Source organism: Coloeus monedula (assembly GCF_965178545.1).
Source record: "Coloeus monedula genome assembly, chromosome: 17".
In the NCBI taxonomy this organism is placed as follows: Eukaryota; Metazoa; Chordata; class Aves; order Passeriformes; family Corvidae; genus Coloeus; species Coloeus monedula.
In genome coordinates, this window is record NC_138797.1 from 6,676,715 (window position 1) to 6,740,896 (window position 64,182).

The following is a 64,182-nucleotide window of genomic DNA, read 5'->3' on the forward strand; positions in this document are numbered from 1 at the left end:
AGAACTATTTACACTATGGACACGGAGCTGTGCTGGGGCCAGTCCGGCCGCAGGAGCCCCCGGGCTCTGCCCGTCCCTCTCCTGCCGGGGCCCCTCCGGCCGCGGCGCTCAGCGCCCAGCACTCGCGCTTCCTCAGTTGGAATTGGTGTCCCGGCTCCTGCTCTTTTTCTGCTGTGGAGGAGGAGGATGAGGAGCTGAGGGTCTGGCCCAAATGCTTGTAGGCTGCAATGAGCTCCTACAGCCCCTCCAGTGTGAGCACCCACATGGAAAAGCCAGTGCTGTTCTGCATGGGAAGGCACCAGGCACTGAGCTTCTCCCCATGGTCCAGGCAGAGCATGCTGTGGGTCAGAGGACACCTGTACCTCAAGGGACAATGCTCCAAGGAACCCAAATCCTCCCTGGCTCAGGCACAGAGGTTGGCCGTGCAGGGTCAGGAGTGGGGGAACCCAAAGACCTCCAGGCACAGGCACTGGCAGAGGCTGTAGACAATGCAGAGAAGGAGGGTGGAGGGCACAAGGCTGACCAGGATGATGCCCAGGCTGTGGTGCTCGATGAGCAGGAGGTAGATGCCGAAGGGCAGGGAGCTGAAGTAGAGGAGGCAGAGGACGCCCAGGATGAAGCGGGGGATGGCTCGCCATCCCCAGGAGCGCCACTTCTGCCCAGGGCCGTGGCAGGGCAGTGCACCCAGGCTGGTGGGGCGGTACAGCCGCACCACCTCCAGCCTGCCCAGGCTCTCTGGTGGGGCCACATCCTCTGGCACCTCCAGGATGGTGACAACCAGGCAGTCGGGGCTGGATGCGGGCTCCAGCACACTGGGGCAGAGGAGCACCTCAGGAGATCGGGGTGGACCCCGTTTCTTGGCCCGTTCACCGCCTGTCAGCAGTGCCAGTGCCTCACCGTCATCCTGCAGCTGCTGCACGTCCCCGCCCGGCACTGGGCTGTGCTGGCGGCAGAAGGGGCAACGGAGCTGGGGGGTTAAAGCGTCCCCCGGGGGAACAATCCTGCGCAGGCAGCGGGCACAGAGGCGGTGGCCGCAGCGGAGCAGCTTGGGCCTGCGGGCACGGGCGTCGAAGCGGCTGTAGCAGATCTGGCACTCCAGCTCGGGGGACGGGGGTGCCACCGGCGGGGACCCCAGTTCGCTCTGTGGCTGGGCCATGCTCCTGGCGGGCTGCTGGTGGCTGCCCAGGCTGCAGGGAGAGGGCACCGCTGTCAGCCAGGGCTGAGGGCAGATCCCCGGCCCGCTGCCTCCCACGCGTGGGGTCCCAGCTCCGCTGCACCCCACGGTCATTGTCCCGGTCAGTCCCCGGGGCTCGGTGGGAAAGAGGGGCAGGGAGAGCAGAGTGGTGGCGACGGTCCCCTCCCCGAGCCCGACTCCAACCCCCGGCTGGTGCCACCGGCGCTGGGACTCGCCGTCATCCCGGCCCCTGCTTTGCGGGAGGAAAAATCGTTCCCAGGGGCCGGCACCGGCGGGAGGGCAGCTCCCGGACACATCTTTGGCCCTCACGGTGCGTGCGGGTTCTCTGGGGCCCCGGGGCGGGGACGGCTCCGGACGCCGGCTCTGCCGGCGGCGGGGACCCCCCACCCCTCACCCCGCTCCGGCTCCCGGGGCGAGCAGCTCTCGGTCCGTACTCCCCGCCCCCGCTCCCGGCCCGCACCGCATCCTCTCCCGTACCTGCGCTCCGCGCCGCGGCTCCCGGCGGGGACACAGCGGCGGGTCGAGCCGCGGCCCCGGCGGGCTCGGTGGCACCGGTGGGCTCCGCGGCGGCGGACGAGGGCCCGGCAGCCCCATGGGGGGAGGCGCGGGGCGCTGCCCGCCGCGCTGCGGGGGCGAGCGCGGCGCAGGGGCCGCCGGCAGCGCCGCGGCGTTGGCCCGGTAACGGGGAACGAGGGGGGGGAGCTCGGACGGGCCGTGCTGGGGCCCCGCGGAGCCTCCTCGCCGGGCTGCGAGGGGTAGGCGCAGGGGTCGATGCGGTGGGCGGTGCGGGTTTTGGTGGGGGATTGGTGCGGCTCCCGGTACTCCAGGGTTCTCCGCTCACGGTCAGCCCTGAGGATGCTCCTTCCCGGCGTGGGGCCTGTGGCAGCGGCGCTTGGGGTTCAGCATTCCCGGGGAGCCGAGCCGAGGGCACTTAGGGGACACAGCACTTGACAGGTTCAGGCTGGGTACAGCCAAGCCCCCTGCACTTCCCACGCTGTAGGTTGTGCCTCCCAAGGCCGGTCAAATCCACCCCCAGCTGCTGCCCTCACAGAGCGTTTACAACAGCCCCAGGGGGACAAAAGCACTCAGGGACCCCCTCCTTCCCCCCAGACAAGAGAGAAGCAGCACTACCCACCACAGGGACAACGGTAGTGAGGACTTTAGTTCAAATCGTCCAGGTTTGGTACAGGCTGATGGAGCTTTTATGTGAGGGCTCCAGCTCCTGGTGTGCCTCATTCCCCCCAGTCCTGCCCATACCACCCACTACTCCCACAGCTGCCTCTCGCACCACAGCCCCTTGCACAGCTTGACCTAGTCCTGGTTATCTGCCCTTGAAATGCCCCCAGTGTCAACTTGATATGCCCTGTCCACCATCTCTTGCTCTGTTAGGATAAAGGAGACTCCAAAAGCAGCCCATGTCACCGGGCTTCTGGCCACTGATGTCGTTTACATGTCCCCTGTAAGACCACGGCCACTGGATACTTAACCAGGTAACTGCCCCTCACCTGCGGGAGCAGGCAAAGGGCTCATGTGCACTGACTGACCAAGGAGTGGGTTAGGGACACTCCCAGCATCAGCACATCTCTGCTCACCTGTGCCTCGGGAGCAGGCAGTCTTGGCTCAAAAACAATGATTAGAAGGGGAAAAAAGGGCTTTACAAACTGCCACTTTCACACCTGACGTTCCCAATTGCCCTGACTTAAAGGACATTAACGATCTCCTTGCCCCACTGAAAGCATCTCTGGAGAGCTGTGAAACCTCTGGGAGCCAGCAGCATCTGGGGCTGGGCAATTCCTGCTCGCCTCGGAGTGGCACTGTCACTGCTGTGGCACTGGCACCAGCACTGCTGCAGCACCGGTGCTACTGTGGCACTGACAATGGTCCAGCACCAGCAGTGCTGTGGCACCCCAAGGAGTCCAAAGGCACTGCACTTCCCTGCACTTCTCCAATGGGAGAGCACCAAAACCTCACTGGAGCAGGGGGGTGGTCAGGCTGCTTCAGGGGCTCAAACAAAACTCAGCAGGAGGGCACGGCTGCCTGGAAGGGGGCAGATGCCAGATCATTCTGAAAAACCAAACAGCAACATTTTTCTGCCTTCCACCCAGGCAGAGACCAGATAGGGGTGAACAAAGACCCCAGACGCCAAAGAAGGAAAGTTATGGACACAAGCAGAGCTGTATGCTGGTTTTAATGTTCCTAAGAACTAGGAAACAGAAATCAAAAATAGACTTTGCTCTTCTTGATAAAAGTAATAAAATGGTTAGCTGTGTTAAATTAATCCTTACAAAACAAAACCCAAGGAGGTTAAATAAAGCCCGGAGGCTCCGCATAAAAACCACGACGACTACAAAACAGCTGCAAAGACATCTTTACACACCAAAGAAACTCTTCTCCTCTGCTCCTCCCCTCTCTGGGACACAATGTCAGCGAACACGGGACTCACACATGAGAAAGAAACACAGATGCGATGGGAGCAGCCCCACGGGAGCGTGGGCACCACAGACAGAACTATTTACACTATGGACACGGAGCTGTGCTGGGGCCAGTCCGGCCGCAGGAGCCCCCGGGCTCTGCCCGTCCCTCTCCTGCCGGGGCCCCTCCGGCCGCGGCGCTCAGCGCCCAGCACTCGCGCTTGCCATCCATCCCTCCATCTGTTCCGCCGTCCTTCTGCCCGTGCGCGTCCCAGCTCTGGCTGCCCCTTCCCTCGGCACTCCGGCGTTGCGGAGCTGCCGGCTCCTCCTGCCGTGCCACACTGGGCTCCCTTGCCCCTGGCGAGGGCCACGGCTGAGCCTCCTCTCCCACCGGCTGCCGGGCGCTCCCGGCTCCTGGGGGCTGGCGTGCAGTTCGCAGAGGAGAGCAGGTGCCATGGAGCTGCTGCACAGGAGTCCTGGGCCGGTGCTGTGCAGCCAGCAGTCTCTGCTGCCCCGGCCAGCCTCCCCCGGGGCCACCGGCACCTCCCCTGCTGCCTCGCACCTCTGCCTTAGTTGGGATTAGTCTCTCGGCTGCTGCTCTGGTCTCGGCCCAGCTCCCTCTCTTTGTCCGCTGTGGAGGAGGAGGAGGAGGATGAGGACGAGGAGGAGGAAGACGAGGAGCTGAGGGTCCGGCCCGAATGCTTGTAGGCTGCAACGAGCTCCTGCAACCGCTCCGGCGTGGGCTCCCACTTGGCAAAGCCGGCGCTGTTCTGCAGGAAGAGAACGGCTGTGTTGTGCACAGCCTTGTAGTACATCTCCTCCCTGCAAGGGAAGAGCACAGGCATCAGCATCTCCCCTGGCCCCTGCCCAAAGCCATCGACACCTGCTCCTCCTCTTCCTGCCATCACTAGGTCAAGCATTCGTCCTGTCCTTTCTCTCATTATTTTGAGAAGGGGGGCACAGTGCAGCCTCAGGCAGTTCTGAGTATAGCAGAGGCTCCTGAGCTTTCACAGAGGGAAGAAGCACTGATGCTGCAGAGCCCCATCACCCTCTACCAGTACACGCATGTGCTGGAACCTAGCTGTCCCTGCAGAGTGGACTCAGCACAGGGAGGCATCAGTCCTAAGCAGGTGAGAACTTCAGTGTTCAGGCACCTGTTGCTTAAACAAGCTGTTGCTCAAACTTGTTGCCTCAGCAGCAGAGCAGAGGCCAGCCGGCCCCGCTGGGGATCAAGTCCCCGCTGCTCCTTGCCTCTGCTCTCCCCGTGACATCCAGCTGCTGCAGCACAGGCAGCTACCAGGCCTGAGGGCTGGCAGAGGCACGGATCAGCACCACAGGTGTGACCTCCTCCAGCTGGACTCCTGCCCAAGGCATACACCTCTCACAAGCTAAAGTTAGCAGTCATTAAACAGACATTGAATTCACCATGCTGTCTGCCCATCCTAAACACCCAGGGTGATGATGCACTGTGCTTGTCCTTGACTGCTCCCTCCTTCCCACTGGTTTCAGCTTGGGAGAGGATATTTCTGTCACACAGCTTCAGAGCCGTGTTCCCAGAAGGATCTGAGAACAAAGCCTACTTTTTGCAGACGTGCTGGGACCCGCTGCGGTACTCGTGATCGAAGGCCGGCAGGATGAGCTGGTGTCGCTTGAACTTGCTCTGCTCCATGCGGGTCAGGGCTGGCGTGGGGGGATCCCGCCACTCGGGGATGAAGACAATGAAGGAGAGCGGCTCACTGGAGCTCTCCAGCAGTTTCTAGTGCAAGAAGAAAAGGAACAATCTCAGCACTGGCTGAGCAATGACGTGTTTAATGAGACCTACAGATAGGAAATGCTGCTTCAAGAGCAGTGCCCAGCTGTCACTGTCCTCTGCCCCTGCCCTCAGGGCGCAGGAGTGGTGGGGAGCAGAGGATGGATGGCAGAGCTCCATCCCAAACAACCCCACTGGTGAGCAGACATACCTCAAAGTGAGAGACCATGGCATCCATCAGCTCCTCACAGAATGGAGGATTTGCCTCGAAAGAGCCGCTTATAGGGAAGAAATCCAGGCATGGGCTGGAGAAAGAGGCAAAGATCCCCATCAGCTCATCCTGAGTCATCTCACGGGCATGCACCCACACCCACACAGAGCAAGGGAACATAATACTCACCCCCTGGATCCAAAATACCCGTCTGTGTCCAAGAAGGCTGAACAGTACTGTTTAAAATAGCAATTCAGGGGCGAGGCAAAGCATTCAAAACTCACTCCAAAGAGCTTGTGGAGGGCTTCAAAGATGTGCACGGGAAGTGCCCCTTGCAGACCAGTCCCTTCGTACAGCCCCACACCGAACATCATCTGAGGAGAGCAAACCCTGGTGAGCCATGCCTGCTCTTGCTGTTCCTGCTGCTCCCTTCACTGACCACAGACCCAGAGCCACATGTCCATGCACCCACTCCTGTAGGTATGTAGGGCCCCCTTGTCCTTTCTCAAATTGATATAGGTCCCTGCATGTACCCAAGAATGCTCTTTAGAGATTTTATCCAACTCTGACCCCACAAAACCATCAGCTTTCTCTTGTACCCAAGTGAGCCTTTAGCTGCCCCTCAGAGTCAAGAGCTACTGAAGGTTTCCTTCACAAAAATCTTTACCCACACTGAGGTTTCATGTCAAGACCACAACTGCTCCCCAGAACACAGTCCTACCTCAGCATAGCATAAGCAGACTACAGATCCAGTCTAAACCCTGTGTTGCTCCAGGCCTCCAAGGCCGTGGCCCTTTCCCAGAGCAAAGAAAAGTTCCCAGTGCTGCCAACGCTTTCTAATGTACAGCTGTGGTGAGACCATACCTGGTATCGACGGAGAAGGCACCAAACCCTGGGCAGGAACTTTTCAAAGCCCGAGTCATCGATGCAGCTGTACCGATAGAGAAGCCACTGGAAGAGAAAGCCCAGAATTGAAGACACCAGGAACAGCCGAGCCACGGTGATACACACACATTGTGACAAGGAGAGGGAAGCTGAGGAGCAGGTGGGCTCTGCAGGGAGTTGTCAGCACATCTGCTGTCACTGCATGAGCCACCAGCTTGTCACTATCATGAAATGAATGAACCACCACAGCAGCATGTGTCTCTCAGCAAGGGTTGCCTTGGTTTGAGTACAATGTTCTGGCAGCACACTTAATCAGAGCACACACCCAAAACCTGGGAAATACTCCCAGCAGAGCCTGATCCCAGCTAAGGTGAGAGTACATGTCCTCATGCCCATGGCAGTGTCTGACAGCCCTGCAGGGTCAGTTGGCCATCCTCTGCCCAGCCCTGCCCTCAGAGCACATGGAGATGACCCTGCCCTGAGGGGCAGTGGCCTCAGTGCCCAGCCCTTACCAGCTTGCTGAAGTAGTTGCGGCTCACTTTGACCATCTCCCCCTTGTACCGCACACATGCCACGTTGTTCTCCATGTGCATCTCCACGCTGGGGAGCGGCGGGGAGGGGATGGCCAGTCTCACAGGGTAGCAGTACACCAGCCTGTCCTGGACCTCAGGAGCTTCTACCTCAGCTATGGAGAATGAACAGAAAGGCAGCCTGTGAGAAGCCAAGGGTATTCAGGACCACTCTGCAGTCCACCTCAAAAGACACAGTGACCCAAACAAGGCTGAAGAGCAGGGTGGTCCACCCAAAAAACCACCATGGTGGTCCCTCACAGATTTCATAGGCAGCTACCTAGGTTCAAAGCTGATTCCCCAAATTAATTCCATCTCCAACTGCCAGAGCACAGAGAGGACCCACTTGAAAGCATTTCTCCACCTCTAACCCAGCAGAACTGCAGACAGCACACAGCCACCCCAGCATCCTGAGGCATGTTCCAAACACACAGAAACACTCTTTTTGTTGCTACTGTTTCTTATTCCAGTTTGCCCCAAACTCATCCAAAGCACAATAAAAATTCCCAGGCTGCCAAATGCAGGAGGCAAAGGAATCTCCCTCCACCTTGTGGTTATTCATCGCCTCAGCTTCAGGGAGAGCTCACAGATTAGCTGTAAGGAATCCCTGACTTAGTGGGGTTGGAAGACAAGCATCAAATACAATGGCAAAAGGCAGACATTGGGACCTGAAAGGAGTCCGAAGAGAGGCAGGACCCAAAATGGAAAAGGACTACAGACAGTGGTAATGAAAGAAGCAGACTCCACAGAGGAAGGAAAAGCTGACTAGAGGCAGATGTACAGATGTGAACTAGGAAGAAAGAACACAAAAAAGATAAGGAACGTGAACTCTCTGCCAGGAAAGGGTGCACAGTGAGAAACTGGAAGGCAGAAGGGTGCAGAACGGTGCTCAGAACACAAGAAATGTGGCAAATGAGAATAAAGGGAGAACACTCAGCATTACTAAGGGGGTGTCAGCTGTCCCCAAGAATTCATGAAACAGCAGAGCAAAAAAGCAGGGTTCAGAGAAATTAACAAATGCCCTGCTCAGTGTGACCTGCTCCTAACAAGCTACGTCATCCTGGCAAATCACATTATTTATAGTATTTGATGTTACAGCTGGGCACAGCACCTGATGGAAAACAGCCTCTCACTGCACAGACACTGTGACTGACAGCTGAGGCCTATGCTGGACCGGCTGCTTCTTACTTTGAAACACAGACTTTCTGACTTTTGGAGACAGAGCTATCTTCCCAACAGGTAACACTCTCTGAACAGGGACAGTCCAGAGCATGGAGCCTTTAACTGCAGTGCTGTAGCTCTACAGCTCTTCAAAGCTGGCTGCGTACCAGAGATATTGTTCTCTTTGAGTATGGCAAGATGCTTCTCCCGGATGCGCTTGACATATTCCAGGGATATGTAGTAAATTTTACTGCAGATGCCTTCGACAGAGTCCTTGGCTGCAGCAGACACATGGGGCCCACACTGTTTGCGTAAGTGCTCCAGGCGGTCCTGGGGAAACAGAGAACCAGAGTCTCTCACACGGCCATCACTGGCTCTCCAGGGGTGCTCAGTGTCTCCAGGCTGCTCTCCCATGGCACACAGCGAGAGGAAGCAATGGCAGCCATCTCCAGAAGGACCTGTACCTGTCCCCACGTGTCTCCTCCCCAGCTCCCTGTGCCCAGCCCCGTATCAGCGGGACACTGACCATGTAGTCCTCCTTGGAGGCAGAATGGTCCCGTCGCAGCCAGCTGAAGGTGTCCTCCACATTCCATTTCACCACCTTTCTGCTGTCTGGGGAAGCACTCCTGCAAAAACAGAGAGGCAAAATTTAACTCATGGCTGCACAGCAAGATATTCCACCCTCCTCCAAAGTTTTGTCAGTGGGGAATGTAGACACTGATACTTCCTCAAGGCCCATCCCTGTCACTCCCCTCCAGTTCCCCGGAAAGTGCTTCCAGACATTTGCATGACTATGGACTGCCACGCTCTCTCCAAAACTTGGTGTAGCTGGCTGCTGTCCTCTCTGCAACAGGAGCGGCCCACAAAGCCTTTATCTGTCATGGCAATGGACCATTTTGATATTGCCTGTAACTTTCAAGTACTGCTAGGGGCTTGTGACTCTGAGAAAACTACCCTGTTTACAAGCTTTTCCTTTTCCCCACAAGGTTCTCCCCACAATCTTCCCCAGTTCTGTCTCCAGAACTGGTCAGAAAAACCCTACCTTGTATACAAAATACCACTCTAAGCTCATTGCTTTGCAACAAGAGTGAGTGCCCAAGCACTCCTGATTTTATCTCAGGGATAACAGAAGACATTCCATACCCAGTACTTCATTGTCTCCACAGACATTCAGCCTCCCAGTATTATATTTTACAGTAATGTCACTATCAAAAGATGGCCCCAGCACCACTGTTTTTCTTCTGTATGTTCCTAACTTTTCTTTTCCTCAATAACATTATGACCAGTGCTGGATAAGGCAGGATGAGCAGCCCCTATAGCCCTTTTGTCTTTTCTGAACGTGACAGCACTGCGAGAGGAGCTCCCACCTGGATTCAATCAGCCGTTTCGCAGCCTCAGCATACTTGAAGAGCAGCCTCTTGGCTTCCTCCCGGAACTTGATTCTGGATAACCTGAAGTTAAATTCATATGCATGAGTATCACAAAGGCGTGAAGGCCAGGTTCAGCTCCCCAGCTTTCCTTCACCAGCATCCAATCACTTCATTAGCCAAAGGGAAGCACCGCAGCAGAACCACGGCAGGTAAATCACCGCACCAGACTGACCCAGAACCATCCCAGCAAGGTATCCTGTCTGTGAACAGTACCTGATGGGAATGTCATTCATGATCTCTCTGAACATGGAAGGAGACACTACTGGCTCGCAGTCACTCGGTAAAAGAGGATCTGTCCCTTTATCAACCACCTTCCTCTCCAACATCCAGCGATTGAATGACTCCCTCGGGGGGTCAATCCCTGAAGACGTACAGAAGAAGGGTCTAATCAATACAACACAGAAATGCCCAGTAGCTCTCATAAGGATCATCACACGAAGTTCTGCCTAATCAATTAACCAACAACATCACAGAGTATAACCATCACAAAAAGAGAACACAAGGACTAGACAGGCATAAAACAAAAGGTAGATCACCACAGCACTGCAGGACTGAGAAGGAAATCAAGGGAGTCCAACAGAAACTCACCTTCTCGCTGCTGGCAGAGCTCTCGGTAGTGCTGCCGCAGCTTGAGAATGAGCTGGGACCTGAGCAGCTCCACCTCAGGGTGTGGAGAAAGCACTTCTGATGGTGCTCTCTGCTTAATCACGGCGTTTGTCTGAATATCCAGGTCCCAGTATACTCTGTGGCAGAAGCAAATGTCATCAGGACAACCAGATCATTGGCTAATTATCAAATATTCTAAAGATGTTTTTTGGATTGTTTCACCAGCCAGGAAACCAAATTATCAAGACTCCTGGCAGTGATTTATCCTCAGGTTCCTCAAAGATATCTGGAAACCTGTGTGTCTCTAACACTCTGCTGAGAAAGGAAGAGAAGACAAATGGATACAACTCACTCAGTTGGTCGTAGAAGAGCTGCCTGCTGTTTGTCTTCAGGTGAAACACACCATGCCTTCAAAACAGAGGTTCCTGGAATACTGGGAGAGCTGGGGACTGGCTGAGCACCTGGGTTCCCTGGGACATCCACCTGTGTGTGTGAAACATGAATTACTACACCAGAGAGACAGGTAAAGGAGTAGCAGCCCAATGAACCAAACAGTCCCACACCAGAACACACGTGGGAGACTCCCATGAGCCCCCTTTGGTTTCAGGCTGCACACATTAGTTTCAGAACACCACACCCACCTTGGGCTTCTTCACACTGTTGCCACTTGGTGGAACCTCCTCGGAGAACCTCCTCTTCCTCTGCTTGCTCTCCACAGAAGCATCTGCCACCCCACCTTCCAGTGGCATTGGAGCTGCGTTCAGTCCCAGAGGGTCTGACTATGAGAGTCCAAACAACAACAGCACACGTCAGCTCCCCCGCTGCCACTGCAGCAGCCCAAACGAAAGTGGAAAGCTCTTAACTTCCCATTGCACTGCTCCCAGCTCCCATGTGGATGGAAATAAGGACACCACTAGTCACACCTGCACAAAGCTGAAAGATTCTCTTCTAGATCTGTGCCTATATGCCTTTTTTTAAGACTTTAATGAGAAAAACTCATCACAAATCCCCCACGCTGAGTGTTCTTTGAGCGGCGCATGACGCCTGGAACAGCATCACCTGACAGGCACCTGACACAGGAACACTTCCCCAGAATCACACCAGACAATGGACTGAGCAAGGAGCTCTGAAGGCACAGAAGACTCTCCCACACCTGTAATCTGAAGTCTACAGACCATGAACACCCCAGTCCTGGCACAGCCCCCCAAAGTGAGTGTGCACTTACGATGACATCGTGCTGTCCCAGCACAGGCATTTCCCACAGAGACTGGTTCGTGAAGCGGTTGAAGTAGTACGGGCGGTTCTCCCGCTTGCTCCAGCACTTCTCCCAGCCAGCCTGCACCAGCTCATCTGAGGACAGTGAGAGTCAGGAGAGGAGCATCCTGCATGACAGCCCTGCCCTGCAGGTGCCCAGCACTGTCACAGCACACTCTGAAACACACATCGTTCCCCGCCAGCCTCGCTTCACCCCCTCCTCGCTGCCAGGGCCCTGCAGAATTCCCAAAGGCAGAGTTGGTACCTGGCAGGTCCTGTACCAGGCGCATGGGTTTGGGGGAGCTGGGCTGGCTCTGATTGGAGGTGCCAGGTGAGTGACTCATGAGAGACGCTTCCTCCGCAGGGCTTCTGTGATTCTCATTGGCCATTTCTCAGCAACCACACTAGAAAAAACAGAGTAATATCCAGTGTTACAGCAGGAAAGGTCCCAGATCTGCTTGGTGCACTCAGGTGTAGCAGTACAAGCTTATTCTGACAATAAAACAGGAATTGAACCAGAACACACAAACAGCACCTCAGTTCTGAAAAACACCTGTTATCCTGGACACGACTAGCTATGAGGAATGCTCAGTGTTAAATGGGGTTAACCAGGGTGTTCTTCAGGCCAGCATTCAAAATATTCCCTCTTCAGTTAGCTCTCCCCAAAGAGTGGAGCATCAGATTGTAAAAATTAACATACACTCCTCTGTGATTATGTGCCACCTTCTGCTACACCAACACCACTGGCCATGTCTGATCTGTTATCCTCAGAGACAGTTTAAATCAACTCACACACACATAACTGCACATAATTTCAACAAAAGGCTTTAATTAAAAAAAAAAATCTGCTATATAAAATAGCCCTGGAGGCTCAGGAACAACTTCTGTGGTTCAGAAAACCACAGGCTGGGAGTTGGAAGCTCCCGAATTATCACCCTCTGCATGTCCCAGGCCAACATGTCCTAGTCCTAGTCCCACAAGCAGGGCCTCAGCCAGCTGTTTCAGCCCTTGCTGCTTTTTCATCTGCATAACAACAGTTATGCAAAAGAAGGTCTGTTGGAACAATAAAGCTCCTCTTAATCATAATTTAATGTTGCCAGCTGGAGAGAAACAGCCAGGCTTTTCCTCTCTTAGTCACCACTCTTCCCCTGGGGAAGTTTCTGAAACAGTGCCGCAGATTGCTCTTCTCTGGCAGCCCAAAACACACTGGCAATGAACTGGGGGGAAACAAGGCATTTTACATAATTCCCAGCTACCTCAGACACTTAACTATATTCAGGCTTTGGAGACACCCGACAGCACACACCAGCACAGTCAGGGCGGCAGCAGCACAATGCTGTGCACAGCGTGCTCTTCACCTGAACACCACAGTACCTGGCAGCAGGAGCCACATACAGGAGCTCTTCAACAAAAACTCTGGATTTTTGTGGGCTAAGTCACTTGGATTTAGTTACCTTCCTGCCCTTCCTGTGCATAAAGCCCACTGACTACTTCAGTGGAACAGAATGGCAGGAGCAAACAGAGGTCAAGAGCGAGTGCTCAGTAGCTCAGCTGCCCACAGCATCGGCTGTGAGATCCGCACTGAGGAACTTGACCCCTTCAGCCCCTCGGAAGATGTTCCCATCCTTCCAGGCAGGGTACATAAAGGAAAGTGTGGAACACTGTGGACACCTGGAGTTTGGGTCTCTGCTCTAGGGCAGGGAAGTAACGTCCTGTGCCTGTTGCAGAGCGCAGGATGCAACTAGGGACCTTTAACAGCCTCAGCAGGTGAGCGTTGTGCAATCTCACACTCCCTCCTGAACTCCAACCCCACCATGCCCTTACAGTCACTTCACAAAGGTGCCAAGGTAAGCTGGGCCAGCAGCAGCAGCTCAGGCTCATGTCAGCCAGTGGGTACAGGGACCCTGGAGACCAAGGGGCTGCAAGGTAGGAGCGCGGGAGCCTCTGAAGGATGTTTAGTCCCTCCTCCTGAAACTAAAGCTACACTTGCACATGCAGCTGCTGCTGCGTCCTACACATTACACAGAGCACATGCTGGAGTGAACTGGTGTGTACTGCGGGGACCAGAGTTCCCAAAGTGATGTATGTCAGGATTCAGAGACAGCGCTGGGCACGGAGCCCTGCCCAGCTTGGATGGCACATGCCAGCTCCAGTGACCTGCCAGTGTTTTTCATCACCCATCACTCAAAAGAGCTGTCAGATAGGGTCACTGGCTCTGCCTCCTCCCATTTATGGATAAACTGGAATGGTGGAAGTAGCCAAGCAGCTTTATCACTTGATCAGTGTTAACAAGTATTAAATCCAAGTACCCTTAAGGCCCGGGAAAAGGAAACAGCCAAACTAACAGGAATCCTGGCAGAAGCCACTCTACTTTTATGTAACTACACTGGGACTTAGACAGTGACAGGGATCCAGAGGAAGCATTTTATGGTGATTACGGTATGTTTTTATACACCATGGCAATGCATACAGTGCTTCACAAACACGGTACAACGCTGTCCCTGCCCAGAGAGCTTACAACCTAGAGCAGCAGCACAACCAGAGACCACACAAGGGGGAAGGAGACACAGAGTAAAGAAGTACAGCAAACAGGACTGGTATTTGTTTCCATTTCACCGAGGTAGGATTTTGTACAAGACAACAGCAAATGCAGACAAAGGAGATCAGCGACAGCCCCCCGGGACAACTCCGCGGTTCTCCCCCATCCCAGAACCACGTCTGCTCCAGGAGGTTGGGAGCCAGGCCACCGCCTCCCCCATCGGTACCCATCCCCTCGGTCACCCAGCCCGGGGCTGAGCAGCGCAGCGCTCCCGGGGCAGCACGGGCACTGGGGACCAGGGCACCGTGTCTGCGCGGGGAAGCGGCCGGGACCCTCCTGGGGCTGCCCTGCCGGCGGCGAAGACGGCACGGAGCTCCTCGGCGCGGCGGGCCGGGACCGGCGGGCGGCCACGGGCGCCCAGCGAGTGCGGAGCGGAGGCGGCGGCGGCGACAACTCTGCAGTCTGGCCGGGAGAGGTCCGGGGGCGCGGCCTAAGCGGGGCGGCGGCCGGCCGGGCGGGTACTTACGGTGGCGGGCTGCCTGGCGGGACGCGTGGCCGTCGCTCCGTGCTCGCCGCTGGCGCGCCGGGGCCGCATCCTCATAGCGGGGCGTCCCGCGCCTGGCCCGCGGGGGCGGCTGCGGAGACAGGAGCCCGTTACGGCGCCGCGGGGAGGGGCCGCGGGACGCGCAGGCGCGGCGAGGGCACAGCGGGGGCGCGGCGGCGGGAGCGCGGCGGCAGCGGCGGCCGCGCTCTAAGATGGCGGCCGCGGGCCTGCGCCGCCTCCCCTCCGCCGCCCGCCCGCTGCCGCTGCCCGCCGCCGCCGCCTCCTCCTGCACGGCAGGCCGCGGCCACGTGGTTGCGCCGCTTACCTGGGCGTGAGGCCAGGGGCTGCAGGCACCGGGCACCGCTGCGTCTGCCACCGCCGCCGCCCCACCTCCGCCTCTCCCGCCCCGCCGCCGCCATCTTGCGCCGGGGCCGCGGGTGTGGAGCGCATGCGCGGAGCAGAGCCCGCGCTCGGGGGAGACGCCTGACGCATGCGCAAAGGCTGCGCTGTCGCCCCGCCTGCCCGGCGCCATCTTTGTGGTGGGCACCGCCCCGCGGTGGGTGCGGAGTGGCCGCCGTCCCGCCCGCGCTGTCGCGGAGCCGCTTAGTGCGGACCGGCCCCGCCCTCTCACCCGCCGCGGGCGGTTCCCGGCACTGACAGGGCGCGGCAGCAGCGGTCGCCGCCAAAGGGCCTTTGAAGAGCGGCGGCGCCGGGGTGGGGCGGCGGCTAGGCCGGGGGGGCTGCATTGATGTACGGGCGCGGGGCTTCCGCCGCCCGCCGGGCTCAGCGGTCGCTCCTGCTGCGTTTCAACCCGGGCCGGCCCTGGCAGCAGCTGCCTGTCCCAGCGGTCCTTCGGGCACAGCGCTGACACGTCCCTCTCCACAGTGTTGCCGTGGCCGTTCCCTGGCCCGTGGGTCCTGGTGCCAGGCGGCGGGCGCTGTCAGTGAAGGACGCGGTGCAGCGCTGGGCACAGCCTGATGGTCGCTCGGGTCGCTCCCTTGCCCCGTGGCTGCTGCTGCACAGCGTGTGCTGGAGGATGACACGGGACGGGGAAGGGGGACACGGCTGTTACTGGGGAGTCCCTGGGGGCCGCAAGACCCCCTCGCAGCTGGCGGAGCTCCTGGCGCATCCACCCAGCAGAGCGCCCGTCCTGCTTCGGCCCCACCTCCCTGGGTAGCCGATGGCCGGTGCTGGTCTACGGCCCCCGGTGAAGACGGGACGGAAGCCTCTCCTGCCCTTTTGCTCTGGGATATCCCTGCTGCCCAGCTTTCCAAGGGGTTTCCCATCTCCCGGAGTCCTGCCCTCTGCTCCGGGAGCACCGGGGTCAGTTTAATGAGTTAACGCTGGCGCAGCAGTTCTGGTGGGATAAGTGCTGTGTAAGCACTGAGGCTCCCGTTTTGGGCTTCCAGCAGCCCGGCTCCGCTGCCCAGAGCACCGATAACCGTCCGGGGCACAAAGGGCCGGCTCAGACCGACCCCTGAGGGCAGAGAGGACTCTGTGAAGGGACAGTGAAATTCCAGCCTTGGAACGAGGCAGCTCAAGTGGCCGGGGGGGGGGGGGGTGGTGAGGGCAGGGGCAGTCCCTCGGCATGGCTCGACCAGGCAGGATTTCAGGAGGGAGTCCCGGGCTGAGGAGTTGTCCATCCCTGCCGTGATGGGAGCAGGACGGCGGCGTGGGTGCTGATGGGGACAGTCTGGCAGTGTCCATCTCGGCACTGCAACCCTGGTGCCAGCCAAGCTGCCGGTAACACACGGGGCAAGGACATCCAGAGGCATCTGCGGAGCCAGTGCTGCCTGGCTTGGGGTCAGAGGCTGTGGGGGCAGCCCTGAGGGTCCACAGCCTCGGCAGCTTCTCTGCTCAGGTTCATATTACAGATGGGCACGAATCAGCCCCCCGCAGCACCCCCGGCCCGGGGCCGCGGAGTCTGCACTGGAGCTGGGGTAGCTCAGGGCTGGCAGAGGCTTCATAACACAGATTGGGGGTCCCCAACACCACAGGCCCTCCTGGACGCCGTTTGCACATGTGCCCCTCGCACGGGGGGTGCCGGAGAGATCCACGGCCGGGGCTGCGTGCGCAGGACGCAGGGAGCGGTGTTTTCGGGGGGACGAAGCCTTCGTGTCCAGCCTGAAGCTGGGGTGGCCAAGCGAGCCACTGTCTGTGCCGGTGCTGGCAGCCAGCCGGGCTCGGCGGGACACAGACCTGCATCCTCCCCGTCCGTCCGTCCCGCTGTCTCCTCCCAGCTGTGGGCCCACAAGGAGTGGCAGCTGGGGGCTATATAAAGGCAGGGAAACCTCAGCCAGCTCAAAAGAAAGTCTTGGAGTTGGTGGTGTTCTCCCTCCCTCCTGCCTTCACGTGATTCAGCTTCCCCACGTCGGGAGCCGAGGACAAACCTCGCTGTAAGTACCCGAACTGAGCCGGCATTGTGTGGGGGAACCCCCCAGCCTCTGGGCAGGACGGTGGCTTCGGGCCCCGGGGAAGGGGGTCCCCCATCCTCCCCCTTCATAGAAGTGGAGGAAAACGCTGTGAGGGAGCCCCGTCCCGTCACACAGCCGCGGGGAGGGCGTCCCCCATCCTCTTCCTTCGGAGAACTGGGGGAAGCTGTGAGGGAGTCCCGTCCCATCTTACAGCCTCGCAGGCAGCTCTGCCTGTTGCTGCGGGATGGACAGGCTCCAGCTCCCGTCTCAAACCAGTCTGGGGGTAGGCGGCACATCTCGGGGGGGTTGTGAGGGTTGTGGGACGGTCCCACGGGCGAGGGCTCGCTCCTCTGCGAAGTGCTGGGGCTCCCCGCTGCAGCAGCACACACGGGGCTGGCGCCTGTCTCTGCGGTTTGGGGAGCGGGGTGTGTTCAGGGCGGGGGGAGGGCTGGAGTGGGTGTTTCCAGATGTGGGACCCTCGGGCTCCGCAGGGCCAGTGCTGGGGCTTGTGCACAGCACCCTGGGGTGGGGGCTGTGCCCCTCATGGGTCCAGGGATTTTGGGCTAAGGGGACCTGGGCAGCATTGGGGGGTTTCAGGGAGAACAGTGGAGCCGTGGGGAGTTCCTTGGAGCTATCCCCAGCCCCGGGCAGGTTGGACAGCAGCTGCTTCCCTTCCAGGCTAGCCGGGAGTCCCCCTGGCCCGTCCGTGCTGACACTCGTGCACGTCCCCAAGCCAGTCCATGCTGACCCTGCTCTCTGCCTCCAGGTGCGAGATGGCTGCTGGCAGCTGCCTCCTTCTCCTCCTCCTGCCCTTGCTGGTCACAGCCTCGCACAGCCCTCCTGGCTGTAAGATACGGATTACTTCCAAGGGGCTGGACCTGGGTAAGGGGCCGGCCAGGATCTCACACATTCTGGGAAAGAGGGAGGCTGGACACCCTCCCGAGTCTGTGCTTGTGTAGGGCTCTGCCTGCACTGCCCGCCATGGGGCGGCCGGGAAGGAGTGGGGGCTGTCAGGGGCCATGCTGCCGAGAGGGCACGTCCCAACCCAGCCTCGTTTTTCCCTGCAGTGAAGCAAGAGGGGCTGCGCTTTGTGGAGCAGGAGCTGCAGAACATCACGGTGTCGGACCTGCATGGGAATGAGGGGCAGTTCCAGTACAACATCAGCCAGTGAGTGCTGCCTGCTGCCCATGGCTTCCCATGTCCATCTGTCTGTCTAACCAGCCCTATCCTTTCCCTGCAGGGTCAAGGTGACAGACCTGCAGCTGGCCTTTTCAGACCTGAACTTCCAGCCCCAGCAGCACCTTGTCTTCAATATCAACAATGCTTCCATTAGCCTACGCTTCCGCAGGCAGCTGCTCTACTGGTTCTTGTGAGCTGCCTCCCCCTCCTGTTGCCCTGGGTGCTAGCTCACCCCACAGCTGTGCGCCACAGGTGCCTTGCTGTCCTGCAGCTGGCAGGAGCTGTGTGCTCCTCTCATCTGCTTTCCTGGCTTCCAGCTATGACATTGGGTCCATCAATGCCTCTGCGGATGGTGTCCATATCTACACGGTGCTCCAGCTGGCCAAGGATGAGGCTGGGCGCCTCAAGATCTCCAATATGACCTGCAATGCCTCCATAGCCAGAATGCATGCTGGCTTCTCTGGCACACTCAGGTACACCTGACCCCTCTGCCTGTGCCTGGCTCCCTGACCCCCTTCCCACACCCTCAGTGCTTCCTTTGCCCAGCTGTGTGCTGAAATGGGCATGGAGCCACAGAGAGAATAGACAGTGCAGAGCCACTCTTGTGTCCTCCAGGAAGGTCTACGAGTTCCTGAGCACCTTTATCGTCACGGGGATGCGCTTCCTCCTCAGCCAGCAGGTACAGCTGAGTGCAGACAGGCAGTGGAGCCTGTGGGGCTGAGCCTTGTCCTGCCTTTGCAGCTCCTCATCCAGTCCTGGGAGTGATTCCCCTCAGCCTGGCTCCTTGCCTTGCAGATCTGCCCATCCCTGGAGCATGCCAGCCTGGTGCTGCTGAACTCTTTGCTGGACACAGTGCCTGGTGTGTGTTGCCCTGGGAAAGGGACTGGATCCCATTCACTGTAGGGCAGACAGGGCTGGGCATCAGGCTGCCAGGCAGCTCCAGGCTTAGTCACACCACCACATCTTCCCTGGCAGTGAGGAACTACGTGGATGAGCACATTGGGATTGACTACTCCCTCCTACGGGATCCATCTGTCTCCACTGAGACCCTTGACCTCGACTTCAAGGTGAGCACTGGGTCCTGCCTTGCTGGCCCTTCCCCATCCCTGTGGGAAAGGCTGTGCCAGCAGGCACGTTGGGCTCCATGGAGCAGGTGGGGTGGGCTGCTGTGTGGCTGTGGGAACCTCTCCTGCTCTTGGTCCAGGGCATGTTCTTCCCCCGGGTGAGAGAGGACCAGGAGCTGGAGAACCACGCGGTGGAGCCGGTGATCAAGGAGACTGAACGCATGGTTTATGTTGCCTTCTCTGAGTACTTCTTCGACTCAGCCATGCACTCGTACTTCCAGGCAGGAGTGCTGACCATAGAGCTCCAGGGGGAGAAGGTAACAAGCACCAGACACAAGGACTGTGGTGTGCAGGCAGGAGGGAGGGGTGGACTCTGTCAGAGCCCAGAAGAGGTGCCATCCAGGGGGCAGCTTTGCTGAGACCCACAGCAGTGGCTCGCTCTCCCTCCAGTGGTTTGTGCTCTCCACAGGTGCCCAAGGACCTGGAGGTTTTGCTGAGAGCCACATTCTTTGGGACAATCTTCATGCTGGTGAGGAGCCCCCATAGAGGGTGGAAGGCACAGTGGAGCCCCAGGGCAAAGCACGGCCCTGCCCTGCCCTGCTCCCTGCCTCCAGCTCACCTACCTTTCCCAGAGCCCCTCCGTGGATGCTCCGCTGCAGCTCGTGCTGCAGGTTTCTGCTCCCCCCCGCTGCACCATCAAACCCTCGGGGACCTCAGTCTCTGTCTCTGCCTTCCTGAACATCTCACTGGTGCCCCCAGACCGCCCACCTGTCCAGCTCTCCAGCATGGCCATGGTGAGGGGAGGGGCTGGGGTTCCTTGTGCAGTCACCCCAGTGCATACAGGAGCAGTGTCCCCCATCCTGTGTTAAAAGGCACTGGTGTCACTGAGCAGAGGGACACTGGGCCTAGGGGATGAGAGGAGCAGCTGGCCTGGTTGTCCTCTGCCTGCTGTGAGTCAGCCCTCTCCCTCCCCAGGAAACCAAGCTGAGTGCCAAGGTGTTTCTGCAAGGGAAGGCGCTGCGTGTGCAGCTGGACCTACGACGGTATGGCTGGGGTCCCATGGGGGCATGGGGAGAGTCCCCTCCACACCCTACTCACAATTGCTTCCTTCTGTCCAGGTTTCGCATCTATTCCAAGCAGTCGGCGTTGGAGTCGCTGGCGGTGAGAGCATGGTGATGGCCTGGGACCCCTTACATGCAGCCACAGCGTGGGGTGGGCTGGGGAGAGGCTGTCCATTCAGGATCGCCACTTCCAGCCCTCCCTGCCCTGGCTGCCAGCTCTGCTGCTACGCTGACCCCAGCTCCTTTCCCACAGCTGTTCTCACTGCAGGCCCCGCTGAAAACCCTGCTGCAGCTGACCATCATGCCCATCATTAACGGTAGGGACTGCTGCTCCCACACAACTGGGAGTGTGGGCAGGGGCACAGCAGGGCTCAGCTTCATCCTAGCTCTCCCTCTCTGCAGAGAGAACAAAGAAGGGAGTGCAGATCCCACTGCCCGAAGGCATGGACTTCACCAGGGAGGTGGTCACCAACCATGCAGTATGTGGTGGAATGGGACAGCGTGTGCCTCCATGTCCTGCTGGGAAGGGCATTGTCACCTCCAGCTGTGCACTAACCCTTTTCCCTCTGCAGGGATTCCTCACAGTGGGAGCTGATCTCCACTTCTCCAAGGGACTGCGGGAGGTGATTGAGAAATACCGCCCACTGCCCACTGCCGCTGCCTACTCCAGCTCCTGGCCTGCAGAACCCAGCCTGGACCCCAGCTCGCTCTAGTTCTCCTCCCTGGACCAAGGGCAGATCCTGGGCTGGACCCGTAGACTGTAGGTAGGAAGCAGCTTCCCTGGTACCACCAGCACATTGTCAGGGCATCCAGGCCCTGGTGCGGCGCAGCAAGGTGGAGAGAGTGCTCTGGGAACCCCTGCTGCACCCCTGCTCATTACACTAATAAACCACCTGACTCCAACCACATGGCCTCATTGCTTGGAGGACATGTCCATGCTGGGGAGATGGAAAGAAGGCAGCCAATGCTGCTGCCCAGCGCAGGTCATTGGGAGCAGACACAGCTTAGTGCAGTGCCAAAAGGCTCAGAGTGCCTGTGCTGCTGTCGCTTAGGCGGGTCACTTGTTTCCAGGATGCAAGGACCCCTGCAAACAGGGCACAGCTCACAGAGCCCAGGGCTCCCTGGCGCAGGGTGTTGGCACTCACTGGTGCTCCTCAGAGAGCAGAGGAAATCGAAGCAGGGGCTGGCACAGAGGTGTGAGGAGGAGCAGAACCACCTTGGTCAGAGTTTATTGCGAGTTCCTGAAGCACTGCGTGCCCTGGCAGTGGGATTGTTGTGGTAGTGCTGGTAAGTCTCCTTCAGTGGGAGCAAGGTAGAGGTGAGCAGGCCCCAGCTGCCCCCCACTGCTGCTTCTCATAGCCTGCTCAGGCTGTGTGTGTGTGGGGCTGAGAGGAAGTGCTGAGGATTGCTCCCTGCCTGGGAGGGAAGCAGCTGCCACCGCAGACAGGGAGGAGGCAAAAGAGGAAGTCACAAGGGAGGGGGTGGCTGCAGCAGGTGCACGCCTCTTCCACAAGGCCAGAGCCCCCAAGATGGGCCCCCAGCCTATGCCCCCCACCCATGACAGTCAGCCCTGTTCAGCCGGGGGGGAAGGCTGCAGGTGTGAAAGGTCCATGGTATAGCCGAGCAGCAGCAAGGACAGGCTGTGCAAGGTGCCGGCAGTGAGGGCAGGTGGGGTGGTGAGAGCAGCTGGAGCTACCTCTGCAGCTCTTAGTAAGGCTGGTTCTTAATGAAGCGGCAGAACATGGTGAAGGCAGCAAGCGGCCGGTCTGTGGGCACCATGTGGCCAGCTCCCTGTAGGAAAGGGGCAGTGGTGGTCAAGTGGGGCTAGGATGCTGGCACAGCCCAGCCAGCACCACCCCACCCTGACTGCAGCCTTGGTTTCCAGCACACCCGCCCACAGTCCTATCCCTGGCTCCTAGCCCTACCTTGACAGTGAGAAAAGCGATGTTGGTGAATTCCTTCACGAAGCCACCGATCTGGTTCTCGCCATTTTCAGTGTAGAGCCAGGGCCGGCGAGCCACCTGCACCTGGGAGTAGCAGCAGTGCCTTCAGTGCCTGGGGCTGGCCCTGCCCATGCTCCTGCCACAGCACCTAGCCTGGAGCCAGTGACCAGCCTGGCCCCAGCCCTGCCCATTTACCTTCTGGCACAGGGAATCCACAAACCACTCATCCCCGAGGAAGTTGCAAGCCATGTCGACATCCCCATTGTACACCAGGATCCTGTATTTCTGTGTAGCAGACAGAGAGTGAGCTGTTGGCAGGGCAGCAGCCCCAGCCAGGTAGGAGGCTGGGCTGGCAGAGACACTCCCAAGATCCATAGGTTTCCCTGCACACACCGTGGCTCCAAGCAGCTTGAGGTACTGCTCATTCATCTGCATGTACAGGCGCTTGTAGCTGCGGTTCACGTCGAAGCTGTGGAGGAAGCACTGGCATCATGTCTGCTCCTTCTCAGAGCAGTCCCTCCCCACCCACAGCTTGCTCACCTGCACACCTGCCACTCTGGGGCCTCGGGGGAGATGTGCAGAGCCTTCCGCACTTCGGGGGAGTTCAGATACATGCTAGGGGCTGTGGAGTTGGTGCAGGGTGGGTCCATCCGGACCTTCTTTCGGGCTACTGGCATTCGGAACAGGTTCTAGGAGAGTTGTGAGAGTCACTGTCACAGCAGCACCTGCCCCATGGAGCAGCTACTTTCTGCCCCTCCTGCCCACAGCAGCACAACTGGCTGGACAGAGGTTGCTCACAGCCCAGTAGCATGGGCACCTCAGCTCACCTGCCGCCAAGAGAACCTCAGTGGCATCCGGATGAAGGAGTTGCCCAGGTCATGCGTGATGAGATAATCACCCTCATACCTGTAGCCAGAGCAAGTATGAGGACAGACTGAAAACCTTGAGGAACAAGGGTTCAGGGCCCTCCTGCGGGGAGTCCTTGGCAGCAGCCAGACACCATCCATCTGTCTCAGAGGGGCCCCCTGCCCAGCCCACCATGTCCCTCTGTGCCAGTGTGACCAAAGTGAGCTGCTGCCTGTGGAACCATTTTCCCTAGGGCCACTCTCACCTCATGCTCCCTGGGACACCTCCATCACACGGGGCATAGAGGTTGTAGATATTAAGGCCAGACTCCTCTACAATCTGAATCATCTCCCCCATCTGCAAAGAGCCACAAGAAGGGTTTGGGACTCAGCAGGACCCTCATGGAACTGTAGGCCCACCCTGAGCCAGGCACATGCTGCTCGGCACACATCTAGGGGCTCTGGCTCCCCTCACCTTGAGCGTGCAGTTCAGGTTGGAGTTGTCATGGAAGTTGCACTTCCCCTGGGAGCAGCAGAAGGCCTGCAGGTCTTTCCACAGCCTGTGGGCAGAGACCAGGATGACTTGGAGCAGGTGGCAACACCGAATGACAGCTGCCCTGCAGCTCTCTGCCCAGTGGCCACAAGGCACACAGCTTGGCCCTGTGCCCTCTGTACCCCACAAACAAATGCACCCATGGGAGCTGCCTGGGACAAGGGGCCACCTCCACAGCCCAGCTCCTGGCCCAGAGCAGGCCAGGTGCTGCCTTTTCCCAATGCTACCAACGCAGACAGCCCCAGCCTCAGCTGTGCACTCATCCTGCTTGCACAGGGACAGTGCATCCAGCATTCCCTCTGCTCTTACTCGGTCCCCAGCAGCCCGTGGTAATAGGCAAAGTAAACCAGGGAGTTGTCATTGATCTCGTAAGATGAGAGGCCGTTTCCCACAGCGATTCCCTGCGAGGCAAGAAGAAAACAACCCTGTTGTGTTCCAGCTCCCCGCGGGGCAGTCACAGCACAGCAGCCACAGGCAGGAAGCAGATGTGGAACTGTTTACACTGCAGAGGGAACAGGGAGGGTCGGGGGTGCCTGAGGACGCTCCCCCAGCAGCAGGGACAGACACGTCCACCAGTAACTGCTGCCAGAACCCCAGGAAGAGATGAAAGGCTGCAAGGCCAGGCCTGCCCTACGTCCTGGCTGGTCCCCACCGCAGCACTGCTTGAGGGCCCCTCAAGCTGTGCCAAGCCCTCCGCTCCCCAGCTGGGCAGAGCCAAGCTGCTCACCTTCAGGTTGAGGCTGGGGTCCTGCATCACCCACTCTGCCAGTGTGGGGATGTAGACCCCTCCATAGCTCTCCCCTGTGAGGAAGAGATCGTTCTTGGAGTACTCAGGGAAGAGCCGGAGGAAGTCCTTCAGTGCCAGGTAATTGTTGTGAGCAACCTGCAGGGAGAAGGTGGCATGGTCAGAGGGGTCAGAGGGGTCAGAGGCTGCACCCCATGCCCAGGAGGGGGCAGGCAGGGCAGCAGGGCTCTCCTTGCACCCCAGTCACTCGCCTCCGTGTCATTTGTGCCATACTTCTTGTCATCGGAGTATGAGAAGCCAACACCAGCAGGAGACTCCACGTAGAGGATGTTGGCAATCTGCGAGGACAGCAGAGGAGCCGGCGATCAGGGGAGACCCTCTTCTGGCTCAGTGAGGCCAAGGGCTGCTGGCCTCGCCCAGGGCAGCACCCACAGGAGCCTGGCCCGCCCCAGGGCTGCACTGGGGTGGCCACATTCCTGCACTGCTCAACAGCAGACTCGAGAGGAGGGTGTGTCGGGTGGGAGGGGAGCAGCGGAAGGGTCGGCTCCGTGGAGAGGGCAGGAGGAACTGGCTCAGGGCCACCCCATCTTGCAGCCACAAAGGGAAGCAGTGCCTGTGCCTGTACCTTGTTCCATGCGTATTCATTGTACTTCAGTGTGACCCCATCGGGCTGGATCTGAGGAAGAAGGTGGTGACTGATGGGCAAAGCAGGATAGGGCACAGCGGGATGGCTCATGCCACACAGCCGGTCATCCCCTGACTCCCCGGGCCGCGGGACAGCAGTGACTACTAACCAGGAAGGGGCCATGCTCCTTGAGGAAGCCCTCCATGGAGCTGCAGCCAGGGCCCCCGTTCAGCCACAGCACGAGGGGGCTGCTCTGGGGATTGCTCTGGGCCTCCACGAACCTGTGGACGTGCAGCCGTGAGTGCCTGGCGCCGGCCGATGCCCCCCCATCGCCGGGCGCAGTCCCACGTACCAGTAGTGCAGGTACTTGCCCGGCCCGGCGCAGAGATAGCCCGAGAAGTGGCGGAAGGAGGGCTGCTTGGACAGCCCGGGCAGGTACGTCACCTCGTGGTCCGGGGGGGCGGCCCAGCCCAACCCCAGCAGCAGCAGCAGCGACGGCAACACCGGCCCCATCTGCGGTGGGCGGAAGGGACCGTCAGGGCGCTGTCGGCCAGGAACGGCCGCGGCAGCGCCCCGCGAGCGCCCCGGCTCGGCTGCCCCGGCCCGGACCCCCACTAGGGGCTGACCCCCGGCCCGGCCCGATCGGCTCCCCTGGCGCCGGTCCCGGTCTCTCCATCCCGTCCCCCCCGGCCCCGTCCCGGTGCCCCCCGGTGGCGCTGACCGCGGCCGCTCCCGGCGCGGCGCTCCCAGGCGGCGGTGGCGGCGGGCACATGACACGCGCCCATATGACCTGCGGCGCTGACGTAAGCGGGGCGGGGCCCGGCGGCGGCCAATCAGCGCTCAGGGGAGGCCGGCCCCGCCCCGGCCCCGCCTGCGCACGTGGGAGCGGCCCCGGGCCGGGACCGGGACCGGGACAGTGGGAGGGGCACCGACGGAGCCCCCGCACCACGGGGGCAGCCGGCGAGGGGTGCGGTGCGTCGGTGGTCACTACCGGGCACCAGCGGTTACAGCTGGGTACCGGGCACTGCTGGGTATAGCCGGTACAGCTGGGTACCACCGGGCACTGCCAGGCACCACCGGACACAGCTGGGTAAAGCCGGGCATCACCAGGCACTGCCAGTCATCACCGTGTGGTGATCACTGGCCGCTGCTGGGTATAGCTGGTACCACTGGGCACCACCGGGCACTGCCAGGCACTGCTGGACAGCATGGGCACAGCCAGGCACCCTGGCCCAGGTGGCAGCGCTGGACAGTCCAGCGTGGAATGTCTGTGGGGCTGGTTTGGGCCTGGTTGTGCCCAGCAGCCACAGGGCCCCCCCGACCTCCCCCATGGTGCTAGAACCCCCCCGAGCCCTCTGGTTGTCCCTCCCAAGCGGGCTGTCACCACCTCGCAGCAGCTGTGACAGGGACAGTTAAAAATAGCTCCGGCAGCAATGGCTGCCCGGTGCCGGCTTGCTGCACGCTTCCACCACATCCACGGCACCAACATTCGCCTGGATGCCTCACACACGCAAGCCACCCGGGTGGAGAGCTTCGCCAACGGGCTCTGCTTCAGCCAGGAGCCTCTGGCACCCGGGCAGATCTTCCTGGTGGAGATTGAGGAGAAGGAGCTGGGCTGGTGCGGGCACCTGCGCGTGGGGCTGACGGCCCACGACCCCCAGAGCCTGGAGGTAGTGCCTGAGTACTCGCTGCCGGACCTGGTCAACATGGGGGACACCTGGGTGTTCGCCATTACCCGGAGCCACAACCGCGTGGTGTTGGAGGGGGAGGAGGCACAGACGCGGGGGCGCCCCTGGGAGCCCTTCCTGCTGATCGCACGGGTGCGCATCCCCCGTGACACGCTGGTGGGGCGCAGCCGGCCTGGCCGCTACAGCCACATCCTGGACGACCTGTACAAGATGAACGTGCTGCCCGCGACCGCCCGGCGCAGCCGCATCGGGGTGCTGTATGCCCCGCAGCCTGACGGCACTGCCGACATGCACATCGTCATCAACGGCGAGGACATGGGGCCGAGCGCCAGGGGCCTGCCCACCACCCGCCCGCTCTACGCCGTCATCGATGTCTTTGCCTCCACCAAGAGTGTCCGGGTCATCCCGGTGGATTATGGCTGTAGGTACCTATGCTCCTTCTTGCGGCACGTGCTGCGTGGGCCAGGAGTGGGGGGAGCTCTAGTGGGTCATCCCATATTCGCCAACAGTGAGAATATTGGAGTGTGCCACTGGACAGAGGGATACAGGGGGTAAGAGGGCACAGGAAAGCCTCTAGTCCTTGTGGATCACAGGAGAGATCCACAGTACTGCTGATGGGAAGTGTCTGCCAAAAGCTCTGCCATGGGGGCTGTGCCCGGCCCAGGGGAGAGATCCCCAGCAGCAGCAGCAGTCAGGCAGAGCCCCCCAGCCACTCTTCCTAAGCAGAGTGATGGGGGTGGATGTTTGGGGCTGCCCCATGGCTGTGAGGCCTCACCATGCCCAGCCTTGCCCTACAGCACATGGCAGCCAGAGCCAACCAAGATCCTGCCCCGGCACCAAAACATCCACCTACATCCACCTACATCCACCACGGCTCAGCACACTGCGCCCACGCATCTGCCACGTGCCCCAGACACGAGTTCCCTGCTCAGACACCCTGTGATGCCATCAGAGCCTGGGCATTATCCCTTGTCCCTTGGCTTGCTGGGAGGGACCAGGATAATGAGTGTTAATTAGCACCACGCTGGAAAAATCAGGAGATGGATCAGGTGAGACAGGGCCAGAAGAAGAGCTAGAGCCAGAAAATCAGCTGCCCCCGGCACTGGGAACCACTGCTTCACATGCTGGTGTCAAGAGCAGCTGCTTCTGTCCCAAGGCTGGAACCTGGTATTTTCCCTGGTTTAACACCTGAGGAGAGTGCTGGCTGCAGCAGACAGTACCCACACTGCTGAGCCACCTGAGGCTCTGGGAAGTTGAATCCTATGGGGTTTGTGTCACAGGAGCAGGAACCAGGCAGATTCTGTGCAGGTGCCCAAGGGGACAGTTCTCACGGTGGTCTGCCCCAAAGGCACAGCAGGCATTGTCTCTGCAGGCAGAGCAGCCCCAGCCTGCAGGCACCCACCCAACAGCCTGGTGCTGGGGCCAGTGCAGGCAGACCAAGGGGGTGGGATGGAAAGGAAGCACAGCATGGGTGTGTGAGCCCCTGGAGTTGCTTGACAGCCACCAGAGAAAGAAATGCAAACCAGGCACAGTCACACACAGCTTGGGCACATAACTGTCTCCCAACCTTCCTCCTAATAATGGGAAGTTTTGCTGCCCGGAGCCCTTGAGCTTCCAGCCCTGCCAGAGCAGCCTGGCACCAGCCCCCACACAGCCAATTGGAGCCCAGGGCAAGGACGATGCCACAGAACAAACTCACCCACCACTGCCTTTAACCACAGTGCCTCCGAGAAGCTCTGCCAGCTCCTCCACCCCTCTGTGCTCAGCCTCACTGCCAACTTGCCCGGCTCAGCTACTTTCTCTGTTCTCTTCCAGTTCCTTCCCTGCAGACGCTGTGCCGGCTGGTTATCCAGAAACACATTGTGCACCGCCTGGCCATCGATGGCCTGGACCTTCCCCCGCTGCTCAAGAGCTTCTGCCAACATGAGTGAGGTATCGAGGGTGCTGCTGGGCTGCCCCCCACATCAACAGCCACCCAGTGATGGCTGCCCAGCAGGCTTTGTGCCTCTCCCTGCCCACTCGCCCCAGCATGTGCTGCTGAAGGGCTGACATGAGAGCAGGGCAAAGTGGGGTTGGGATTTTCCCCACACTGATGGTGTGGCATGCCCAGAGCGTGGGCAGGGGGGTATGATGTGGGTCAGAGAGAGCAATAAAGTGCTTCCAGACAAGAGTCTGTGAAAGGAGGCTTGCAGGGCTGAGACCCCCCTGTGCTTCAGCAACCCCTTGTGGGAGCAGTTACCCCACCAGTGAGGAAGGGAGCACAGGCCACAGCCCTGTGGGGCTCAGGATGTGTACCCAGCCCTGGAATTACACTGGGACTGTCAGTGGATCAGAGCGAGTGCTGGGGCGAGTGGAGCGTGGGAGGGCACAGCACAGCACTCACGTGGAGGTAAATTACAGCTGGACGCTCATCCCGGCTGGGCAGTTTCACTCTTGGGAAAGATGTTTACCCAGAGAATGATGAGTTATTTCCTGTGTGTTCAGCTTGGAGGGGGACCAGTCAGACACTGGAGCGCCCAGAGAGCAGCGCTGGCAGCAGCCGTTGCTTGGGCACGTGTCTGTGGCCACAGAGCCAGTCACAGTGACCTGGTGCGGGGCCCAGCCATCCTGACTTGGAGCTCCATGCCCTCGGCTCTGTGCCCTCAGCCAGACCTTTCATCTGCTGGCTGGTGGGGATGGCAGCCGGCATCCTCCAGTCCCTGTGCCAGGCTGGAGGGGAGGCAGGGTGGGAGCTGTGCAGAGGAACAGGCTCGGGGGGAGAGGTTTCTGAAAATCAGAGGGGTGCCCACAGGAGCCAGAAAGATGAAGGGGCTGGCAAAGCCTTCCAGGCCTCTTCCACAGCACCACCAAAGGGGAAACAAGCAGCTCTAAGCTTACAAAAAGGTGTTTTAAAGAAACAGGATGCTATATTTAGTCAGAGGCTCGATAGTATCAGATCATGTTACAAAACTCTTGCTCAAAGGAAATCCCCAGCCCGCAGCCACAGCCAACTCCATCAACACCAAAGTGTTAATGAAGGAATTGCTAAATGGGGAAAACATGGACAGTGACCACAACACAGCAATGGAGCAAAGTCTCTGACATTCCCTGCTTCTCTGACATTCCCAACAACAGGCTGGGAGCTGCTGGGGCTGGAGCTCATCTGGCTGTGATGGGACTGGGGAACTCACCCACTCCAGAGCAGCGCCCACGGACCAGGGAGTTTACACTCCAGCCTGCTTTCCCTCCCCCACCCTTGCGTGAAGCCTTTGCTCCCCACCTCCCTGCAGTGTTATCTGCCCGGCAGTGACCCCCGCACACGAGGGCGGGTTCCTCTTCCTTGAGGAATTGAGAGCAGCTGCTGCAACCAGATAAACAACACCCCTGCTCTACAGCAGGCTGCAGCACAGTGGGATTGCCACCCTCAGGAGCTGCCACCTCCTGCCGCCTGGGGCACCACGGTGAGACACGACCAAGGAGCACTGCCCAAAGCCCTGCCTGACTCCCCATGCCCTGTTGCCTGGGCAGGGAGGGGTGGCTGCAGCTGGCACAGGGACAGACTCAGCTCCCAAACAACACAAGGGTGATTTATTGGCTTTGTTGCACAACACCTCACAAACAGATGCTGCAAGGATCCACAGATGCTGGCCACAGATGAAATACTTTTGTCACATGCTATTATACCTAGATGTCTACAAATCTTTGGACCCTTATGGGATTAATTCGAGAAACTTCAAAGAGCTGACTGATGTCATCACATAGACTCTCGATGATTTTTGAGCAGTCTTGGGAATCTGGAGAGGTCCCCCATGACTGGAAGCTAGGAAATGTTGTCCTGATTTCAAAGAAGGGCAAGAAGGAGAACCCTGGAAGCTACAGTCTCACTTCAGTGCCCAGTAAAATAATGGAAAAGATCATTCTGGGATGTATTGAGAAACACCTGGAGGAGAACACAGTCACCAGTCACAGCCACCATGGCTTCATGAGGGGAAAGTCCTGCTTGTCAAAAGTGATTTCCTTCTACAACATCTAGTTGACCAAGGAAAGCCGGTAGATGTAATGTTTTTGGACTTCAGCAAAGCTTTTGATACTGTCCGTCCCAGTATTCTTTTAGACAAAGTGTCCGGCTTGCAGCTGAATAACCCTGTTACACAATGGGTGAGCAACTGGCTCACAGCTTGGGCACAAAGAGTTATAGTGAATGGGGTGACATCAGGCTGGTGTCCAGTCACCAGTGGGGTTCCGTAGGGCTTCATCCTTGGCCCAATTCTCTTCAACATCTTCATTAATGACTTGGACACAGGACTTTAAGGAATACTAAGTAATATACTAATATTTAGTGCTGACAACACTAATTTGGGAGGAACTGTCAACTCCATCAACGGCAGAGAGGCCCTGCTGAGGACCTTGAGACCTTGACAAATTGGAGAGATGGGCAATCACCAACTGTGTGAAGTTTAACAAGAGCAAGTGACAGATTCTGCACCTGGTACAGGGCAACCCAGGTTGTATATATAGACAGGGGAACAAGAAACTGGAGACCAGCACTGTGGAAAGGGACCTGGGCATCCTGGTCAGTGGCAAGTTGAGTATGAGTCAACAGTGCCCTTGGCAGCTGGGAGAGCCAACCCTGTTCTGGGATGCATCAGGCACAGCATCGACAACAAGGGAAGGGATTGTCCTGCTCTGCCCTGCACTTGTGCAGCCTCATCTTGAGTCCTGGCGGAAGTTTTGGCACAACAATATAAAAAAGACATTGAGCTATTAGAGAGCATTCAAAGGAGCCCGTGAGGATGGTGGTGGGAGTGAAGGGGAAGCTTATGAGACACACTTGAAGTAACTTGGTTTGTTCATCCTGGAGAAGAGGAAACTCAGGGAAGACCTCATTGCCATCTTCAGCATCCTCATGAGAGGAAGCAGAGGGGCAGGTACTGATCTCTTCACTGTCATGACCAGTGACACGACCTGAGGAAATGGTATAAAGCTGAGTCAGGGGAGATTGAGGTCAGATATCAGAAAGTTTTTCACCTAAGGGGTGTTTGAGCACTAGAACAGGCTCCCCTGGGCAGTGGTCATGGCACCAAACCTGTCTGAGTTCAGGAAATGTTTGGACAATGCTCTCAGGCACATGGTGGGATTTTTGTGGTGTCCTGCACAGGACTGGGAGTTGGACCCAATCCTGATGGGTCCCTTCCAACTCAGCAGGTTCTATGATACCAGGACCTCCCACATCGCACCACCCAGCGCTGGCTCCTGGCCACAGCTGTTAGCCAGGTCAGTGACTGTTACCCTTCCTGCAGGATCAGGAGCTCCCAATCCAGTTCCTCTGCTGCCCTGTGCAAGAGGTGACGCTTGCTCAGCAGATCAAGGACCCAAACTGCCTCTTGCACACCAAGGAAACGACAGGCTGAGGGGAATGAAGGTGCAACACAGGACACAGTGGAAGCACCTAGCTCAGCTCCCACTCAGTGCTAGAGCTTCAACTCAATGCAGGGCCAGATCCAGCTGTCAGCCAGCTCCCACAGAGTCCTGTGCTCAAACTCCTCACTACTGTGGCAGGCAGCTGGCTGATTTCTGCCGTGAGGAAGGACACCACCAGGGATATATCCAAAGACTTGCTCCAGGACCTCTTTGGGACTTCCAAGAGGGCATGAGCACTGTCTCATCCAGCCTGATGATCACATCCCCTCTCCCATGCTCTGCTGAGTATCTCCCTCTGCAAGGGCTTCCTGTTTGAATTCAGCAGCACAGCCAAGATGTGCCAGCAGGGCAGCTGGAAGGTCTGGTTGAAGTAGCAAGTGTAGCTGCTTGGGCCTTCCTGGAAGATGCCCACAGGGCAGGCATCCTCCAGGATCTGTACACTGTACCCAGTGCCAATCAGCTGCATGGACTTTTGAACCACTGCCAGCTCAGTCAGGCACAGCCTGGCAGCAGCCTCTGTGCAAATGTCACTCAAAGATTGCCTGATGCCTTCTTTAGTCCTCTGGGTAATCTCATCCTCACTATCATTCTCTGAGGTTTCTGTGGCCTCCAGTTTCACCACGAGACAGGATCTAACAGGGACTGAGAGCTTGCGGGCTCACTCTGGAGAAAAGCATGAAGTGTTTCAGGCTGGCACTGAAGGGCCTCAGGGAGCTGCAGAGCTGCTGGTGGACTCTGGAGAATGATCACGACTCTCAACAGCTGCAAGAGAGGCTGACACAGGCTGCTGCTTCTGCTGAGCTGCTGCCACAGTGGGGGAAGCCTGGCCAGCGCTCCGGAATGTGTTACCCTGGCACACCAGAGGGGCAAGAGGCAAGTCTGAAGTAGGCAGACTTTGGGGAGCTGCCTGAGCAGCACAGTGATCAGGATGGGGAGCAGAGAATGTCAAGCCATCAGGAGGGATCTTAGAAACACACTCTTTATGGTGCTGGGCCACGGTAGTGATGCAGCTATCCAGAGAGAGCCCAGCACTAAAAATCTGGCTAAACCCCTGGATGACAACCTCCAGCTCCATGAAGCAGTCACTGCTCTCCCCTCAGCTCCCCTCCCTGTGCGTGGCCCAAATCCCATCCTCGAGCAGCCAGTGAAGGTGGAGCTGAGGCAGCAAGTCCGGCGTGATGAGGTCTCTCAGGACGGCGAGCAGCTCCTGCCGGTGGCTCTCAGTGCCTGCACCCGTGGCCTTCCTGGCGGCGGTCACGGCCAGGCACTCGGTGTGGAGCTCCAGGCATAGCTGCTGCAGCCACTTGCAGACGGGGAACGCGGAGAGCTGCACCGCGGCCACCGGGAAGGCGCGGACCAGCGCGGCCTGGGCCGGCAGTGCGGGCCCGCTCCGGGCTGCCGCTACGGGCGGGGACATCGCGGCGCGTCCCGGTCCCTGCCGCGCTCCTCCGCCGCCTGCCACGGCCAATGTGCACCGACACACGGCACTCAGCACCGCCCGCCGCGGCGGCACCGGAGGGCTCGGGCGCCGCCCGCAGCGGCCGCTGTGCATCGCACCGGGCCGGGGACGCCGGGAGCGCCCCTCGGTGTGGCCGCTACCCAGAGGGGCCTGCGGGCACCGGTTCCTGCCTGGCTGTCCCCCCCTCCTCCCTCCATCACCTGCTCCCCATCGCTCTGCAGCAGCTCGAGGCTCAGCGACTGGACTGTCTCTCATGTCTCTCTCTTCAGCAACAAGTGCACCGCTCTCTCCCCTCACTCCTTGCTCTCCACAAGGAGAGCGTAAAGGACGTGCCCTCGCTTGCCCGGCACAGGAGGAGACTCTCAGGAACTGCTTGAAGAAGCACTTCGCCACACTGGTGTGGAAGCTGAGCCTGTCCTGGCCACAGGCACTCTCTGCGCTGATGGAGGCCAGCAAGCCCTGGTCCACTCACAAGGAAGTTTTCGTCACCTTGACCACCCTGATGAGCACTGAGGCTGAGGCGCTCTCCTCTGGTGCCTCAGGGAGTGTGGGAGCCGTGCTTAGAGCAGGGCACACCATCCACCGGTGTCCCATGACCATGTGTGAGTCCTTGCTCACCATGGCACCACTTTCGGTGTCCCCGATCTGCCGCTTCCAATGCGGCTTTGTCATGGTGCTGTCTAGTGGAACACCCTGTGCATGTGTGGGCATGGTGGTTGTTCACCTCACTGATCACGAGCTGGTCTATGCCCTCCTTGTACTGCAGCACAAAATAGGCTGGGCACAAGCTGGGATGATTATTTTTTCTCTTCTCGCTATATTTTTGGATCTGGGCACCTCCAAACATCACCTGTATGAACCTGCAAACGTTGAGAAAGCATTCATGGGGGAAGCAAAGGTGGTGCAGGCTGCCAGCATTTAGTTTTGCCTTTTCTTGTGTGCAACTCTGTGTTCAATTAGTGGCCACATAAACCCACACTTGCCGCTCAGATACGCGGGTTCGCTGCTCAGGTCTGGGATAAGAAAGCTCAAACAAAGGAGAAACAAAGGAACAGAGAGTTACAATAGCCATGACCAGACACAACAGAGCAACCCCACCTCTTGCTCCCTGCACCTCTGCTTCTGTTCTCCACAAACAGCAAAGACAATGATGAGAATTTGATACCCATGTGTTTGTGCCTCAACCCCTAAACCACACGGTTCTGCAACTCTGGAGGAGCAGGCTAGAATATGATAAGAAAAGCTTCAAGGAAGGAGGTTAAATTGTATTTTAAGAAGGCAAGTTACATTTTAAAAGGGCAAAGGGAGCAGTTGTGTAACTAGTGAGTGACCTTGCAGCCTTTGTGCACACAAGCAGATCCACCAGCTAAGATGGAAAGGAAACAGCGTCACTACACCCGCTTGGAGAAGTGAAGGCTGTGGAATCAAGTGCTCCCAGAGGGAAACCTGATATCACCTTTCCACTGCAGTGAGGTAAGGACAGCTGGAGAATGCTGCAGATGCCGATGACTGGAGTCTTGATACTTGAGCTGAAAAGGGCAGGAGCTGTACAGTGGACACAGCAAGTGTGTGGTACAGCCGGCGGCATCCCGGTACCGGGGCATCACACTACCGGGATCAGCCCGGTTATCAAAGCCAGGTACGGGACAGGGCCTGTGCCCCGGGGCAGCGCGGGGCTGGGCCCAACAGGCGGCTCCACGGTGTCTGGCGGTGCTACACCGGGGGACCCCAAGCGCACGGCCCTGCCACAGCTGCGAGCTCCAGCCGGACGCGGCGGGCGGGCCTTACCTGATGTCCTGTCGGACAGCGGTGCCGTGCTGCCGGTTGTGGCTGCGCACCGGGACGCGGCTCCACAGCCCGTAGAGGCAGCCCTTGTAGGAGAGGAAGCGGGCGCTCAGCTCCATGGCGAGGGATGGACGCGGGGGTACGCCCGGCCGCTCTCTGCCCGGCCGCCGCCTCCGCGCCCCCAGGACTGGCCCAAGCCCATCCCGCCGCCCCCGTTAAACCACCCGGGCACCGCCCACACCCTGATCTTGGCCAATCAGCGCCCTGTTCTTCCTATTGACAGAAGGGGAACCAACCAGCCCAGAGAATTCTGACAATACAAGGGTGACTGAAGGCTCTACCGTCCAATCACATGGCGGTCCGCGCCCTGCGGGTGGGCGGTGCTTCCTGGTTCGCCGTGCGGGTCGGGTCGCGGTGCCGGTCCCGGGTCGCGGAGGTGATGGGGGCTGCGGGAGGCGCCGGCGGGGCAGGAGCGGGGCCGGGATCCGGGTCGCCGCCGCCCGGAGACCTGCGCAGCGTGCTGATCACCAGCGTGCTGAACCTGGAGCGGCTGGAGGTCAACCTCTTCAGGTGCGCACGGGCTCGGGGGCGGCGGGACCGGGCCGCCTCCCCCTCCGCCGCCACCCTCACCGCGGCCGCCTTCTCTCCGCAGGGGCCGGCACCACTGGGTGCCCGCCACGCAGCGCCTCTTCGGCGGGCAGATCGTGGGGCAGGCGCTGGTGGCGGCCGCCCGCGCCGTGAGCCGCGACGAGCAGGTGCACTCGCTGCACTGCTACTTCGTGCGGGCAGGTGCGCCCGGGGAACCGGGCGGCGGGGACGGGATGCAGGGGTTCGGGAGGGCCCCGGCAGTGGCTGGGGGGGGCTGGGGGAGTGAGCAGGAGTGAGCAGGCGCCGTCATCCCGGCCCCAGCAAAGCAGGGAGGATGTGGGCGGCACCGCCGGGCTCGGCCCCCGCAGGACAGGTCTCCTCTGTGCGTGGTGCTCCGTGGCCCAGCGGCAGAACGTCCCTTTCCTGTCCCAGGGGACCCCAAGGTGCCGGTGCTGTACGAAGTGGAGCGGACCCGTACAGGGAAGAGCTTCTCCGTTCGCTCTGTAAAGGCCATCCAGCATGGAAAGCCGATCTTCACCTGCCAGGCCTCCTTCCAGCTCTCCCAGGCAAGCCCAGTGCAGCACCAGTTCACCATGCCGGCCGTGCCGCCCCCCGAGGAGCTGCTGACACAGGAGGAGCTCATCCAGAAGTTCCTGCAGTGAGTGGGGTGTAAGGGACATGCTGGCAACACCCCTCTCTGCCTGGAGCATAGGGAGGTGCAGGAGAGGACTGTCTGAGGAGTTCCCAAATATGCCTAGGAGGGGAACAGAGGAGCAGAACACGACAGGAGCTGTGCTCCTCTTGTCTTTCTTTGTGTTTCTCTTGTCTCCCTGATCTGGAGCTGCTGCCAGTAGGATGTGCTGCAACCTGCCTGCTTGGCATTAACCTCACTTCTCTGTGCTGGGCTGCAGGAATCCTAACTTGGCCGAGAGATACAGGAAGCATCTCACCAAGATCCAAGCCGAAGATGTGCCGATTGACATTAAACCCGTGAACCCACCAGATATGTTCAGCTCAGAGCCACAGGAGCCAAAGCTGCTCTTCTGGGTGCGAGCACGAGGCTACATAGGTGGGTCCTGCTGGGTCCAGGTGTCTCTCAATCCAAGGGCTTAAGCGCCAGCTCACACTGTGGAGCACTGTTGCGACAGAGTGGGCTGGGAGGGCTGCGATTCGGGGGCTGCCTGTGCCCCAGCCTTGGCACTTCAAGGCTGTAACACAGGTATGGATGCAGAGCTGATGCCACGAGCCATGCTGGGGCATGGCATGGCAAAGGGAGTGGGTCTGGAGCAATCTCAGCTGTGCTTGGCAGCTGGCTCCTGGAGAGCGGAGTCTCTGAGGCTCTGCCTTGCGCTGCGCCCCAGGCGTGTCCCACGGGGCCCCACGGGATGGGCAGCTCTGGTTGCTCTGCAGGGGAGACTGACATGAAGGTGCACTGCTGTGTGGCTGCTTACATCTCTGACTACGCCTTCCTGGGCACGGCCCTGCTCCCGCACCGGCAGTACCGCATCAAGTTCATGGTGTCCCTTGACCATTCCATGTGGTTCCACGCACCCTTCAGAGCTGACCACTGGATGCTGTACGAGTGTGAGAGCCCCTGGGCTGGTAAGTCCTTAGTGTGTTTCTGGGAGACCTTCATGGCCAAGGCCAGCCCTGCCTGTCCTGGGGGCAGTGGGCTGCAGTCTTACAGTCCCTCTCTGCAGGTGGGTGCCGGGGCTTGGTGCAGGGACGGCTGTGGCGCAGGGACGGGGTCCTGGCTGTCACCTGCACACAGGAAGGTGTCATCAGGGTGGAAGAGACACCAAACCAGAGCAAGCTCTAGCTTGGAGACATGCTGAGAGAGGGATCCTGGGATCAAGACAGGACCTGGACAGGAACAGGAAGGAGACCAGGTGGGATCCAGCACTGCAGGAGTCCCGGTGACAGAAGTGTCTGTGACAGACAGTGACCAACAGAGCATCGCTGCAACCAGCTGCTACCTGCACAGCATACAACCACACGCTGCCATCAGCTACCCTTCACCCAGCTTGAAATAAAGCCATTGGGTGAAGAGCTGGACTCCGTCCCTGGAGTTTGTCCCCTTGGACTGTGACTATGCTTGCCTGAGGGCAGGCAGTGCCAGGGGCACAGTGGATCTGCTCTGCCCTCACCGCAGGCTGGGTCAGAGGAGAGGAAGGTGCTGCTTTGGTGCGCATTACTTCCTGTTCTCACTTCTGCACTGCTTGTGCCCTGGCGCCTCAGTTGCTGCTTTTCCTTGTCCTTGGGCTCCTCCCCAGGACTGGGCTTGGGCCCAGCTGGGAGCCGGGAGAAGGGGATGAGGCAGCTCCCACCTCTGTGTGGAGGCTTGAGGCCTCTCACTGATGGTGCCCCGGGGTAGTGGGGCTGAACAGACATAGCGGGCACCTTGCTCTTCTTCCTGCCAAGACTTTATTTAATAAAGTCCTTTCTATTATGTAAGTTTCATGGGAAGTTCCCTGCAAGAGCCCTGGACCCTGCCAGAAGCCTTCCCATTCCCTTGCAAGGTGCCAGTACATCCCAGCTAAAGTCTCAGCCACTCCAGGATCCTCTGCGGGGAGCAGCTTCTGGCAGCACCAGTGTGGGTGGTGGACCCCTGTGAATCCCTGGCCTCGCAAGACAGACTAACCACAGAGAAAGTGCATTTAGGAGGCAGCTCCAAGCATGGGCTGTGCTGCCCGTGGGACTGTGGTGCTGTTCCCTTGCCCCATTCCTACCCACGGCATCGCCCTCACTGTTCCCAGCTGCCACAGGTGTGAGCCCCCCACAGCCCCTGCCCTCCTGCCCATGTGGGCACAGGCTGCTCATTCCAGAGGCTCCTTGATCAGGCATTCTTTCAGGGAAGGCTGCTGCTGCACGGGCAGCCCAGCTTCCCACAGGTCCTGCAGCCGGGCCTCCGAGCGCCGCTTGTCCTTGCCCACCTTCCAGGCCAGGTGGATGTGGGCCTGCAGGAAGGGTCCCAGGAGTGGGTGGCTGCCCTGAGCCTCCAGCAGCTGCAGCGCCTGCTCGCAGCAGCCATGGGCTTCACTGAGCTGGTCCAGCTCCTGGTGGCAGACGGCCAGCCCAGCCAGTGTCAGCAGGAAGCGGCCGGAGCTGCAGACCCCCAGCCGGTCCTGCAGCCTGTAGGCGTTGGCCCAGGTGGCCAGGGCCTCGCGGTACATGCCAGTGCAGGTCAGGCGCTGCGCAGCCTGAAGGTCCGGCAGGAAGAAGAACTCGAGGAACTCAGGAGAGCGGCGGATCTCATCGATGGAGTGCAGATGGGACAGGAACTGCTCAAAGGCTCGGCTCCGCTTAGCAATGGTCTCAGCAGTGAAGTTCCGGCGCAGCCTCTTCCTGGGGAAGGCAACGCTGGCCATGTCACAGCTGAAGCGGCAGCGCAGGCGGCGATTCAGCTGCTCAAAGTCTGAGTAGCGCCGGGCGATGGTGGCAGGGGCCTTGTCAAACTGGCCAGAGCGGATCAGGTAGATGGTGTAGAGCTGCGGGGGAGACAGGTGTCAGGCAGTGCTGTGGACACGCTGATCCCAGCACCAGCACAGCCGGCTTTGCGGCCACAAAGGGGCTGGGGGAGTTTGCCCGGACAGAAGGGAGTGAACTGGGCTGCTGCAGCCACAGCACCCATCAGCAATAGTTACCTGAGGCTCATCTGAGCCGCCAGCACCATCCGAGCAGCACGGGGAAAGAGAAAAAAATAAGCGCCAGCCCCGTGGGATCCCTGCCTGCCCCGGGGAGAGCAGGACTCGTACCCACCCCATGCCCGCCCAGCCGCGCCGGGCTCACTCACCACGTACTTGGAAGAGCGCTCGCTGACCACGCTGGCGCTGGTGACCTCGAAGAGCAGCCGCTGCGGTGCCAGGCTGCCCCGCGACCTCCGCCACAGCTCCTGCAGCTGCCGGGTCAGCAGGCTGCCGCCGGGACGCTCCGCCGCAGAGACCCACTCTGTGCCGGGAGAGGGGTATCAGTGCCCTCCGTAGGGATAGGGCTGTGACATCTGTCGGGCTGCCGGACGCCACCATCGCATGAGTGTCCCTGGAGTCACCCCAGTCCCCCCAGCTCACCGCCCCAGCACCTGCCTCCGTCCTCCGTGCCTGCTGCCGCCCCCGGCGCCTGCGGCGGCTCCTCTAGCTCCTCGCTAGCTCCGTCCCCCTCCTCCTCCTCCTCCTCGTCCTCGTGGCTGGTGAAGCTCAGGGTGCCGCTGAGGCGCGTCGACAGCCCTTCGGTGTCGTCCTCCAGCTCCGAGCTCTCCGGGCAGTCCTCGGCCTCGCCGCCGCCCGCCGGCTCCTCCCGGCCGCCCTCGCCCGCCAGCGCGTGCCGCAGCCGGTGCAGGATGCGGGCGGCCATCGCTGCCGGGGGGTCCGGGCCGGCACCGCGACACGGGGCGGCCGGGGGCTGCCCACCGCGGCCCGGCCCCGCGCGGGGACAGCGCGGCCCCGGGACGCCCTCCCGGTGCCGCCCCCGACCCGGTCTGTTCACGCTGCCCCGGGCCGGGCCGGGCCGAGCCGAGCCGGGTGGTGCCGAGCGATGGCCGCTCCACCACAGCTCGTCCCGGGATCCTCCCTGCGCGGCTCCGCCTCCGCCGGGAACCCGGATCGGGGCGGTGGAGTCGGCACCGCCCGGCACGGCCGGGATTGGGATCGGGATCGGGATCGGGATCGGGGTCGGCGCCTGCGGCACTGCCCGGCACCATCGGGATAGGCTCTACCGGCACTGCCCGCCACGGCCGAGATCGGGATCGGTCCCTGCAGCACCGCTCGGGACTCTCGGACCAGGGTCAGGGCTCTGCCCGGCGCTGTCCGCAGACTCTGCCCGGGAACTCACCCCGCCCTTCCCGGTGTCTGCTCCTCTGTCCCCTGTCCGGAATATCCTGGTCGGGCCGAGCCCCGGATATCTGCCCTGGGGCCACGGGAGCCCCACACTCCGGTGCCCGGCACTGTGTGTCCCAGGGTCTTGATACCCCAATACCGCAGCACCGCTGTACCCTGACAGCCATGTTCCCCAACACCCATGTATTCTGGTACCCGAGACTCAGGCTCCCAATCCCACTGGGATGTCCCCTGGGCCACCTTGGCACCCTGCCACCCTGGCCTCAGTCGGCCTTGCCATGTGCCCCATGGCCAGACTGGACCCCCAGCACTTGCCCAGCCTTTTTTAGTGCCTGCCTTCTCACTCCTCACCTCTTCCTTGGGAATGTCTATAAATATCGGAGAACCAGCCCAGCTGCTGCCATCGCTCTGCCCTGCTTGCTCACTGTACCCTGTTCCAGCACCTTGCACCCCACCCGGGCTCAGACAGGACCCCTGAGCTTCCCTGGATAGGGTGGGATGCACTCAGGGCTGGACTTGGGTTGTTCCCAGTTCCCACCTGGGGAATGGGGGTCCTGGCAAAACCAGGAGCCAGGAAACCCCTATGTGTCCCTGGCACTGGGACCTTATGGGGCAGGGATCTGTCCCCCTCACCCCACTGCAGCCCTGAGGCTCTGAGCACCATAGAGCACAGGCCACTTGGCCAGTGCATCCCCAGAACCATCAGCCCCAACCGGCCCTGGCAGCAGTGGCTGGCATGGGCTGCAAGTGTGAGAACTGAGCCTTCGAGGAGGCACCGGGCATCATTCCCGCTCCTCAGAAGCACGAAAAGATGGAGCCATTTCCGGACCCAGGTGCCAACAGCACTGAGGACCCCAAACCATGGGGCTCGTGCTCCAAATCTCTCCAGGGACTTTGTGCCTCAGGTCCCACTGGTGACCCCTTCCTTATCTGGGGCAGTGGGCTGCAGCACTGCTTTGGCTGGGCCCCCTGCAGCAGAAAATGGGGGTGCAGGGGGGATGCTGCACCAGGAAAAACCAGCTTGGTATTGGGAACTTGGCCCAGGAAGGCCTGTGTTTTCAGGGGGCAGTGGGTGATGGTCCATGCCCCTTGTGCAGGGGGGACCCTGGCCCCCTTACCCGGGTGATGCTGACAGCTCCAGGGCTATTTTTAACCCCCTCATTTGCTGAGTTGCCTTGGATGGGGGTGTTGGGGGTGGGCAGAGCTGCACTCCTGCCACGGCTTCAGTGTCCCTCCTGAAGGGCTTGAATTTCCATCCCAGCCTCAGCCCCACGTTAATCCTAGCCCTTGGTCAATAAAGCTTTGGCTAAATTAGGTAAAGGCACCAGTTGCCAGTGAGAGGGGCTGGGTGCTATCAGGGCGCTGATAGGCTGCAGGGGCCAGGGGGCAGTAGCTGGAGGCACATCCCACAGAGGACACACTACAAATTGGGGTGCCAGGGGCACCACGAAGCTTCTGGGAGTTCCTGCTGCAGGAGCTGGTGATTCTCCGGGGGTGGGAAGCACCATAAATTCCCAAGATGGTAAGAGCTCTTGTGTGCTGTGTGCCATGTGCTGTGTGCCAGGACAAGACCTGATCAGGCAGGAGGCACCAGGGGGATCTGGAGGTGCCTCTGCAGAGGGCAGCAGGGAGATGGTCCCCAGTGGTGGGCTGACCATGGTGATGAGGGCAGGGAAATGCTGGGTGGTGCAGGGTCCCTGTAGGACAGAACTGAGATGACCGTGTGGCTGCCAGGGGGGTGCAGGCTCTTGTTTGGAGCTCAGGGCTGCACAGAGGTAGTGGTGGCAGGGGGTGGCTGAAAGCCGAGTGCTGGGTCATGCGACACAATGTTGCTGCCGGCTCCATGGCCGGCCTGCGCCTCCAGGAGAAACTCGATCAGGGTCGACAGGTGCCACGGCTGTAGCCCTAACGATCCCTAGAAGGGGAGCTGAGGAGATCCCAAAAATAGCGCTGCATGCCTAGGATGCCAAGGTTGCGCACAGGGACCATGACCCCTGCAAAATGGAGCCCCCCAGATAGTGGGGGACTCGGGCAGGCAGCTCCCTGCAGCCCACCATGCTCATGGATGCCTGGAAGGCACTGTAGGGGTTGCTGCTGTCTGTGGCTTGTGCCAGCAGAGGATCATCCTGTAGCAGGGCAAAGGCTCTTCCCACAGCCAGGCACTGCTGAGCCATGCTGTGTGAGCGGTCTCTGGCCTGACATGGGTGGCATGGTGATGCCTCTCCCTTGCCTTGCAGACGGACCAGCAGGCAGAAGCCCGCGCCTTCCTCAGCGAGGAGATGATTGCGGGTGAGTGTAGGGACAGCGGGGAGAGGGTCCAGACATGGCCATGGTGCAGGGCCTGGTTCCACCCCACTGCCTGGCCCTGATCTCTCTCTCCACAGAGTTCAAAGCCGCCTTTGACATGTTTGATGCTGACGGTGGTGGAGACATCAGCACCAAGGAGCTGGGGACGGTGATGAGGATGCTGGGCCAGAACCCCACCAAAGAGGAGTTGGATGCCATCATCGAGGAGGTGGATGAGGATGGTGAGCAGCCCTTGGTGGTGGTTGGCAGGGGTGGGTACTGGACTCTGGGCAGGCAGCCTGACTCAGGCTTGGCTTCCTCCCCACAGGCAGCGGCACCATCGACTTCGAGGAGTTCCTGGTCATGATGGTGCGCCAGATGAAAGAGGATGCCAAAGGCAAGTCTGAGGAGGAGTTGGCCAACTGCTTCCGAGTCTTTGACCGGTGAGTGGGGGTGGGGTGGGGCAAAGTGGCCCATCCTGTCTGCGGGGCAAGTGAGGTCCCATCCCTCCCTCACCCTCCTGCAGGAATGCGGATGGGTTCATTGACATTGAGGAGCTGGGTGAGATCCTGAGAGCCACTGGGGAGCCTGTCACTGATGAGGACATAGAGGACATGATGAAGGACTCAGACAAGAACAATGATGGCCGCATCGACTTTGATGGTGAGCCATGGCCCCAGCCAAGCACCCATGCTGTGCACCCAGGCAGGGCCATGGGCTGAGGCTGCTACTCTCTTGCAGAGTTCCTGAAGATGATGGAGGGTGTGCAGTAAGGGACCAGACATTCCTTGGGCTGGCTGCTGCACCGAGCCCTGCTCCCCACCTGCCCAGGGAGCAGCAGCTCCACAGCACCTGGCCCTCAGCACTGGCTGGGACCTTGCTCCGTGCCAGGGTCCCAGTCCCATCTCACCACCGGCGGCTGAGCTTTTCCTCCCATCTCTCACCTGTGGCTTTGATTCGAGCCTCAATTAAAGAGGAAAGGCTTGAGCTGCTGGTGCAGAACTTCACGGGGGGACTCGAGGGGAGGGGGGGGGAACTCGGGGAGGGGGCTGTGGCAGTGTGCCCCTACTTTGCTCCCCAGGGAGGGAGCGTGGGTGGGCTCATGCCACAGGGCAGTGCTGCAAGGGCAGCACAGAGTTGTGGTTCCCACGGGCTCTTGGGCAGGAGCCAGCGCTGAGCTCAGAGTTTCCATGCAGAGCAGCTTGTTCACATGCCAGCGGGTGAGGGAGCACAGCTCCAGCCCCGAGGGTCCTGCTCTAGGGCAGGGCTGTGGGACCACAGGGGTTCTAGAGAGCCACCACTGCCTTGCCCCACACTGGGACCCACATCTCCCACCCAGAGGACCTGGCTATAAGATGGAAGGGCAGGAGCAGCCCCCTCCCTACAGGGGAAATATGACACTTGTCTCTGTGTCTCTCTCTGAAGGGGCTGTGCCAGCCTGCTGGGCATCACAGCTCCCTGGGGACCAGCTGGGGTGGAGCACAGCACGGGGGATGAGGCGGGGTACAGGCCCCAGCCAGGGTGGGTGGGACCACGGGACCAAGACACAGCTCAGAGCTGTCACATACCCGCAGCACAGCACTGTGCCACAGGGCAGCTGAGACCCCTGGAGAGCCAGCGACACCCTGACCCTGCCCTGTTTTCACGGGGTGTAATGGCACCAGGCAGAAGGGATGCGTGCCGTGGGCGGGGGGCAGTGGGAACGTGTGCCACAGCCCAGGCTGCCTTCTGCAAGGCCACGGCTGGACACCGGCAGCTGGTGCTGCAGCTTGGGGGGAGCAGCGACAGCCCTCGGCTGCGCGAGGAGCGACGCAGGAGGAGCACAGAGGCCTGTGAGCTCAGCACGGGTAAGGAGGGAACTGGGCAGCAGCCATGGGGCACCTCTGCACCCACACTGGGGCCAAGGAGGGGCTCCAGAGCCGCCCCAGCTCAGCATGCCTACCCCACAGGGCTGCGGCAGGTGCTGCTGGCGGGGCTGCGGCGGGCCCCAGCGAGCCCTCTGGAGCGGCAGGAGCTGGAGCGGCTGTGGGTGCTCTTCCTCTCTGCCCTGGAGCTCTTCCTGCAGGACCTGTACAGAGCCCAGCACCTCTGCCAGCTCTTCTCCACGCAAGGGGGTGGTGTTGCCCCACTGCGCACTGGGCTGGGGGGCTGGGTGCTGCCCAGCCGGCGAGGAGGGGGTCCCACACAGTCCCCGACAGCCCAGTGCTTGGAGGAGGAGATTGAGCAGGTGAGGACCACGTTGGCAGAGATGGAGAGTGGAGCCAACGTTCCACCATGGACAGTGGAAGCCACGGAGACCACACAGCCAGCAGGGACAGATGGCACCATAGCAAGAGCAGCTTGGGGAGGCTGCTGTGGGGTGCTGTGAGCTAGAGGGGGCAGAAGATAGCAGCAGAGGTGGCACCCCTGTCACAGAGCAGGGGGACAGAGCCCCTGTGTACCCCTACAGTCCTCAACCCCTGCCTTTGCAGTGTATGGTGGGGGCTGCTTCCACCCTGAGGAGGGAATGGGACCACTCCAGGCCCCCAAATATTGATAAAGCCCCTGTTATTCCACAGGGGTCAATGTGCCTTCCACCCTCCCTGCCCACACTCGCAGAGGGGCCTCTGGGCACATGAGGTGTGCCAGGCTGCCACAGAATCCCCTGCAGAACTTATAAACGTGCATTTATTTATACATTAACCGTGGCTCGGACTGTGACATTAATTTAAAAACAGCCTATGATACAGAACACAGGGGATGGCCGGGAGGGAGTGGGTATGTTGGGGGGTGGTGGTGACAGTCAGGTCTCCTGGCTCTTGGTCTGCTTGTTGTATGTCTCCCGCACATACTTCTTGTATGCTGAGGAGAGAGGGGGAACATGGTGCCAAGGGTCCCAAGGGAGCTGCCAGGGCAGCTGTGGGGCCAGACATACACTAGGGGCTGTGCTGCTGCCCATTCCAGTGGGGAGGGGGCAGGAGGGTTCTGTTCCAGGTACTCACCGACTTGGTTCTTCCAGAGCTCGGCAGCATGTGTGTTCAGAGGGCTCTCGATGTTTGGCTCTAGAAACAGGGGCTGGGTCAGCTGGTGGGGTGACCTGGACACCCTTGAGCCCTGATCTGGGTTGGGGTTCCCCACCACCACCACCACCCCTTTCCCCAGCACTCCACAGCAGTTTGTCTACGAGACCCACCTGCCAGCAGGCTCTGTACAGAGAGCAGGATGGTGCGAACATCATACAGCGCTGACCATTTTTCCTTGAGGATGTCGAGGCAGATGTTGCCCTGCGTGTCAACGTTGGGGTGGTAGCAGGGGGTCAGGAACCGCACGGTGGGTGCTGTGTAGGGGTACCCGCTGGGGAACTCCAGCGACAGCTTGTACCGAAGCTCCTCGTAGGGCTGGGGGCGGGAGTTGAGGGGGACAGGAGTCAGGGGGGGCCGTAGCCGCAGAGGTGGGGGGAAGCCGCGGGGAAGAGGAGGCACAGGGGAAGTGGAGGGCTGGGACCAGCCTCGTGTGAAGGGAGGAAGGTGGGGCAGGGTCAAGGCCCCACCCCAGACCGGGATCTCGCCTCTCACCGTCCCGGCGGCGCCGTCAATGGTCCCGATCCACTTGAAGAGGTTATCGGACTCGGGGAAGGCAGAAATGCCTTTGTCACCGGACATCTGCGGGGGCAGCACGTCAGGGCGGCCCGGGACACACCGAGACCGCCCCCGCCCCTCGCCCCAGTTCAGCCCCAGGAGTCCTCGGGACCCCCAACCCCCGGCTTGGTCCCAGGATCCCCCAATCCCCCACTCGGCCTCAGGACCCCACTCACCATCAGCGCCATCAGTTCTTGCTGCAGCCTGCGGGGAAAGCGCACGTTACCGGCCGGCTCACCGGGGCAACCCCCGTCCACAGCCCCGGCCCCGGCCCCACTCACCTTTTCCCCACCGCGCCGCGGGCCGCCGTGGCCCCGGTCTCGGCCGCTTTGCGGGCGGCTGCGCTGGACACGGCGGCGGGGTCGGCGTTCTGTGAGGCCATGACGGCTCCGGGAGCACGGACCGGCGCACCGGTCTGCGGCCGCCGCTGCCGGCGGGTCACGGGCTGGATGCGGCTCCCGCTCCCGGGTGGCGCCGCACCGGGTTCCACTCGCTCCCTCCCGCAGTCGCGCTCGGGGCAGGACTCGGGCCCCGCTGCAGCTCTCCCGGTGCCGAGCGAACGTCCGGGCTCCCCTAGCGGGGCTCCCCAGCACCGAAGGGGCTCTCCCGTGCAGCAGCGGTGGCCCGATCCCAACCCCCGTCTCAAACGCTCTCCAGCCCAGGAGCGGCTCGGTCGCAGCCCCTCTCCGGTGCAGGAGCGGCTCGGTCGCAGCCCCGATCCCGGGCGCTCTCCGGTACGCTCGTCCCGCACGGCCCCGCCCGCTCCCGCGCCCCGTTTGAATATTTCCGCGTGCGGCCCCCCCACCAATCAGCGCGCAGCCCGGTTCGAGCCGGCCAATCAGCGCCCGCCGAAGATGCAGCTCCCACGGTAACGGCCAGCGGCTGCTGATTGACCGCCAGCCACTGACGTCCCGCGCTGTGATTGGCCACTGCCCCGCGAGGGGCGGAGCCGCGGGTCCCGCAGACCCTTAAAGGGCCAGCCACGCCCGTCCGCAGAGCCCAGGAGGCGGCGAGGTGGGAGTGAAGCGGCTTTATTGGGGGGCCTCAGGGCTCGGGGGGGTCCTCGGGGGGCGGCACGTCCCCCCCGCGGCGAAGCGTCTCCATGTGCTTCTGCATCTTCTCAGTCATCCAGGCTGGAGGGATGAAGGGCTTCAGCTCTTCCAGCCGCAGATCAACAGAGTCCCTGGGGAGGAAGGAGGGTGAGGTGGAGGGACTCCAGCACCCACTGCTGACTCCAAACCCACCATGTCCCTTGGCACCCATCAGTACCAAGCCCAGACCTACCAAACCCACCATGGATCTCGATCAGCACTGAGCCCAAACCTACCATGGACCCCCAAACAACACCAAGTCCAAACCTGAGTTGCACAACGTGGTCCCCTGGCACCAAACCCCAAACATAACTGAGCCCCCCAAGTGTCATGTCCCTCCAGCACAGGACCCCTGGGCAATGCAGCAGTGAGGGGGGGACATGGTAGGGGTCCCCAGGGAAGTGGCCCCAGGCATGGCAGCACCTTCAGAATGTCTGCTTCAGTCCTCACCTGTAATCCTCACTGGCGGCCAAATCCCGAATGTCCTCTTCGATGAGGAGGTAGGCCTGTGGCACAAGGTGGGGGACACCTCAGGGTGCCTGCGAGGGGTGGCCGGGGCAGTGCCACACCCCAGCCAGCACTGTCCCCGTGGGAGCCAGCTGTGCCCCCTGGCCTGCACCCCAGTCCTGTGGGCAGGGGATGGACCTTGGCAGCGCTGTGTCCCCGCGCCCTGCCTATCCTCCTGCCACCGCCGCCTGTCCCACGGCTCCTCCGCCCGTGCTGGCCCTGCGGTGGGCCCTGCGCCCGGCCGTACTCACCATCTTGCCCCCAATGGCCCTCATGTGCTGCTGCTCTGTCAGCCAGTGCTTATCCTGCGGGTCGGCTGCGTACTGCAATAAAGCAGCAAGGACCGAGCTGAGCACGGGTGACAGACCCTTCCCTAAAAGCCCCCTCCTCCAGGATGCTGTGCCCCGCTCTGCTCTGCCCCCCACTCCGCCTGCCCTGCTCCAGCCTCAGCCCTGGCTCTGGCAAACCAGCCACTTCGGTGGGCACGTGACACCACTGGCTCGTGTTCCATGTGCTAGCCAGACCTTGGGAACGTGCTCCGATAACAAACAAGGGCACAGGGAGGAAGTAAACAAGGGAGCTGAAGCACACGCTCCCGATTCCCATGGGAAACCATCCGGCTGTGGCACCTGACCTTAAAGAGGTGGGGATGCTTGATGTAGAGTCGCCCTCTTGTTCCTCCCATCCCGAGAGCTCTGCAAGAGGAACATGAGGGATGTTAGGGTTGTGGGGAGGGCAGCTGCAGTGGCACAGGGACAACCCCTCTCCTCCCCAAGCCCTTCCTACTGCTTTCGAGGCAGAGAAGCGAAGTGACGGGAGGAGTGTCACGGGCTCCTGCCTGGGGACACCACCCTCCATCAACAGGGCCATTCCTTACTTGTTTGCTCGAGATCCCAGCACAAAGGTTGTGGTTTCAGTCAGTCGGGATGGATCCCACTACAGAGCAATTGGAAAAGGGGCAACATTAGAAAGGAAGTTGGTGCTGGCCATGCTCCACAGACCTCGGCTCTCTGACAGGGAACCTTGGAGCTGCCTCTGGACTGGGAGGGAGGGAGCTGGCCACAGACCTCCAGCCTTCCACAGGGGAGGAACATTACATTCCGTCTGGGCTGATCTAAGCAGTTTCCCCCGTAGGAAACACTTGTGGGATTCTCCTGGCTACTCCTGGTCTCCTCAGGTCTCCCTCAGCAGCACCATGCTGCAGGGCTACAGGCTACAGTGCCTGGGGAGACCAGCTGAGGCCTCCGGGCACTTCGCTTCCTCTTCTTGCTCCACCCCTGCCCAGGGCCCCATCAGAGCACAGCCCACGCTCTCCTGCACTCCTGCAGCTGCAGGGCTCTGCTGGTGGGAGCAAAGGGGAGGAGAGGGGGAGCCCAGCAGTGTCAGACAGCCAATACCTTTGGTCCATCCCTTTTCACAGGCTCAGAGACTTTGAGCTTCCACCTGAGGGGAAGGAAAACACAGCAAGAATGAGTCCCAGTGGGACTAGCTTAGTTACCACCAGCAGCAGGGACTGAGCCCAAGCCCTTCCAGACCCACCCTTGTTCACGTCCCTCCATTCCCCCACAGCGCGCAGCTTTGGACCCTCAGCTTTGCTGCACATTCTCCTCTCCTGGCTGCCCAGATCCCACCATTCCCCATGTCTCACCACTCACCTTGGGTGGTCCATCTGGACCTTTTCATCCCTTTGGGCCTGTTTAAAACCCCTTCTTTAGAGGTCTTTGCCTCCTGGGAGGAACAGCTGAACCTAACTCTGCTTCTGCCCACACCCAGAACTCCCATCATCTCTCTGCAGGAGAGGAGTCTGTGGGGCTTCTGTGCTCCCCACAGGCAGCCTCATTCCTCCTGCCCTCCCAAAACAGGGGCTCTAGCTCAGGGTTTGTACTCACGCTGTCATGCCTGAAACTCCGCGGTCATTTGACAGGTTCTGTCCTGGAGGCCGCCCCTTTCTCTGCATGGAAGAAACCCTTCTGTGACTCAGCTATGCTGGCTGAGGGAACCCTCTCAGCAACCTCCCTCTCCCACGGAGCTGCTCCTTTTGTCACAGGCAGAAACACTGCCTGGCACCACAGTGAGCACCTCCAGTGCCCCACAAAGGCTGCCTGTGCACCTCCATGCACTCATACTGTGGGAATGGCCAGCAATGAGGACCAAGCTTCCCAAAACATAAAATCTCTTGTGGGGAAAACCATCCTACCTTTTTTGGAATGGGGCTTCCTCGACGGCTCAGCTCCTCATCCATCTGTCTGGCACGCTGGAAGAAGAAGGGCAGTGGGATGAGCAGGGCTCTTCTCCCTACCTGGCCAGGTGAACGCTGACCCCAGCCCACCTCCGTGAGCAGCACTGAACTGCAACAAGCAGCATCCACACCTGGGATTCTCCTTGCCTTGCATTCCCTTCAAGCCCAACATCCCCCACTCTGCCTCTGCACTACTGCACTGGTGGCCAAGAAGAGTCAGAGAACAAAGTGACTCCAACTCTTCTTCTCCCAGCTCTCACAAGTCATTTAAACCTCTGTGTACAATCACAACAATTACCTTTGGCACTGCCTGCTCATGGGGCAACCTGGGAACCACCTTTTTGCCATCAGAGAACAACAGTTTGGCCTGCAGGAAGACAAAGAAGGTTCCATGGATTCTGGGCTCAGAGAGGGTCCCACCAGCAACCCCTCCCCCTCAACACATCCACCTAAAAGCCCTGCAACAGCTCTGCTTTTGGAGTGCTACCAGGCCATGCTTCCACAGACAGCCAGATGCAAAAGCACAATCTGAGCATGATAAATTCTGGGGAACTGGCAGATAAGCAAGAAGTGAAAGGAAAAAATCCTGCCCTACCCTGCCAGAGCCCTCTGACAGGTGCTGGGAGCCACTTTCTGTGGGAGCTACAGCTGTGTGCCGTGTTCCCACAGCAGCAGTGAGAAACAGCAGCAGTGAGAAGCAGCAGCATGAGCTGCCCAGCCCTGAGTGCTCCCCTTTTCCCAGTGAGAATGAATCCCAGCACAGCAGCCACACAAGGGCTGCAGATGTCCCCTCACAGTGCCAGCAAAGCTCTTAAGAGGGACACATCCTAGCCAGGCTGCTTTGCTTGGGGGCACCCAAGAAACCCCTAGCCAGTGCCCACCTGCTCCAGGCAGCTCCTACAGGTCTCCTGGATGAGTTGCTCCGGGTCCACCTCCTCCCCAACGTTATCACGCACATTGATTGCTGCTGTCTGGAAAAACTGGAGAGGAAAAGGCAGGAGAGGGTGACAGCCTGCGCAGCCGGGCAGTGTCGGCTCAGCTCCCACACAGAGGCGGGATGGCCTCAGTGGCAGCTGAGCTGTCCCCATGCACCCCTTGTGCTGCTTCCATCTGTCCCCAGCGCTCACCTTCATGTACTTGTTGAAGACGCCCCGGATCTCCTCGTTGATGCTGGGCTGCAGCACAGCGCGCAGCAGGTCCATGGACACGCTCGGGTCCGTGAAGCTGCGGGTGCAGGGGTCAGGCGGGGTGCGTGGGACCCCCTGCCCCGGCCCGGTCTAACCCGATCCTCCCTCCGCCCGGTGCCCATCCCGGTCCCGCTGTTCCACCCTCCCCCTCCATCCTGGCCGCCCATCCCGGTCCCGCCGTACCTGGTTGTCATCTGGGAGCGCCGCCCGCGCCGCTGCACCTGCCGGTGCTTGATCATGATGTTCCAGGGGCTCTGCGGGACACACGCGTCAGCCGCGGCCCCGCCGCCGCCCGCTTCCCGCTGCCCGCCCGGCCCCGCCCGGCCCGGCCCGGCCCGGCCCCCGCCTCACCGTGCTGACCAGCTGCTCCTCAGTGTCGCCCGGGCCCTCCTCGCCCGGCGGCCCCGGCTGCTGCTCCGCATCGCGGGCGGCGCCCATGGCCCCGCTCCCGGCTCCGGTGCGAGCGGCCGGATGCGCGGGGATCCCGCGTCCGCATCATCGGGCCCCGACGGATGTGACGCGGTTCTGAGGCAATAGGGCCGGGCCGAGCCCGCGGCGGCAGCGGGGAGGGGGAGGCCCGGGGGGCCACCCGGTGTGTGCTCGGGGAGCCCTGGGCTCACACGGTGCCCGCCCTAAAGGTGCCGCCGGAGCGCGGGCCGCAGCCCCCGGGTGTCCCCGCCGTTCCCCCGGCGCTGAGCAGTCCCGGAGGGCGAGGCAAAGCATCCTAAGTCCCACAGTCTTAAACTCACCCTGTCCCACCCAGAGGAGGACCTGTCGCGGGTGGAGCTGGACACACGTGGCCTCTGCCCCTGCGACCCGAGTACCTGCAGCTGGAGTGTGAATGCCGGTCTTTCCATGATCTGTGTGTTCCTCGTGTAATTTTCCACCATTCATCTTCCTGGAATCTCATCGTTTCTCTGAGCAAACACCCCAAAACAGCATTTCCTCATCTTGTCTAATGTGTGCAGAATAGCCAAAACAACTTTTCTGTCGTTTTCTAGATAATCTAACCCCATGTTTTGGCCAAAGAGAAGCTTTTCTGTTCAATCAGCTGGCTAACAATTTGCATTGATGAACCATTTACTATTTTGCTGATAACGTTCTTCCTCATTCCAAGATGATTCAGTGAGATGAACCAAGCAAAGGGGATTTGCCAGAGTGCAGGGTGGGTGTCGCTGTGCAGAGCAGGGCTGTGCTCCAGCAGCCATCTCCAAATGCTGTCCCTGTCCTTTGTGCCAGTGGAGCAGCCTTGAGCTGTGGGATCTCTTTCCCACCAGCTTTGCCAGATGCTTCATCTTGTTTCATTTGTGTTCAAGGAATGAGTGGATGCAGCACTTGGAGCCATGCTCTCATTGACAAGGTGGTGATCGGTCAAAGGTTGGATTCAGTGAGGTCTTTTCCAACCTAAATCATTCTGTGGTTCTGTGATCCCAAGTACCAATGCTCTGGAGGCTGTGGTGGTGCCTCCAGAGGATGTGCTGGTGTCTCTCAGCACCTGTCACTGCAGACTTTGGTTGTGTCCCCTCAGTGTGACTCTCCTGCTGTAGCTGTCGGCTTAGCAGTAGCCACACTGGGCTCCCATGGAAGCCTGGAGTGGCTGTGGGAGCAGAGGCTGCTGACTCATGGGCTCACATGCTGGAAGAGACTTCTGCCCTTGTCCCCTTCCTGCTGCTTTGGCCAGGGCTGCACCAGCCCAGGGTAAGCTTTGGTTTGTTAGACAAGCCCAGTGGCGGATGTGGAGCCAACCAAGTCACCATCAACATCGACATAACCTCATTATCAGCAGCACTGGGCTGCTTGTGCCTTATTTTGGTTGCTCCAAATTGCCAGCAACAAAAATTTGACATTGCCCAGAGGAAGGGAAGAGTAACTGCAGCTGTAGGAACTCCCAGGGAATGGTGAGGAGACTGATACTGTAAATCTGTGAGACCGGCTTGCGTTCTGTACCATCTTGATGGACAAGTTGTCCCTTGTGTTTATTTGATTCAAGTGAGGCTGCGATCAGATCTTTGGAAAGCTTTCCAATTAACAAGAAGACTTAAATCCTGGAACAAATTCTCAATGAAGGAGTCATCGCTTTTGCAGGGAGAGGGATATCTTTAAAGAGTGTGTCAGAACAACATCTGTCAGGGATCACCTAAATCTAACTGATGTGATGCCTTGTTTGGGTGTCCTCCAGGCCCTGGTTTTTAATGGTAATTTTTCCATGGATCTGTGTCGTAGGTGCATGTCTGCCAGGCAAAAACAGCTGGTTCACAGCTGAGGTTACCCACGTTCCTGTTTGATTCTCTGGGAGACTTTGGACAAGTCCCTCTGACCCTCAGTGTCCTCAGGTGTTTATTTCATCAGAGCAATTTGCTTGTCAGACATTCTCCTCCATTAGTTCCCTAAATGTTATCCAGGATTATGGCCTGCTAAAAATTATGGTGTTGTTCCCAAAAGGAGGAACCACCAGGCACGCACGGGGACAGCGGCAGTGCTGAGCTCTCCTTGTGGCACTCCTGAGGTTGGAAGGAGGCCTGTGATCCCTCAGGTTGTTCCAGATGGTTTTCCAGGTGCGTGGAAGGGAGTTGGCGCTGCTGACACTGGCTGGCCAGCACTGCCTGCTCTGGGGTGTCTGGCTTGGTGGTGATTAACAGCCACAGCAACGTGCGATAAGCACCAGGCTGTCGGGTTCTGCCAGGCAGCTGCGAGGTATGGAGCACCAGAGCTCTGGGGGACATGGGTGGTTCGTCAAGGAATTGTGTCCACCTTGAGTCACAGCAGGAGGAGAAGGATAAACCTGTACTTAAAGCATTTTTCTTGCCATGAGCCCTCTTCCCACACAGATTTGTGGAGATTTGTGCAGAGCTGTGCTCCTTCCCTTGCGCTGTTCCTGCATCATCTTGACGTGATGTTGATGGAAAGCTCTTTGAGCATGACTTTGCTTTTCCAGTGCTCCTGTCAAGTGCCAGCTTAGAGTTGTAGTAATAATGTCAAGCTCAAACCAATTAATTTCACTCAATACACAGTTGCAGATTTAAACTTTGTCTGTTATCCAGAAACTCCAACCCATTTGTGCCTGGTGCTGATGTGTCCTGGGCAGACCAGTCCTTAAGTTCTCCTATCCTATTGATTACACATCGGTTTGTGTGTAATTCATAAAGAAATAATTAAAAAGAGAAGGAAAAAAATGGAAAATTAGACTCCAACTAGCACTCCTGGGTGACTGGAGAATAACTTGGTGTAAATGGGTTAGCACTGACAGAATTGGATCTTAATTAAGCTTAATCTGCTGTCTCAAACATATTCAATAAGTCTTTACCCTGAGATCACATGCAGAGGAAAGGGAAGGCAATGTGGCAGGGCATCTAATTTTCACTTACTCTGACTGTGGGTGTCTCGTGAAGGCCAGCAGTTTGGCTGGCAGTTGGAAGACAGGTTCCTGTGCTCTCTGCAGCTTGTGTGAGCTCCTGTGCTTGAAGTCCCAAGACCTTTTCCTCCAGAGAGGTCCATTTTAGTGCAGCGCTGTTTCATTGGAGCAGATGTTCACTTCGACAGTAACTAATTAGGTGTTTGTGCATGCAGTAACTGTGCACTCCCATTGTGAATTCATGTGGTTATTGAATGCTCATGTGTAAATTAGTGGGGTTCTCATGCATGGACACTAAATCCTGCAATTCATGTTCAGGAGTTCCCAAAAGCTGCATGGAGGCCATGCTGATGGAGTCTAGTTGGGCTGGGGGAAGGACACACTGAGCTCTGACTTTGCCCAGTGTGCTGAGCTGCGTGGGGCTGCCCTGTGACAAGGGGGGTCCTGGGGAGGCCACGAAGCAGGAGGACCATGGGGCTGGGGGACAGCTTTAACTTGCTCTGGAGACTTTGAGCTCATTCATTTGTGTGCCTAAATCTGGCAACTGACAGTAGGAACACTGAAAGAGCTGGAGCACTCTGCTTGGGAATGGGATGGTTCAGAGACAGGTGCTCAAATGAAGCCTTGAATATTTGACCTACAAAAATCTGCCAACAGTCTCACGTGTGAAACAGCAGCCTTGAATGAAGGGCATTTTGCATGTGGAAGGAGGGAGCTCCTGGTGCTGCTGCCAGGTGCTCTTGCCCTGCTCCTGTTCCATCCAGAATGGCAGGGCCAGGACAGGCTCCTGCCTGCACCAGAGCCCAGCACTGGGGCAGAGCCCGGTGCTGGGGCCACTGCTGTTGATAAAGGTCATTGTAGGGATTCGTCTTGAGAGCAGCAGTGAAGAATCTGCTTCTGTGCAGTCCTGGTTTCCCCTTCCCTCCTGCAGTCCTTGTGCTGTCCTCCTTGGAGTGCAGCCAACTCTGGATCCTGCTCTTGCCTTGGCTGTGGAGGAGTGGTTCTTCGGTAAACAGAATTAGAGCCAAATGTGGGAGGTTCCTGAAGTGACCTGTGAGCTGCCTCCTCCCATTCCTGGACCCGGGCTGCCTGCGAGGCACTTTAAATTGCCAGTTGGCGCAGCCCTGGACATAGAATTCATCAGCATGACACGAAGCATCCTCCTGCTGGGGCTCCTCGCCCTTTGGGCGCAGCTGCAGGCAGCACCCATTGCAGGCAAGTATGAGTGGGTGGGAAGAACATTTAAGAATATTTTTCCTTATTTTCATAGAATCACAGGTGCTTTGCAGGTGCTGGCAGGTGCCAGGTTGCTGCCTTGTGAGGGCTAGAGAAGCCATGGTAGGAGCAGGGTGGGATGAGCCCAGGCAATGTGGAGCTCGCCGCAGTGCCACAGTGGGCTGTGGCACAGTGCCATCTCTCCCTGACTCCCCAGTGCAACTGGAACCATGGGTGGCTGCTGGCCCCAGGGCAGAGGTGCCCAGGAGGGCCCCTCAGGCACCAGCCCCACCATGACACTGCCATGAGCTGGGAGGCACCAGCGTGGCCTTGGGCTGAGTTGCCTCAGCCTTGAGGGCAGCAGGGGTCAGGCAGAGCCCTGAAAACCCACCAGGAAAAGCTGCAGAGGAGAAGACAGCACAGCATCGTGGTAAACTGGGCTGCTGGGTGGGAGCAGTGGATGGGAGGGCAGCATGCTTGTGCTGATGCTGCTGCTTTCTGCTCTCCTACAGAGTTCCATGCAGTAGCTCCAGCTGGGTGGCCGCCACCAGGGCTGCTGGGAAGCGCCCTGCTCCTTGAGCCTGGGAAAGAGCCCAGCATGGTGCCTGACGATGATGATGACAATGACAACAACGTCTCCAATAGCAATGAAGCTGGTGTCTCCAACAGTGATGAAGCTGGTGTCTCCAACAGTGATGAAACTGGTGTCTCCAACAGTGATGAAACTGGTGTCTCCAATAGCGACGAAACTGGTGTCTCCAATAGTGATGAAACTGGTGTCTCCAACAGCCATGAAACTGGTGTCTCCAATAGCCATGAAACGGGTGTCTCCAAAAGGGATGAAACTGGTGTCTCCAATAGCGACGAAACTGGTGTCTCCAATAGTGATGAAACTGGTGTCTCCAATAGCGATGAAACTGGTGTCTCCAATAGTGATGAAACTGGTGTCTCCAATAGTGATGAAACTGGTGTCTCCAACAGCCATGAAACTGGTGATGATGGCAACAATGGCCATAGCCATCGTAGCCGATGACTCTGATGGTGATGATGGTAATAAAAATCAGCTTTGTGATGCCAATGACCATGATCATGATGACAATGACAGTGATGATGGCAATGATGGTGTCAATGATGAAAATTCCAATAGCAATGAAGATGATGATGATGGTGTCAATGGTGACAATCCCAGTAGCAATAAAGATGGTGACTCCAATGACAATGAAAATTCCAATATCAATGAAGATGGTGATGATGACATCTGCAGTGACAATTCCAATAGCAGTGAAGATGGTGACTCCAATGACAATGGAAATGATCACTCCAATGACAATGAAACAGTGCTGATTACAGGGGGTGGAGATTTTAGTTTTTAAGGGTATAATTGCCCAGGGATTTTCAGAGATTTTTGGGTCCCTCTTTTGTGGCACCCGACTCGGGCTACCAGATTTTGTGATTGATCTGTGCCAATAAATGTATCTGGTGGACATGAGAGCTTAGTGTCAAAAATTTCCTTAACAGCTTGGCAACCCAAATGGGGCACTCGGTCACTTGCCCATTTTCTTCTAAGCTCCAGATACCCAAATTTGCAGCAGTGGGTGGTTTCACCTGGGAGTTCTGGAGTAAGGAAGGACTGAGTAGTGAGTGTCAAATCTCTAAAGGAGGTTCAAGTCTTGCCTTCTATAAGTTTGAGTTTCGTGGGTTTTGGGAAAGATGAGAAATGTACCTGGCATAAAGAAGGGGATGCACTTAGCTGAGGTATTGCAGAACTGGGAGAAGACAGTCAGCACGACTAACTGATCTCTAAAGCCCATAGTGATATTATGCCAGGAGGAATGGCCGTATATTACTTGATGTGCCGGGGCAAAACCTGCAGAAGTGTAGCCCACAGAGAGGGCTCTCAAAGAGACTGTTTTGTTTTGCCTACAACATAGATTATAGGACGATACACAGGGCAGATGGACTATTGATATGTATGGGATAACTGAGCTTGGGAAAAGCAGCCCAGTAGGGCTGGTACATGATAACATCCTGAGGTAACTTCTAGCCCAGACCCTGCTCCTCCCTTTGTGCCCACTGAAAAATATCTCCCACTGTCTGTTGCTGTTCCTGCTCCTGCCACTTTGCTTTCTATGCTCACTGCTACTTCACCTGCAACTGCCCCAATCTGATCTGGACAAATTATGTGAGTACTGCTATAAATGGGCAGCCAACAATTGTTTTAACTAATATCCATTGGCCCTGGATTACAGGATATTTAGTGTTGTGAGCACTAACATGCCAGGGCTGAGGGAAGATGCAGAGCAATGTGCTCAATGATTTTCTTTTAAATTTGTGCTCCACATGATGAAAACTGGCATGATTGGAGACCTGTGGAGGAAAAGCTAAAGGTGGCTAGGGACTGTATAAAAGATTAAAAAAGCAAAGGAATTTTTTGTAAAATATTACATACCTGCATAGAAGCTTCCTATTAGGATAGGGAAAACCATAGTAGAGAGAAACAAGATCTGAGGGAGAAATATAAGGCTAGAAAGCAGCTGTATTATTATTGTCTTTGAAAATTGAGAAGCTGCATAAACAGGAAGGAAAGCTACAGGAAAAAAAGGAGAAAAAATAAAAGTCAGAAGAAAAGATGGAGATTACGTTTATGTGGACTCCCTGTCCCCCTGACCTTGTATAGATTAGAAAACTAACTGTTATCCCCTGAAGAATGAGATTAGAAACATTTGGGGTAGCCCTGACCATAGTGAACCTGGCAAAGAAGATTCTTGGTTTCCTTCAAATCCCCCTGAATATGAAACCAGACTCATTATAGAAACAGAAGAAACCAGTGGACCTTGGGATAGGTCCAATTATACTCCAAACTAACCCCATTTGATTTGATTTAGATGACTGATTTGCAAGAGCACTATGGCTATAAGCCAGGCCAGACTGAAATCTGGCAAGTGAAATCCTATTAATGCAGGCATGATAATGGTCCAGACATTCTGATGCTATTGGATCTCATAAAAAATCAGTGAAATTTTTAACAGACATGGGAACATGAGATTCAATTTTAATGCAACAGAACATTGTTGGGTTTTCAACCTGGTCAGCAAAGAGTTAAAGTTACCAGAATAAACAGAACAAGCACCAAATGCCAAACCACCCAGGTTAATTCATGGCCCCTGGGCAGGAAGCACGTGTTGGCATGAAGTGTATGTCAGCCACTTGCTTTGCAGTTAGAGATCACAATGGAAACATTTGGGTTTTGGTGTTCTGAAGGGCCAAACCTGGTGTCTGCTGTTTGGCAGGGTATGGTCCTTGGGCTCAAATGCCAACCCTAACCCTGAAATCAGGAGGCTGCAGTGTGTGTGCTCTGCGCAGCACCTGCACTTCCTGATTCGACAATCACTAATGTACCACAATACCCAACTTCTGCTGCAGCACAGAATGGGATTTCTGCAGCCACACACCCATGGATGGCAGCATGGGATATGAAAGATGTGTCCTTTTTAGCCCCCTTATTAGAGGAGGATAAACAGAAATTTGCGTTTCCTTGGCAAGGGACAATATACCTTTAACAAACTCCCACAGGGGTGTAAACATTTGCTGAATGTTTATAGTAATTCCCCTGGCAAGACACCCAGTTAAGGGAAGGACACCCCAGACTGTGAGGGAAGACTGTGACTAGGGAAAAGCCAGAGGTTGTAGCAAAGCTGGAGACTGGAGAGAAGCTGCAGACTGGTGGGAAGCCAGCATCTGGGGAGAAACATGGACAGGGGGAGAAGCCAGAGATGGGGAGAAGGCCAGTGGCTGGTGGGAAGCTGGCAGCTGGGGAACAGGCCAGTGGCTGGTGGGAAGCTGGCAGCTGGGGAAGAGGCCAGTGGCTGGTGGGAAGCTGGCAGCTGGATAGAAGCCAGAGACTGATGGTGAGACAGTGGCTGATGGGATGTTGGCATCTGGGGAAGAGGCCAGTGGCTGGTGGGAAGCTGGCAGCTGGGGAAGAGGCCAGTGGCTGGTGGGATCCTGGCAGCTGGGGAAGAGGCCAGTTGCTGGTGGGAAGCTGGCAGCTGGGGAAGAGGCCAGTGGCTGGTGGGAAGCTGGCAGCTGGGGAAGAGGCCAGTGGCTGGTGGGATGCTGGCAGCTGGATAGAAGCCAGAGACTGATGGTGAGACAGTGGCTGGTGGGATGCTGGCATCTGGGGAAAACCTGTGCTGGGGGAGAAGCCAGAGATTGGGGGGAAGCCAGAGAAGCCTGAGGAGGGAAAGAATCCTGGATGTGACCACAGTGACAGTGAGGTGGATGATGGCAATGACAATGATGGCAGTGATGATGATGATGATGATGATGACAACAGTGATGACGGCTGTGGTGATCATGACTGTTGAAATTTTTCTATTATTTGAAAATAGCTAGGAGCTTGTCTGACATCAAGCTGGACTTGTTAGGTGCAAGTTGAACTTTATCTGAACCATACTGGGTGTGTTGTAAGTAAAAAACAGAATAGTGAAACCCAGGGCTGACAATGTGAACATTAATAATAAAATAGACAAAACTGTAGCTTCAATATAACTTAAAAATTAATAACTGGCATGGACAGCCCATAGATCATGGTGTATGAACTGTAACAAACATATTATAACATGGACCACAAAACTGAGTGAAACCCCCACCAAAACTGACCTTAGAGGGTGTGAAAATGACTACGTGGCAATCACTTGGTAATGCAACTGTGAGGCAATGAAGAGTGAGAAGACCCCAGAGCCTAACAATACTCTTGATCTAGACATGAGGGATGGGGAGTTTATGTTATAAGGGTATAATTGCCCAGAGATTTCTTTGTTTGGGGTCCTCCTTTTGAGGCTCCAGCTCAAGCTACCAGACTTTGTGATTGATCTGTGCCAATAAATTTATCTGATGGAGATGAGAGCGTGGTGTCAAAAATTTCTTTAATGCCAATGACGATATGATGATATGATGATGATGGTTACAGTGATGGTTCTGGTGACAGTGATTACACTTGTTGACTGATGCCACAAGGCATACAAGGAACATGGAGGTGAGGAGAGCCCACAGTGTGTGGGTGCAGGGGCCTCTTCCTCTGCCTCCCTACCAGGGCTGGTCTTGGGCACCAGTGGTGTTTTGGGCAGGACCTTCTCTTTCCTAATAAACCCCACAACGGCCACTGGCTGGGTGTGACAAGCTGTCCTTGGTCAGTGCCTGGCACAGCCAGGTCATTGTGATTGCCCGAGCCCTGTTCCGGCATAGGGAGGCTCTGGTGCTGCTCCTGCCCAAGGTGGGCTCAGCAGGGCCCTCTACACAGCAACATGCTTCTGTTCCCTGTGGGAGACCCCCAGAGACAGCCCCAGCCAGGCACCCACCCAGGACCCACAGAGCAGCTCTGGACCTGGGGAAACCTCCTGGTCTGTGGCCCCAGCTCCCTGAGGCTCCCCAGGGTGAGCTGCTCCATGCCTAAGGCCCCCAGCATCCTCTGAAAGCTTGTGCAGGAGCCACGAGGCCAGGGACCCCATCCCTCCCACAGGGACTGAAGGTCCCTCAGAAGCAGGTGGGGGCTTGTGAGAAGACAGATGCAGCAGGAGCCAGACATTGTTCATCACAGACTGGGTTTACTGGGGGGTGGGCGGCATGGAGACCACCATGGGAAGCACAGAGCTGGGGGTGCTGAGGTGGGATCGGGAGGCTGGGTGATTATCCAGCAGCTGATGGAGCCCTCCATGGCTGGCTGTCCATCTGTCCAGCTGTTGTCTGGCTGTCTGGTGCAGGTTGGCTGCGCAGACTGGGTCCTTGGTCCAGGTCCAGGTGGGGGCTAGGTGAATTCTGAGAAAGACAGGTAATCCATGCTCAGGCTCTCACTCTGTAGCATGACTGGGCACATCTGTCAGCCCCACAGCGGGGCCCTGGGAGTGAGGGCTCCAGAGACCCTGGACAGCTCTCCCAGGGAGCTGTGGGGGTTTTGCTGGTCACTTCTGCAGCATGCAAAGATGTAGGGGGGATGGCACAGTGGTCTGTGTGCCCATGGCTGCACATCCTCCTGCAGCACTGTTCCACTGGCTCTCGCATCCTCCACCCGTGCCCACCCTCACTCACCTGGGGAGACCAGCCGGGCCCAGAGGCAGCAGAGCCCCAGGAGCAGGAGCAGCGACAGCAGCCGCATGGCATGGATGGGCAGCATGGGGGTTGCCTCTCTGGGCACAGGCAGGGGTTTAAATCCTCCTGGGGCAGAAGGTTGGTGCTCATGACCTGGCCCATGCCCCAGTACCTGACACGCTCCATCCGAGCGTGAACCCTCCCGTCCCCTCCCTCCCGCGGGCAGCTGCTGCCGGACAAGCCTCAGGGGAGGCAGGTGCTGCTGCTTGGTGCTGGCCTCTGTGCAGGCCCAAGACAAGAGCAGCCAATGCAACTTCCCACTGCAGGAGACAGGTACGGGGCAGGCAGCAGCAAGGGCTCGGGGGATCCCGCTTGGGGCTGGCCTGGTGAATCAGTGGAGGAGGCTCCCCGGGCCGGGTGCTGTGGAGCAGCCCGTGGTGCCCTGGCAGTTCTCTGGGCATTGTTCTGCCTCTGGGAACAATCGCTGGTTCCTGAGGGACGTCCTGTGACCGGACACGGTCCACAGCCCCACGCTGCCACCGGCCCCTCAGCCCTGCATCTGCTGCCCAGCTGGCCCAACACCTGGCGGCCAGGAAAAGCCCAGGGCCATGGAGTCCTGATGCTGGGGACAGGGGCGTGGGGGCTCTGTGTGGGCGCCAGGACTGCAGGGCTGGAGCAACGGATCCCGTGTGCTCGCCGGAGGCAGAGTGGGTGCTCAGATTCCCGTTACACGGTGCTCCAGCTGCCTCTGCCCCTTCCATGGGATTGGCCGCACTGGACATTGCAAAGTGTTGCAAGGACGGCACCGGAGCTGCCGGGACTTTCCCTGACAGTCCCTTCTGGGTGCGCCCGTCCCTGGGAGAGGCAGGAGGGCTCCACGCACTCTGCACGTGTGTGAGCGTGTGTGTGCATACCTGGGAGCCAGGTGTGGACACGTGTGAATGCGTGTGCAGTCCACGCTCCCCGTGCTCCGGCTCTGCCCCTCGGCACCTCTTCTGCCGTGCGCCCTGGCCTGGCCAGGAACATCATCCCGGTGTCAGACCGCCGCCTCTGTCCCTGTCCCTGCTGGGTGCCCGTCCTGGGAGGTGCCGCATTCCTGGGTGTTCCTGGGTACCCCGGTCACTGCTTTCCCATAGAGGAAGTCTGGCTGGTGGCTCTGCCCTCACGGCTGCACCCATTGCTCACCCTGCGGGTCCCTAGTGTCAGGGCAGGACAAGGGGGTACGACACAGGTCCTCCTCTGGGAGTGGTTTTCTGTCATGTGGAACCCCAACATCTACCTGGGAGCAGCCCCCCATCATCCCTGGGACCGTCCCTGCATCCACCGTGGTGGTGTCCCAGCCTGGCCATGGTGTTGCTGCTGGTGCAGGGGCAGGCGGGGCTGCTTTGGAAGACGCCATCAGTCACTCCAGTGATCACCCAGCCGCTGCGATTCCCCGGGGAGATAGCGGGGAAAATTCAGCCCCGGTGGATTTTGGCGCTGTGGCCATCGAGGGCGGCCGCCAAGTCCCTGCGCAAGGGTATCTTTCCCATTGCCCACCCTGACTCCGCACCCCCGACCGCCTCCGGCACCTCTCTCCGGCTTTGCTTACACCCCTGCTCAGGACTGGCCACATCCCCGTGTCCCGTGCCGGGGACGCCGCCAGGACCTCATCCTGGGGCTTCGGAGGACAGGCAGGAAAAGCTGCGGGGGGGCGTGGGCAGGGGGCGCGGGCGGGGGGTGGCACCGCCCTCCAAACCCCACCCCGACTCCGGCTTTCCCGGCCCCTCCTCACGGAGCTTTCCGCGCCCTCCGCTTCCCCCTTGGGACAGTAATTACGACAGTAATTAGGAAGACAATTATTCTTGCTGAATGGGAACATCTTA

At 58.9% G+C, this 64,182-nt stretch overlaps 13 protein-coding genes across 17 annotated transcripts; 5 read left to right on the top strand and 8 right to left on the bottom strand.

Moving 5' to 3' along the window:
• Positions 1–430: 430 nt before the first annotated feature.
• Positions 431–1,156, bottom strand: LOC309579557 (E3 ubiquitin-protein ligase RNF182-like; the record flags this gene model as incomplete). The annotated part of the gene is made up of 1 exon (XM_082292962.1): positions 431–1,156. The coding sequence occupies one exon, from the start codon at positions 1,154–1,156 to the stop codon at positions 431–433; it is 726 nt and encodes a 241-aa protein (XP_082149088.1).
• Positions 1,157–3,364: 2,208 nt separating this feature from the next.
• On the bottom strand, positions 3,365–14,992 carry PCIF1 (phosphorylated CTD interacting factor 1). Of its 2 annotated transcripts, XM_082292937.1 has the most exons (17): positions 14,881–14,992; positions 14,538–14,646; positions 11,738–11,876; positions 11,444–11,568; positions 10,860–10,997; positions 10,571–10,701; positions 10,201–10,355; positions 9,826–9,973; positions 9,550–9,633; positions 8,709–8,808; positions 8,350–8,512; positions 6,965–7,137; positions 6,432–6,518; positions 5,757–5,941; positions 5,568–5,661; positions 5,187–5,362; positions 3,365–4,428 (listed from the first exon to the last, which is right to left on the bottom strand). In XM_082292937.1, the coding sequence occupies exons 3-17, from the start codon at positions 11,859–11,861 to the stop codon at positions 4,176–4,178; spliced, it is 2,136 nt and encodes a 711-aa protein (XP_082149063.1). In that variant the 5' UTR covers positions 11,862–11,876; positions 14,538–14,646; positions 14,881–14,992; the 3' UTR covers positions 3,365–4,175. The 2 variants fall into 2 exon arrangements, with proteins under 2 accessions (XP_082149063.1, XP_082149064.1); XM_082292938.1 differs by lacking the exon at positions 14,538–14,646 and having other exon boundaries at positions 14,881–14,984.
• Positions 14,993–17,742: 2,750 nt separating this feature from the next.
• On the top strand, positions 17,743–20,986 carry PLTP (phospholipid transfer protein; the record flags this gene model as incomplete). Its single annotated transcript, XM_082292956.1, has 15 exons — positions 17,743–17,851; positions 18,037–18,136; positions 18,210–18,338; positions 18,466–18,621; positions 18,764–18,827; positions 18,944–19,007; positions 19,124–19,215; positions 19,353–19,529; positions 19,682–19,741; positions 19,845–20,006; positions 20,188–20,255; positions 20,331–20,373; positions 20,527–20,590; positions 20,676–20,752; positions 20,846–20,986. The coding sequence occupies 15 exons, from the start codon at positions 17,743–17,745 to the stop codon at positions 20,984–20,986; spliced, it is 1,506 nt and encodes a 501-aa protein (XP_082149082.1).
• Positions 20,987–21,470: 484 nt separating this feature from the next.
• On the bottom strand, positions 21,471–25,756 carry CTSA (cathepsin A; the record flags this gene model as incomplete). The annotated part of the gene is made up of 15 exons (XM_082292555.1): positions 21,471–22,064; positions 22,199–22,300; positions 22,412–22,501; positions 22,610–22,685; positions 22,757–22,905; positions 23,044–23,122; positions 23,328–23,419; positions 23,537–23,621; positions 23,924–24,015; positions 24,342–24,497; positions 24,611–24,697; positions 24,985–25,035; positions 25,154–25,265; positions 25,337–25,497; positions 25,706–25,756. The coding sequence occupies 15 exons, from the start codon at positions 25,754–25,756 to the stop codon at positions 21,981–21,983; spliced, it is 1,467 nt and encodes a 488-aa protein (XP_082148681.1). The 3' UTR covers positions 21,471–21,980.
• A 661-nt stretch (positions 25,757–26,417) lies between these two features.
• On the top strand, positions 26,418–29,904 carry NEURL2 (neuralized E3 ubiquitin protein ligase 2; the record flags this gene model as incomplete). Its single annotated transcript, XM_082292751.1, has 3 exons — positions 26,418–27,093; positions 28,488–28,604; positions 29,787–29,904. The coding sequence occupies 2 exons, from the start codon at positions 26,418–26,420 to the stop codon at positions 28,601–28,603; spliced, it is 792 nt and encodes a 263-aa protein (XP_082148877.1). The 3' UTR covers position 28,604; positions 29,787–29,904.
• A 2,218-nt stretch (positions 29,905–32,122) lies between these two features.
• Positions 32,123–33,489, bottom strand: ZSWIM1 (zinc finger SWIM-type containing 1; the record flags this gene model as incomplete). The annotated part of the gene is given in 6 exon segments (XM_082292975.1): positions 32,123–32,211; positions 32,214–32,313; positions 32,317–32,693; positions 32,696–32,823; positions 32,825–33,168; positions 33,172–33,489. Coding segments are annotated over 6 exon segments (1,356 nt in total).
• A 178-nt stretch (positions 33,490–33,667) lies between these two features.
• ZSWIM3 (zinc finger SWIM-type containing 3) lies at positions 33,668–35,465 on the bottom strand (the record flags this gene model as incomplete). Its single annotated transcript, XM_082292978.1, is given in 5 exon segments — positions 33,668–33,681; positions 33,927–33,999; positions 34,003–34,211; positions 34,261–34,391; positions 35,320–35,465. Coding segments are annotated over 5 exon segments (543 nt in total). The 5' UTR covers positions 35,436–35,465.
• ACOT8 (acyl-CoA thioesterase 8) lies at positions 35,465–38,171 on the top strand. The gene is made up of 6 exons (XM_082292559.1): positions 35,465–35,886; positions 35,969–36,105; positions 36,337–36,562; positions 36,816–36,973; positions 37,315–37,506; positions 37,605–38,171. The coding sequence occupies exons 1-6, from the start codon at positions 35,669–35,671 to the stop codon at positions 37,721–37,723; spliced, it is 1,050 nt and encodes a 349-aa protein (XP_082148685.1). The 5' UTR covers positions 35,465–35,668; the 3' UTR covers positions 37,724–38,171.
• Positions 38,172–38,309: 138 nt separating this feature from the next.
• On the bottom strand, positions 38,310–40,458 carry SNX21 (sorting nexin family member 21). Of its 3 annotated transcripts, none has more exons than XM_082292557.1 (3): positions 39,987–40,458; positions 39,698–39,852; positions 38,310–39,392 (listed from the first exon to the last, which is right to left on the bottom strand). In XM_082292557.1, the coding sequence occupies exons 1-3, from the start codon at positions 40,252–40,254 to the stop codon at positions 38,721–38,723; spliced, it is 1,095 nt and encodes a 364-aa protein (XP_082148683.1). In that variant the 5' UTR covers positions 40,255–40,458; the 3' UTR covers positions 38,310–38,720. The 3 variants fall into 3 exon arrangements, with proteins under 3 accessions (XP_082148683.1, XP_082148684.1, XP_082148682.1); XM_082292558.1 differs by having other exon boundaries at positions 39,705–39,852; positions 39,983–40,458; XM_082292556.1 differs by having other exon boundaries at positions 39,972–40,458.
• Positions 40,459–42,152: 1,694 nt separating this feature from the next.
• On the top strand, positions 42,153–44,009 carry TNNC2 (troponin C2, fast skeletal type). Its single transcript, XM_082293047.1, has 6 exons — positions 42,153–42,258; positions 42,974–43,025; positions 43,121–43,264; positions 43,351–43,465; positions 43,549–43,685; positions 43,764–44,009. Exons 1-6 carry the CDS (start codon positions 42,256–42,258, stop codon positions 43,793–43,795), a joined length of 483 nt encoding a protein of 160 aa, XP_082149173.1. The 5' UTR covers positions 42,153–42,255; the 3' UTR covers positions 43,796–44,009.
• A 95-nt stretch (positions 44,010–44,104) lies between these two features.
• Positions 44,105–45,704, top strand: LOC309579398 (regulator of G-protein signaling 9-binding protein-like). The gene is made up of 2 exons (XM_082292682.1): positions 44,105–44,869; positions 44,972–45,704. The coding sequence occupies exons 1-2, from the start codon at positions 44,677–44,679 to the stop codon at positions 45,388–45,390; spliced, it is 612 nt and encodes a 203-aa protein (XP_082148808.1). The 5' UTR covers positions 44,105–44,676; the 3' UTR covers positions 45,391–45,704.
• Positions 45,705–45,804: 100 nt separating this feature from the next.
• Positions 45,805–47,021, bottom strand: UBE2C (ubiquitin conjugating enzyme E2 C; the record flags this gene model as incomplete). The annotated part of the gene is made up of 6 exons (XM_082292961.1): positions 45,805–45,863; positions 46,004–46,063; positions 46,195–46,399; positions 46,577–46,663; positions 46,816–46,843; positions 46,921–47,021. The coding sequence occupies 6 exons, from the start codon at positions 47,019–47,021 to the stop codon at positions 45,805–45,807; spliced, it is 540 nt and encodes a 179-aa protein (XP_082149087.1).
• Positions 47,022–47,661: 640 nt separating this feature from the next.
• On the bottom strand, positions 47,662–52,154 carry DNTTIP1 (deoxynucleotidyltransferase terminal interacting protein 1). Of its 2 annotated transcripts, XM_082292660.1 has the most exons (13): positions 52,015–52,154; positions 51,847–51,917; positions 51,604–51,700; positions 51,358–51,456; positions 50,775–50,843; positions 50,435–50,491; positions 50,127–50,188; positions 49,635–49,680; positions 49,115–49,173; positions 48,872–48,932; positions 48,489–48,560; positions 48,181–48,236; positions 47,662–47,822 (listed from the first exon to the last, which is right to left on the bottom strand). In XM_082292660.1, exons 1-13 carry the CDS (start codon positions 52,099–52,101, stop codon positions 47,684–47,686), a joined length of 975 nt encoding a protein of 324 aa, XP_082148786.1. In that variant the 5' UTR covers positions 52,102–52,154; the 3' UTR covers positions 47,662–47,683. The 2 variants fall into 2 exon arrangements, with proteins under 2 accessions (XP_082148786.1, XP_082148787.1); XM_082292661.1 differs by lacking the exon at positions 48,489–48,560.
• Between the last annotated feature and the right edge of the window lie 12,028 nt (positions 52,155–64,182).

Coding starts and splice junctions, on each gene's coding strand:
- PCIF1 (XM_082292937.1), bottom strand. CDS start 11,861: ATGGCCAATGAGAATCACAGAAGCCCTGCGGAGGAAGCGTCTCTCATG. Junction 9,974..10,200: donor GCTCTGCCAGCAGCGAGAAG/GTGAGTTTCTGT, acceptor GTACGTCTTCAG/GGATTGACCCCCCGAGGGAG. Junction 6,519..6,964: donor GCAACTACTTCAGCAAGCTG/GTAAGGGCTGGG, acceptor TTTCTCTTCCAG/TGGCTTCTCTATCGGTACAG.
- ACOT8 (XM_082292559.1), top strand. CDS start 35,669: ATGGCGGTCCGCGCCCTGCGGGTGGGCGGTGCTTCCTGGTTCGCCGTG. Junction 36,106..36,336: donor CTGCTACTTCGTGCGGGCAG/GTGCGCCCGGGG, acceptor TTCCTGTCCCAG/GGGACCCCAAGGTGCCGGTG. Junction 36,974..37,314: donor GCGAGCACGAGGCTACATAG/GTGGGTCCTGCT, acceptor GTTGCTCTGCAG/GGGAGACTGACATGAAGGTG.
- SNX21 (XM_082292556.1), bottom strand. CDS start 40,254: ATGGCCGCCCGCATCCTGCACCGGCTGCGGCACGCGCTGGCGGGCGAG. Junction 39,853..39,971: donor CGGAGGCAGGTGCTGGGGCG/GTGAGCTGGGGG, acceptor CTCCCGGCACAG/AGTGGGTCTCTGCGGCGGAG. Junction 39,393..39,697: donor AGCGCTCTTCCAAGTACGTG/GTGAGTGAGCCC, acceptor TCTCCCCCGCAG/CTCTACACCATCTACCTGAT.
- TNNC2 (XM_082293047.1), top strand. Junction 43,026..43,120: donor CAGCGAGGAGATGATTGCGG/GTGAGTGTAGGG, acceptor CTCTCTCCACAG/AGTTCAAAGCCGCCTTTGAC. Junction 43,466..43,548: donor TGCTTCCGAGTCTTTGACCG/GTGAGTGGGGGT, acceptor ACCCTCCTGCAG/GAATGCGGATGGGTTCATTG.
- LOC309579398 (XM_082292682.1), top strand. CDS start 44,677: ATGGCACCAGGCAGAAGGGATGCGTGCCGTGGGCGGGGGGCAGTGGGA. Junction 44,870..44,971: donor GGCCTGTGAGCTCAGCACGG/GTAAGGAGGGAA, acceptor CCTACCCCACAG/GGCTGCGGCAGGTGCTGCTG.
- DNTTIP1 (XM_082292660.1), bottom strand. CDS start 52,101: ATGGGCGCCGCCCGCGATGCGGAGCAGCAGCCGGGGCCGCCGGGCGAG. Junction 48,933..49,114: donor CTGGGATCTCGAGCAAACAA/GTAAGGAATGGC, acceptor TTCCTCTTGCAG/AGCTCTCGGGATGGGAGGAA. Junction 47,823..48,180: donor GCCGCCAGTGAGGATTACAG/GTGAGGACTGAA, acceptor CTTCCTCCCCAG/GGACTCTGTTGATCTGCGGC.